Source organism: Apostichopus japonicus, chromosome 16 (genome assembly GCF_037975245.1).
Source record: "Apostichopus japonicus isolate 1M-3 chromosome 16, ASM3797524v1, whole genome shotgun sequence".
In the NCBI taxonomy this organism is placed as follows: domain Eukaryota; kingdom Metazoa; phylum Echinodermata; class Holothuroidea; order Aspidochirotida; family Stichopodidae; genus Apostichopus; species Apostichopus japonicus.
In genome coordinates this window covers 14,991,111-15,053,359 of record NC_092576.1, presented here as the reverse complement: position 1 = coordinate 15,053,359, position 62,249 = coordinate 14,991,111, and the positions used below count along the sequence as shown (strand labels likewise).

General features: G+C 37.4%; 2 protein-coding genes and 2 long non-coding RNA genes across 7 annotated transcripts in view; 2 read left to right on the top strand and 2 right to left on the bottom strand.

Moving 5' to 3' along the window:
• Positions 1-2,626: 2,626 nt before the first annotated feature.
• On the top strand, positions 2,627-3,037 carry LOC139982024 (uncharacterized). Its single transcript, XM_071994523.1, has one exon. The coding sequence runs from the start codon at positions 2,627-2,629 to the stop codon at positions 3,035-3,037; it is 411 nt and encodes a 136-aa protein (XP_071850624.1).
• An 11,350-nt stretch (positions 3,038-14,387) lies between these two features.
• On the top strand, positions 14,388-29,158 carry LOC139982855 (uncharacterized). The gene is made up of 2 exons (XR_011798398.1): positions 14,388-14,497; positions 16,454-29,158. It is a non-coding gene; the product is annotated as an uncharacterized lncRNA (long non-coding RNA).
• Positions 19,958-39,768, bottom strand: LOC139982854 (acetylcholine receptor subunit alpha-like 1). Of its 4 annotated transcripts, XM_071995978.1 has the most exons (8): positions 39,547-39,767; positions 34,870-34,974; positions 33,875-34,020; positions 32,757-32,801; positions 32,364-32,473; positions 31,619-31,808; positions 30,185-30,536; positions 19,958-29,226 (listed from the first exon to the last, which is right to left on the bottom strand). In XM_071995978.1, the coding sequence occupies exons 2-8, from the start codon at positions 34,928-34,930 to the stop codon at positions 28,895-28,897; spliced, it is 1,236 nt and encodes a 411-aa protein (XP_071852079.1). In that variant the 5' UTR covers positions 34,931-34,974; positions 39,547-39,767; the 3' UTR covers positions 19,958-28,894. The 4 variants fall into 4 exon arrangements, with proteins under 4 accessions (XP_071852079.1, XP_071852080.1, XP_071852081.1 ...); XM_071995979.1 differs by lacking the exon at positions 32,757-32,801 and having other exon boundaries at positions 39,547-39,768; XM_071995980.1 differs by lacking the exon at positions 33,875-34,020 and having other exon boundaries at positions 39,547-39,764.
• Positions 39,769-61,567: 21,799 nt separating this feature from the next.
• Positions 61,568-62,249, bottom strand: part of LOC139982031 (uncharacterized) — a 24,301-nt gene continuing 23,619 nt past the window's right edge. The window contains exon 3 of the long non-coding RNA XR_011797958.1: positions 61,568-61,857. This is a non-coding gene — a long non-coding RNA (uncharacterized lncRNA). The remainder of the gene's footprint in view (positions 61,858-62,249) is intronic.

Genomic DNA, 62,249 nt, shown 5'->3' with positions numbered 1-62,249 from the left:
TATCAGAGAATCTGATTGTGTATTTTTTTCCGATACAGTGCCACTTTCCTCTCACATTGGGTCGAAGACCGGAAGCTTTTGAGGATAGTTTTATCACCGACTATAACACCTACCACAACTTGATATCAGCAACCACGTGTCAACAAGTATTGTCAACACCTTTAGGCAATATTCGTCATAGTGACAACTCAGAACTCATTTTTTTTTTAAGATAAATGTTAAATCAGAATTTCATGATGTAAAGGGGGGAAAGCTCTTCAGACTAGAAGAGGTAATCTCATTCTTTGATAGAGAAAAGAATATCCAATTAATATATATTAAGACTAAATTTATACGTGCCAGTTTGCTCTCTCGCAATTGAAAAAGATCCAGGGGTATCAAAACTTTGGAAAGTCTTAACCTTTTCAGTAGTTAAGCTAAATCTAGTATATGTTATCCTCTGGTAAAGATTGCGCCAAAGCAATCTGTTATCTCTAAGTATTCAGGAGTCCTACGTGTTCCTAAGCAGTATTACAGAACGCTGTAACCTTTATTTTGCATGTTCCTTTTTTTTATTATTTTAAGGAGAAAGTTCCTCCTCAATAAATACCTATTCACTTAAGAAGTTGAATTTATAAAACTTGTTCTGCATCATTAGTTGGTTGGAGTATTTCTTTTTTACATTGCATTTTGATTTTGGATAGCCGCTAGGCGAATGTGTCGCATTGCCACTTGCATTCTTTTTGTGGGTGACAGTGTAGGCGTTTAAGAGACTTCTCGACATGATGATGAATCATAAAGTCAAAACCCTGTATAGCACTAATGGACTCTTGTTAAATATAAAAAAAAAAATGTTCACGATATAATAATAGGATCAAAGTACTACTTGTCCAATAGTCCACGCACTGCAATGTAAAACCAACGTCATCCTCAAAATATCATATATGCTGAATGCTACCGACTCGAATGGACTGTGCCAACAGCACCAATACAAGGGAAATCGAGCACGGTGATATCAGGTATATCCCATCGAGCTCTTTTCAAAAATCATTGCAAACACTTGTAAATCAATTTTAACGTGACCCAAAGCAAGCACTGATCGCTAACAGAAAAAAGTCGTTCAGTGTGCGTTAATCAGTTATTTACTCTGTAAAACCCGGTTTCTCAATAACTGATGTCGACGACCTTCATGACTAAGAATTCAAGACAATAATGACCGTCACGTCATTTCCAGAATCTGTTTGTTCGTTTGTGTGTTGCATTGATGTATTGGTTGTATATAGCAGTGCCACGTGACAGGTTTGTTAATATAACAGATAATCAGCCGCGTGGATGATCAGAGTGTGTCATGCCTGATCGATGCCTGATAGGCTCCTGCAGGTTAGCAAAAAACAAATTGATTAACAAAATAGACCATCAATTTTTTTTAAGTAATGTTGTAATAATAATACAACCACATAGCTGAGGTAGACCAGGAGATACTCGATGTCCCACCTGCCAGTAACACTGACAAACACCCTATCCTTAGGGAGGAAGTAGAAGCAGCTGTTAGATCACTGAAAAAGGGCAAGTCAGCAGGAGTGGATAACATCCCAGCAGAGCTGATTCAAACAGGGGGAGAAGCTGCCATCAACACACTACACACAATCTGCAAAAAGATCTGGCAGACAGGAAACTGGCCCACACCATGGACACAGTCTTTGGTCATCACCCTTCCAAAGAAAGGCAACTTGCAACAGTGCCAGAACTATCGCACAATCAGCCTCATCTGCCACCCGAGTAAAGTAATGCTAAAGATCTTGCTAAACCGACTAAAACCACAAGCAGAAGCAATCATTGCGGAGGAGCAGGCTGGATTTAGAGCTGGTCGCAGCACGACAGAGCAGATCTTCAATCTCAGAAATACTGTGCGAACGTTACCTACAACACCAGCAAGACCTCTACCATGTCTTTATAGACTTCAAAAAGGCTTTTGATAGAGTCTGGCATGCGGCTCTATGGGCAACTATGAGACACTACAACTTCAATGTCAACCTCACCAGAGTGATCCAACAGCTTTATGACAAAGCCACCAGCGCAGTCATCTTCAATGGTGCAATAGGGGAGTGGTTCGGGACAACAGTCGGAGTCCGGCGAGGTTGCTTGCTCTCGCCTACTCTCTTCAACGTTTTCCTCGAGAAAATCATGTCGGATGCTCTAGATATGCATGAAGGGACAGTGAGCGTCGGTGGCAGAACATGTGACAACTTACGTTTTGCCGATGACATTGATGCCTTTGTAGGAAAAGAAGAAGAGCTCTCCAGTCTAGTGGAACGCCTCGACAAGACCTCGGCAGCCTACGGGATGGAGGTCAATGCACAAAAAACCAAACTGATGACCAATAGCAGCGATGGCATCAACGTAGACATCAGGGCCAATGACGAAAAGCTGGAAACGGTTCAGAGCTTCAAGTACCTGGGAGCAATAGTAACAGATGAAGGTTCAAAGTCAGAAATAATCTCCAGGATTGCACAGACAACATCAGCAGTAACGAAACTGAAGCTAATTTGGAAGGACAGGAACATCACCCTCCGGTCAAAGATCCGACTGATGCGCTCCCTTGTCACCTCCATATTCCTCTACGCCTATGAGTCATGAGTCATGGACCATGACAGCAGACATCGAAAGGAGGATACAAACTGTAGAAATGAGATGTTACCGCAGACTCCTCAATATATCCTACAGGGACCACATCTCCAATCAAGAAGTGAGGAAAAGAATTGGCCAGGCTATCGGGCCCTACGATGAACTCCTCACCATTGTGAAAAAACGCAAATTGAGATGGTATGGTCATGTCACAAGATCTACAGGACTGGCTGAGACGATCCTGCAGGGCACGGTACCGGGAGGAAAAAGGAGAGGCAGACAGAGGAAAAGTTGGGAGGACAACATCCCAGAGTGGACGAGCCTCAAACTGCCTGATGGCCTTCGAGAGGCAGAGGATAGGAAGAAATGGAAAGCAATAGTTGGGAGGGCATCTGTGGCGCCCCTACGGTCTACCAGACTCCGGGATAGGTGAGGTGAGGTGAGGAGGTAATAATAGTTGGCAGACAAGCAAAATATTCAGAAAGGGAGCTATATTACTCAAACATAATTGGGAGGCTGCCCCAGACGTGACAATCCCACCCTCCCGTGAAGAGACCAGTAGCTAAAAAAAAATATTAAAGAAAATAACTCTTCCCGGTAGCTGGGCTTAGTTGCTCCTCGGAAGAGAACTGTTCTCCCGAAGTTTTACTCACAAGCACTCTAGCCACCAGCTTCCTAGACAAGGGGCTCCTCCCTCTTAATTTTGTTTTTGCCTTTTTTTTAATTTAAATTATGCTAAAACCTAACTAGAGATGAATATACTTGACGTATTATTATTTTGTTTTTCTCCCTTCCTTTCTCCCAATGGTGTGTATTACATAATCTTTCAACTTTGGAATCAAGATGACGAGACGTTAATCACTATCATGGCTAAGAACTGTACTATCAACTGATTGCTGACGCCATCATTTGACCATTTGATGTATGATGTAACTCTTTTTAAGAATAACATCACCGGACAAACCGTATTTCGTTATGTCATTAGCACAAACAAATAGGCATATTATTTCATTGATAGTTAAAAATGACCATAGATAAGGGACAAATGTTTCCGTACGCCATTTTCCGATTTTTCTTTGGAAAGCCATAGGGTAGAGACAAATCTGACGACGAAACAGTGGCACCGAGTACACAAAAGAAGGCCAGCTAAACGATTATTCATTCACAATTAATTACATGTACCAGCTCTTTGTGTGTGTTGTAGTGTTAATTTCTTGTATAGGTATCGTACCACAATTAGAGTAGTGTTCGTTCGCTCGAAAGCATAATCATTGTCAGAGAAAAGAGGTAAAACTACTGTACCTAAGGTAATGCTTGTTAACGCATGTTATCAGTTACTATCATTATTTGTTCTGCCTATATGAAAGAGCATTATTTAAAGTACAGATGGTGGGAAAATAGGGAGGATGGAATGGGATATAAACCATTTTAGAAATTCTTTGGTTAAAGGTTGATATTATTCCGAGCGAGCATATGGAAAAAAGCTCAAAATCTCAAAGGTCATGATATAGAAGTTTGCAAGTGCCATGATAGGGCAAGTTCTCAGCTATCATGTGATGGGTAGGATACACCAGTTGAAAACTTTTATCTATGCTTTGGCAGGTCTTGAATGTGACAAGTTTAGTGTGTAAGTCAATGGAACAAATAATTGTGGTGCGAGACCTATAGGCATAAACAGAGACCAGAATTGTGATATCCTAACAAACCAAGATTGGTATGAGTTAAAGTGAAGTTTTTCCCTCGGAATGAGTACGATTACAAAAAAAAGTAAACAGAGATCAGATTTGTATTTTACGAGTACAATAACGTGACTGCGGTTACAAGTAGAATTTTTCATTTGTATGAGTACGAATACAAATTCTAAACATAGATCAGACTTGTGTTATAGAAGTAAAACAACATTGGTACGAGTACAAGTAGAAATTTACCTTGGTATGAGTTCGATTACGATTCATAAACAGAGATCACATTTGTGTTAAACTATAATAAAAACTCGATTGGTACGAGTGAAAGTAGGAATTTCCCTTGGTATGAGTACGATTACAAATCATAAACAGAGATCGGATTTATGTTGCGAGTACATGCAATTACGTTGTAGTGCAAGTACAATGACGGACTCACTGCAATTGTGCTTAGGAGTTATTAATTACAGACAGTAAACTAAGGAAAATTAGACAATAGCGATAGCTAGAAAATTAATGTTGTACTTGAATATTAAGAAAACATGTGGAAAAAAAGTAATAACTGTTGGTCTTATGTACTTGCAAAAGCAAGACAAGCATGTTTCCCACCACGCTGGCAGTACATCCTATTACTTTTTTTCCAGGCCTATTAAACGTTTTTTTTGGGGGGGGGCGGGGGGAAACTTAGTAAAGTTAAAACTGAAATATCAAATATTAAGTTTTTGCGGACTAGCATTCTAAAATGCTATAAGAACAATCTGTAGCGATGCTGTAAACTATGGTCGGCTACTATGATACTGTGTTAATAAATAATTGCAAGATATAGCGATACTGTGCATGAAACTAAGCAACAATGAAAATGTTTAAATAAATTATTACAAGGCAGCCTTTTGTTTAAGATGCTATAATGATGGTAATGTAAATATTTTCAAGAGGTAGTACTAAACAATTAACTCAGTAGTTTTTTTTTCGTGTACTCATATTTTCTTTGGCTGCATTTTGCCAACACTTATGTCTGCTTTTTTCCATGTTTCAAAGAAAGTAAGTTTTGGATGTCTTATTTACGATAATTTCAACATTAAAATGGGAAGTAAGAACATAGACAGTATGTTATAATTATAGCAGAGTGTAACAAAAAACAAAACCGAGCAACTACTTATATATGCATCATTAGCCTACTATTAGAATATGCTTAACGAATCAACGTACGACTGCACAACCCAGTAACCATGCAAAACAGAGCTGCGTGCGTTATGTGAGCAGGTGAGTGTTGTTCTGAATAGTATTTCAGGTCAGTTAACCGGGTCACCATAAATACATTTTGTTGGAGGTAATGGGCGTAACAATCGCTTCATCGATTACCATATAGGTATAGCATAGTCTCCGCAGCCGTTGTAGTTTGTGGTAAAACTATGTTTTCGTCGGGGTTTATACATGGTTAAGTGGGATTCGTCCTTGAGTCTCCCCACGACTGTTCCCGGAATATTGTAGTACTTCCGACCCTTGGTCATCCTCGACGTATGCAGTGCTGTAACCGTAATAGTTAAGACCTGGCTAGAAATCGGACCAGCTATTTTCAAACGCTGTAAGTAACAATCAGGTTTACACAAACCTTCTCCAAATCCGTTTCGTTATTTGATCTAACACCATTTACCTGATCCCGCTATGGTGCCGAACGTAGCACTCTGAGGGTGGCTGTTGGCGGCTATTACTAAAATCCAACCCACCCGTGACATTCTTACTGAGTATCGCAATTCAAGAATCATTATTTGATGCCTTGTTTATCCTTATTCTTGTTCTTTATTATTGTTTTTTACTATAATTGTAATTTTCCTTTGTTTTCCTTTTTTGTCATGTTTCCATCAGTAAGGTAGTTTACCGTCATGCTATAGGCGAGTACTGATAATTACACAGTATGTGGTAATGGCGCACATCGTGCGACCTGTAACTCTCAGAACACATCGTCCAAGTATGTTCGATACATAATGGAATGTGTGTAGCTATATGATATTGTTGCAGTGGCGATAGAAATGTTAGAAGCATCTAGCGATGTTTGAGTTGTTATCCGCAGAGAATTTCAACCAATTCAAATCAGAACGGTGGAGTTGAATCAAAAGGCCATTTAAGCACACTATCGGTAAAGTTCTATTCACAATTTTGTTAATATATTTTAATGTCGTCAAGATTTCTGAGTGACTCGTTGTATAGTTCAAATTGCTCTGATATTTATGCTATTGTACCACGGAGGCTGTATGATGATTCCAGAACCCGTGTCGAGCAGTTTATTGTTCTACTCAACAAATGAGAGCTAATAACAAACACCTCTATACATTACACATAACAAATAGAGAAAGAGAGCGCTCCGCTGGAACTGACCTATACAACCGTTTTAATTAAACTGCTGTGCGTGGTAGGTAGTTCCTCCTTTTAGGATTTTTGTTAAAAATAACCATGATTGTTCCTGCTTGTTGGTATACATGTTACACGCTACGCAAACCATAAAATAACCGACCATGCTTGTTCCTTCTTTCTACTTTACCTCTTTGTATACATGTTATACGCTACGCATACGATTTTAAGTTCTGCCATTAATAGCGAGACAGGGTTACAATAAGTGTGGGAATTAATCATAATAGTAAACGATGTAGCGAAAATTCAAAATAAAAATGTTTAGGAATCATAATTTCGGTATTTTGTTGTCAAAGCATTTCAAAACAGTTTTAAGCCATAAATTTAAAAAATGTCATCCAAGGTGGTGCGACGAGCCAGAAATGTTTTTATTAATTTTATTATTGAAATGTGCATACACTTTTCTTGTCTATATTTCCCCTGGCTCCTTCCCTATCTTCCCCTGGGGTTTTAAATGACCTCGGATATAGCGGTTGTTGACAAATCTGAACCTTTTCTTATCTTTTGAAGGGGAAAGGGGGTTAGTTACATCCTCTATTTTGTGACTTGAAGCATTATTAAGTTTTAAATTGACAGCATCCAAATACTTACTATTATTCTCCCATATTTATAAGTTACTGGATTCTGGATATAAGTTGTAACATGAATCAAGGAGTTCACCTTAAAGACGAGACAAACTTTAAAATGTATTATTCGTCTTTGAATCTCATTTAAGGGATGAAAAGACTGATAATTAATTAGTGTATATCAGATAATTTGTGAATGATCCCTTCTTCATAGCTTGTTTTAATTTTTGAGTTATAAATTGTCACAGATTAAACCACAGTTATTTCTTTTGGCGCTCCATAGTTCTACACCAATATACGTCAGATAGCTTTCAACCGGAGGATCTTAGCAGACGCCATTCTAACAGCTAAAGAAGGGGATTAGCGTTCGCTATTAACTATGAGCTTCTTTGAGATTGAAATAGCCACAAACCTTCCTCTCCTTTAGAGATAACGGTTCCTTTTCGAGATAAGAAGTAGTTTGACTTGCTAATATATTCGACTTTATTTCAAATTCACTCTTGGGCAATCGTAGCATATATTACAAAAGTAAAATTCTTCATGAAAAGTGCCCTAAACCCAGGTGGACCTCTGCCCCGATTTTATTCTAATCTAGTAATCTGCTGTCTAGTCATTACGTCTTCCTGAAATAAGATCAAGAGCGATCTTTATATCAAGAATATCCACATTTAAGACACTATCATATTTACTATGTGAAAAGTAAACTGTGTTGTGAGAAGCTAAGCAGCATCGTCGAGCCTGACAAAAATGCGGTATAACTACATGTCCAGTCCGCATGAATGGAGTGTGTCACTGTAAATCTCAAATTGGTTTATAGAACGTAGTCAAGACAGGATTATACTTGTCCTGTTATTATATGTGAGTTGTAAGTAAAACCAATGTCAAAGTCAATAATCTTAGATCTTAGGAGAAATACTCAATATTGGTTTTAATTCTTTGATTTACTTTGTTTGTAATCGCATAGTCGTGAGCCTGTATGGACCCGATTACTGGGAGGAGCACCCTATACACGGCATAAAGCCCACCCGCCTCATCGCCCTCTCCCCTCTACGCCCACCCTACCTCCCTACCCCTTCTGCATGCTTGGGACGTAACACCCCAATGAGGCCGCTCCATGCATGGTGATGGCGTTCGAAGATAAGTTACAAACTGCGAAACACGATAGATCTGCATACAGAGTACGTCAATTCGTTGTCGTGAACACTGAACATGGAAGTGACAGGAAAGTAATTCCATGGAGACCCACTGACGGTTAGTCTATCAGTTGCCAATACGAATTCCATATATTAAAGCTAACAGAGTTCAAGCCCTATCACAACCGTATTATTTTCCAACCGTACTGCTTCAGTCACAACTAATCAATCTTTGTTTTATTAGCACCTCGTTTGCAGCAAGGATGTTTGTTGCGTTCCTGTTTCTTTTCATGATTAGAGCTTTGGCTGCGGGGTCAGATAGTTCCCTTCTACACAGGTTACATATGGAAGAAGCTACGTCAAGTAGCGAAGATAAACCGTGTCCGCTAAAAATTTCTGGTAAGTGTAAAATAACCGATTCGGGAAGTGAAATGTGCTGGTTCAATCAAACTGAACGTGTGAAACGATGATCGTAGAGTTGGTTTTAAATGTGATGACAACGCAAAATAATTTATTTATTTTGATGGTAGAAAATGGCATGAAAGAAATAAAAAGTCATCATTATTGCCTCAAATGTTCTAGAAATACAGATAACAGTGATTCATTCCTAAACTCCGAGAACATTGCAAGACTACACTCAAGCTTCGTTCTGACATGCTAGAGGTTTGGATGAACATTGATGATCTTCGAGAGGGCTGACAACATGAATATGCTTCGTCCTCTGTCGGTTGGTTAGCATTGTTCTAACTATCATACCAGCGGAAGTTATATATATTTGTCAGGTTAAGACTCTTGCTTGATAAAGGAATAACTAAATGTTACCATTATAGACTTAGTCATAGGCGTAGGAGGCGGAGGAAGGGGCTGAAAAACCATATATTATTAGCACTGATTAGTTTCTTACTTCTTGGTATGTGACATAGCAGGTCTTAAGTTATATCTAAGTTTTTTTTATTCTCTTCGTTATAAGCCATATATATTATGTGAACCTCTAATTGAATTCATATTGTAGATATTTGTTAAATATTTTCTTAGAAATTAATCAACATATGTCGACATAATTGCGTCTGGTTGATGAGACCCAAATTGGGATCGAAAAAGCCATAGAGCAGGGATCGGACACGAAATGGACTTACGAGCCACCGTGATTTTTTGTTTTCAATCCGCGTAGCAAACATGAACGTACTGTGTGTATCGAAACAGTCGTAAAGGAGGACAATTGACATAATCGCCACTGGGTTCGAATTGTCTCTATACGGTACTAACTGGTGTTTTGGGAGTTATCGGGAAAGCGAATGAAGCGGAGGATCGAATCAATTTCCCTTGTTATTCTCCTAGTTGACCTTCACATGATGAAAAATTTTGAAATGGTATGTCCTACTTCGAACGAAAACTATCTTATATTGAGTAACCTTCAATGGGTCCTATAGAATTTTTGAAAACCGTAATACCGTTAAGCAATAATGTTGCCAGCCATCCATTGAGCTGGAAGTGTCCAGCAACTATAACATCATAACTGAGACATTCCAAAGTCCTCTGTCTTTACAGCACGCCGCACTGCATTTTATAACCACGAGAGGGATTGGCTTTCCCTCTCTCTCACCCCCACTCTCGCGAACTACTCACACCTCCAATACCATTCATTTAATGTTGCTTCGTCGGCAGAGCAGATAAATCCACCCAAACATAACCACAACCAGTGGGGAGATTATGCTGTGTGCTTACATGCATGGTAGGTCACTGTGTTCATTCGTATCAGAGATGAAGATTTCGCTTCATATATCGGTGGAGAGCAAACGCCGATGAAATTACAAAACAGTGATCAATGACTTGCATGTGTTACCCCGTTAAGAATGATTTACACATCGTTCAACCACCAACCCAAATATGTCTCAGTAAAGCTTTCACCTCCTCTATACACTGAGCAGCCAATAATTAGGAAACCTGGACCACGCCATGAAACAGTTCCTGCGCGCATCGCATAAAATATCAGTAGTGAAAGATGTGTATGTGGAGCTTCTTAATACACATTTCATACAGTACGTACTGTGTATAAAGTAATAAATACAATAACAAATAGGTTCTATATAGGAACATCTATATAAATAGTCTAACATAGAGTCTGAGAAGCAGGAGTGGGAAATACAAGTAATCTAATTGCAATCTAGTGTCCACTTTTCCTTACACAGGGCAAATCAAAGTGATACAAAATGACTGAGCAATTGGGAATAATGGGTAATTGGTTTTCACCGTCGGAAAACTCGGAATAGAAAGCATAATTCATGCCAAATAAAACTACAAATGAAAATCACTGTCAAAACTGTGGTGGATGCAGGTCGACCTGCTTAACGTATATTAAATAGTTTTACCTACTACCAATACCTAAAATTCATTGATTGTAACAAACGTCAGAATCTATTAGCTTCCGCACTGTTGTATTACATACCACTGAAACTTATTTAAGTCTCATCTATCAAAACGGCTGGACTACTTAGCTCATCAGAAGCAACCCAAAATTCAACGAACAAAATTCACTATAAAAATAACGATTTTTCTAGGGCAAATGGTGTCGGATATCAACCATGGAGGGGGTGGGGCGGGGGAGGGTGATCCTTATTTTTATGAAAATGTTCTTTGGTTGAGTAATTAGATATCCGAAAACAATTATGGACTTACATTAACAGAAGACTGAACTGATGTTACGAAACCACATAAATTTAACCGCATGATGATGGCCTTTTAAAACAGAGATATAGAAACATTAGTAGCATTAACAACCAAACAACAAAGGTGCAACGTACATAATATCGTAGCGCAACATTAGTTTCTAATAAAACAGTGATCGTGACAACGAAATTATGTCAAGCACGAAATTTGGGGTCCATGGACGTGTTCGTGAAAATTCATCATTTTATATTGCAAAAGTTGAACAAGTGGGAGGAGGGTGAAGGGTGAGGGGAAGTGTATAGCAGTCAGTAGTGTTGAAATATTATCACGATAGATGTGCTACCAAATAGTACTACTCTCCTCTTTACATCTTCTGTCTATTTACCATTGAAATGTGATACATTCGCAAAGTTTGTTTGGTATGTTTATAAAAATTCATCAAAGTGCAACGTTTTTTCCCCTCTTTCTTCTAAGCATATTAAATTCCTCTGTGATTACATGATTTAATATGCATAAGGAAGAACAAAGACAAGTTCAACACAATTGTCATGATTACATCATTCACACTGCTGTTGCCAGATGCATTCACAAACATTAATCCAAATTGAAAATATTCATATCTTCGCGATATCATATTCTTTAAGTATACCTGCCCGTGTTTTTTGAGCTTTGAACCGCTTTAAAATTGTATCCAATCTCCGAAATGAAATATATACTAGACTTACAACTGAGATTATTATATAATTAATGCGTTAAAACAATCAACTGCTAACGGGTTATCACAGCTAATTCAACATATGCATACATTACCTCCTTTTTTTCTCCCTCTTTTCTACTACCTTGCGGGTTTTTAACGAAGGTTTGATTAAGTTTGCCCTTTTAAACCTTTTGAAATAATTTTAATTCTATCACTTAACTGTCAGTGTGATAGGTAATAAAGTGCTCCGTTCATGTGCTGTCCACTAGATGAGTATAAATATAAACTGAACCCTCGTCCAATTCAACAGTGTCAACAAGGGTAGTGTAATTTTGTTTCAAGCTTGACCAAGCATAACTCAATTACAATCTAAAGTAAGTAAATAGCTTGGAAAAAGACCTTACAAGTATTGACGTCGCTGAACTATACAGTACCAAATTAGTGACAAATATCACGTTTTATCAAAATATTACTAGCTAACATTGAATATATCAAGGAAATGGAACGCAGAATAACAAAATAAACCCTAAAATCAAAAATTACCAATTAGGTGGAAAAACACATACGACAATCATTATCAACGGGTATAGATGGCACATGCAATATTTCTTTGGAAATGAATGCCATGTTATAATTACCGTATTTGTTGTTATTTGTGTTGCCTATGGTATTTTTGGTCTTCCGCCTCGAGGGGTTGGGTGTAGGACTCCCTGATTAAAGGTTATAGTCAATTTTGATATGCCGAAAAACGTTAAACATGTCCCTGCTCCCATTGTGCGTATATGAATGAGAGGATATAATTCTGTCTGTAAGATCGATGAGTGGTTATATGCTAAATATTGTAAAATAAATTCAACTCTTTTCATGTTATTTACCATTGACTCAAATTTACTTTCTGTTATGTTTGTTCCCATTTATTTGTGTTTTGTGTATTCTCTTGTAGTGGAATGAAGCAAATCAGTAGCCTGTCAGCGGACACAGCTGACTTAAATAATGAGAACTGTAAGATATATGCTATATGTATTGTGCCCATATTAAGGGGAAAAAAACAAAGATGTTGTGTCATTAAAATAGGCGTGGCATGACAAAAATCAGGTATAAGCATGAAAGTTGTCGATCTAAGGTCGTTGGTTTTAAATCCATAGAAATCACCAAGCAGCATATAGCTCTGTTATGATTGTATAAAGTGTAGTTTCTAAGGGAATTTCTTATAAGAATGCTTTCCCTTTTAGCTTTCCGTCCATTTCATGGCGGTTAGTTCTTGGGATCAACGTAATCTCTAATCCTCATGACTTGAAACGGAATACAAAGAATGTTTCGATAAGTCACTTGTTCTCATTGGTTCTCATTCCTTTTGACACTTCCAACACTTACAATAATTTGTAAAATGATGTCCTTTTTCATCAAGATTAAATTTGTTGCATGAATAAATTTGATCAGGTGATAAAGTTAAAGTTAGCTGGAGGGGGGGGGGGCACTGTTGGCCCTAAATCTAATTAAATATACAACATTTTTGTTAAATATAGTAAAATAGAGTTCTGGATGAAAGACAAATGATAAATTAAAGAAGAGTTCAGGCTGAATTATGTGTCAATTATTTCAAATCCACACTCTATGAGAGGTAACGTAAATACCTCTTTTCCAATCAATAGGAGGAGGAAACTTAATTTGAATAACTTATACTTTATAGCGATTTTAACTGCTGATAGAGTCGACCATGTCATTGCTGTATGTGTGTAGAACAAAGTCATTGAATGGGGCATATACACGCAAATTCCTCAGTTTCAGAGGACCATTAAACACATCAAGTCACTGCAGACTAAACAAAGTCTTGTAGTTGACGAATTCCCATCCCCGTGTTTCCCAAATCTACTTGCATAAACTCAAAGACCTATAAATCCTGTTTCGGGTTTCGATTTACTGTGTTATTGCCAGCCCATCATATCCTTAAATAAGATTAGTCACATGAAGTTAACGTGTTTGACTTAATAAGTATTGTCCCTTCCTCATTCAAAAAGGTCTTGAAATGTGAATAGGTATTGTTTGTTGAAATTTCAGGCTTAATCCCAGTTCATAATGGCCTGCATTGAATATAGTTGTAAATGGAAACAACTTACAGCAAGAAATCTCTTGTGTGCATAATCTTAAGCAACCTTTTGTGAATAAGAAGATTTCACGAAATCCGTTTTTCTTTTCTTTACTGCCTGCTTCGAAGTCATCGATAGTATCGGGCATAAGCCTATTGTATATTTACGTCTTGAGAAGAAACGACATTCTTACTGCTTGCTGCAATGTAAACAAAGACATTGAAGCATGAGCTTCTTGTTAATAAAGATATTCAGATCCGTTGGTCTAATGAGAGTAAAACAGGATGGATAGAGATTTCGTTGAAGCCAGTGTCATTCTCTGCTACCAATATATTGTAGCAAACCAACAATACCAATATAAGCTCGTAGAAAGTTAACTCGTCTAATGGCTCAGTTGGTAGAGCAGTGGACTGGTAACCCTGATGAACCGAGTTCGACTCCATCAATGGTTGGTTAAACACGTTTAAATTTTCTTTTTCTATTTCAGTAGTCGACGCTGAAGTCTTGATATATTAATTCAACCATTTAAATTACAAGCTAATGTGGTGGCCGATGTGGTTAAGAGGGTGACGAAAGACTCATTCCTCGTCGGTCGTGTAAATCGTGGCTAGGGTTCAAGACAGGCCTCTGGCGATAATACCATTGGCTGTAGGTATGGTGCTTTTTGTGGCCTAGGATCCCGTGCCATGTCTTCCTTGTTGTCGCAAAAGAACCCGGGGGGAATGCCCGAAAGCCAAGACAGTTTTGATTTGGGTAGAGAAAATTTTTCACAGATTAGCTGGTGATAACAGCTCATTTAACATGAAACTGTTTTTGTTTGGATTCCCTTGTGTCGACTTTCCACAGATAGTTTTCAACAGAATTTGGTTTATCTTTTGTATTACGAAATTTGCTATTTGGAAGTCAAGGTGCCTTCATATTTTTGAAGAGCAAGTCCAAACTGGGACTGCTCTTCTCTCGATTATCGCAAAAGAAATTAAAACCCGAGTAGAAGCAGACTTCAGTCGTCTTACAAAACATCAGTTCAGTAAACTTTGGACGTCCGGAACGTCTTTTGCTAAAATTAAAAAAGACAAACTTCATATTAATCTCAAGACAAATGTCTCTTAAGGTTTTGTTTTTCTTTTCTAAAGTCTTATTATCTACTTCCTTTGTTCTGCATTAACTGTTTGGATTATTTTTTACTAAATTCTGTTTAGTACTTGTCAAAAAGTGCACAAAGTGCACTTGTTTTATTTGTACATTTTGATTTTGGTTGAATAAAGTGAACCTTTAAAAAAAAAAAAGAACCCGGGGGGATGCGCAGAGGGTCGGTCAAATCGACCAGAAGCGTACTAGGTGGCGTGCGTGAATCCTTGCCTTTGGCCAGAGGTGGTGACATCTCTGCGACCGGCATGCTTGCAGCCACCGTCCACTGAATACACGGCCTGATGAGCCGCTGTTCTCCTAAAAGTAAATCTACGGATGCCTTTAAGTGCCATATAGTTATTTTATATTACAAAACACCCTGTTTCAAACTAGCGCCATCGAATTCATTAAAAGGCTTTTTTGTCACTCTGAAAGGGGATATGGATTTCATTGTAATGGGTTATTTGTGGTAAGCCAAGCAACACATTCTAACAGTGATGTGGTTCACAAGGGGTTGCAGGAACTTATAAACTCATTGTTTGATATAAATGTGTTGGTAAAGATTTACACAACCTACACCAAAACAAGCATTATATTCGTTGCAATATTAGAGACATAAAAGCCGGCAAGACCATGAGATCAAATTTTAATATATATAGAATTCAATCTATGTCACTTTTGCAAGAAAACCAAAGTATACCAGTGTCAATATGGTCCCACTATAAGCAACAGTGTTGTAGCAAATTCTCATACCGGATAGTAGGTAGTTCCGGAAACTGAGTGATTCTTCAGAACTTTGTTTGAGATTCACAAAAAAAATATACCCCGTATTGTGTTTTGATAACTTTAGCAACAAAATTAACTTTGATATGCCGTGGACCGATAAAAACCATACTTTCTGTCTTGCTAGGTTGCATCACATTTACTTAATTTTTGTTTGTTTTTTGGAATAACCCTTGAAACAGTTGAGATTCACTACTTAAAGTGACTGGACCTTTTAGTTTATTACACAGTCCATCAGACTAGTCCCTCGGTTGCAGCACAAAACTCAATGGGAGGTATTTAGATTATATGGTCTCAAATGAAATGTTTATAATTTATTACAAATGTGTTAAGGACTAATGATGTCGAATGCCATCCAATGGTGCTCTGTTGCTTATATGAAGATTATCGAACATATTCTGGTTGACCTCAAAAACAACGGATTAACATAAACACGGATTAACAACGGATTAACTATAAAAACTGCAGTGAGGAGCCGACGTCAACACCACCAAGGTAGCCTAAACGAATTTTCCAGAAATTCAGTATATTTAACGATAATATCTTGAAAAAATTGAAATAGCTACAGAAACATTATTGGATTCAAAGTTGTATGCTTTCTTTGTATTATAACATATCAAGACTAAAATTCTGTCTTATTCATATTTAATTATTTATGTGAGTACCTTTCGATTATTCTCCCATGATTGATTCCCAGGAATACTTTCAAAGAAAAGTCACCCAGGAAAGAACCTGGGCACGGAAACCAAACTACCGCACGACTGATCCGCTCTCAACCCTTGCATCGAGACTGCGACTTTGTGATCATCGGCAGGTGTGTATAACCATTCCCCTCGAAAGGGAACATATACTACACATGATCTTCGAGGGTGTCTTCAACTCTTCGGTCTATCTGTTCGTTGTACACGTCTCAGGATTAAACTAGTTTGATCTCGGAAGAATGTTACCCGATTCATTGTTCTTTATTCTATTGGTTTTATAAGTCAATGGACTACATTCTGATGAACAATGAACTGATGAAGAAAACCGCTATTAATGGAATACCAAGTAGTCCCTGTTATGTCCAACACGTAACACACCAATGGACTTTATCGATACTCATTGACGAACCACATCTTCTTTATTCAAAACCAGTTTATAACAATAGAGAGAGGTTAATGCCGTTCAAGTGTTGCAGTTTGCTTTCATAATACTAAAACCTGTACGACAAGATGTTTACGCTATGTGAGCTGTCCAGAATTTACAGTGAACATATAGCGTTTTAACCGGCTACCGGTAACACGTATCAACTATTCAATTGATGACTTTATAACGACGAAAATATATTAAGCACATGGACATTAATATCCTCCATGTGAGGCTCATTTGCATCCATCAATATCATTTGCTGTAAAATAAACTTTGCAAGCAGTTTTTTCCCGCAATCTGGGAAATTAAACTCGACCGCTTCGAGGAAATTTAAGGTCCCTGAAAAGCACCGTGTAATGGTATCCCATCGGTAGGACCAGGGATGATAATATAAGAAAATCCCTTTAATGGGTTCCAAATGAAAAAAAAAAATAGAAGACTGTTAAATAAATTCGTTGACAATTTGTTACTTGTTGGTGAATAGATCCAGTTATGTTTTTGTATGACATTTGTTTGGTAAAGTAACGCAAACCCGGTCGAGATGTGGTTCCAAGCGGTACCATTATATTGCAACAGCACTAAAAGCCAATGGCGTGCGCAAGGAGAGGGGCGGGAATGCCCCCTTCTTCAAGATCCTTCATTCTCATCTGGCTGCTGTAATAAAATTTCAGCCTCGTAGACCTAATTCGCCACTGCAACAGGCATCTGTCAATGCTTGTATACAATATAATTTTATAGTATTATCTGTACATACCCTTCTTAGAAGAGTCTAAGTTAAGGTAGCAGAAGCACACTCAACCATTAACAGGTGTCTATGGATAGAGATGAACGACATACCCCCAAAAGGTAAAAACATGTTTGTTCCACCCTGCAGGGAAATAGCAACTTAAAAGTTCTTTGACAGACAAAGGTGATAGCTTGAACAAATCAAAATATTACACACCGATTCTTATTTGCATTGATTTTTATAGACTTTTTATTTATTACAGTACCTATTTTCCGTTATAAAGTTGGGCTTCCCAAAATAATGGTGGATCAAACATGTTGAATTTCTGAGCATGTACCTAATAAGTTATGCTTTTATTTTTCAGTTTCAAGTGTTTAAATTCAGCTTGAAAATGGGAAAAAATAAGAAAAAAGGAAAATTAAAAAGAAGAAGAAGAACAGGTAAGGGAATAGCCATTTTTGTACCTTCTGGCATTCAATGCAGCTGATAATCCGAATGCTTGCATCATGATAACTGCAAATGCATCTATATCTTATCATTAAAAGTAGTCGTGGTAGTCAAGATTCAATTTCATAAAAAAGTGGGGTAGAATGATCTGAAAGTTACTGGTGTTGTATTTAGTGATAGTCTTGAAAACAAGAAGAAATAAACAACATTGAGACGGCAAAAATCCCACTGAAAACTCCCCCTTTTCGTAATCCACTGCACATGTATTTATGTGATAAACGGATTTTTGTTTGTAACATTTGATATGAACTTTTAATCATAATGAACAGATTAGTTTTTTTTTTTTTAATTTAAGTTTAGTCAGGCAGGAATGAAGAACTCTTCTTTTCTTTGCATTTCATTTTTTTATTTTTTTTATTATCATTGTTATTAGACCATCTTCCTTATCGAATTAATTTTTTGTTTCCTTTTCTATTTCTTCTTTTCAACTTCAACCCTTAAGCAGTAGACGTTCATCAGATAAAGTAAATGGAGTATGTAGTCTAACACACCGACTATTAGATCAGTTCCATCAGATGTAACACTAAACTCAACGGGAAAAATAATACATTTTATGGCCCTCACATGGCATGTTAACAATGCATATACAAATGTGTCAAGCACAGATGGTGCTCAATTTCATCCAAATCTACTTTCTGTTGTTTATATGATATTAATAAGAGCATTATGTTTTTGGCTGAATTATTAAAATTGACAGAAAAGTTGACTAACCTCAACCTTTAGATATGCAATGAAGAAGTGACGTCTCATCTATGTTAGTCTTCAAATACCGATCCAGAGATTTAGCATATTTTAATGCTTAAGATTTTGAAATACCGGAGTAGCTATATATTGAAACACTATCAGCACTCTCTTTTACTTTTAATATCAAGACAAACAAGTTCTCCCTTAAGTTATTTTTCAAGGTCTTAAAGACGATCCCTTTATATAATCTTACAGTATCCTGAATCTTCCCAACGAACAGTCAAGATGAATATACTCAGTGACGTCAGGGAACAGAATTGTCCGTTGCAAAAGATTTCGACCCGGTTCAAGCTGTCGGTAGTTAAAACAGTCCTTTGAGTAAATGTTGATAGTTATTGCCCATGTTGCTTCTCTCTCGTATCTTCAAACCAACCCCCCTGCCCCACTCACTCCACCCCATTCCCCATAAAAAATAACTTTTGTTTTGAGACTTCTCATAATGATTGCAAATATAGTAGAGAAGTTGATGGTTAATGAATATCACATCAACATCCCAACACCTATAGGTAATGTTCGGGCCCCTTGTGTAACCCATGCTGAACTTTACTCCACAATATCATAGTATATTACTATCGTATGGAAATATATTGCGCGAGAGTTATCAACTATATATAAAATACCAAACACCCACACCATTTGCTTTTACTGCCTACGCTTTTGTCAGTTGTGTATTCACACGATGTTCTGATACGTCCTATATTGAAACATGTTTACATAGTACGTAGCGACTAAATATATCAGCTGCTGATATACCATTGGCTGGTTTTTAATCAACTCGGCGAAATTATTGGAATCATGACCAGTTCCCCAGGGTGGATAAGTACTTGTGTCCATGCCGGATTTCGGAAACGAGCTGTCATTATATCTCAGAGGAAACAACCAACCAACAACCATATATCCGCTAGTTCACGTTTAAGACATTCGTTTTGCCTAATGACACGAATAGTTGTACAGAGAGAGGAGACGGGGAGGGGGAGGGAGTGTATGGGGGGTACTGGAGAACGTATGTCAACCTCACCACTCCCAACTGTTATTAAAAAACGTTTGGTATGTTATTGAGATGCTTTTAAGCAAAAAAATTGAAGATGACTCGACCTCTTTTATAGCTTATCTATCTATAACCGCTTCGAAATGTACAGCATGGTTAGTTAAGTAACGAAATTATTTCATTTACAAACCAATGTAGTAAACTGATTTTCTTATTATAAAAGTTTGTTTATTTACAATTATATCGCCTTTGACAGAAAGTGAAATAATCTGGGAACAAATTATACCAGATTGTTCAGTCACACAGGGTACTGTGAAACGGGGGACAGTGAAACGTCAAGCAGATTGAAACGAGACGATAATATTAACAAAGCTGTACCCATTCAAACAGTACAAAAAAAGACACATTAAATTCGTTATACACAAATGATTTGTGTGCATGTGCTTGAACTGACACATCAATCAGGGACCTGTGTTTGAACACACCATCTAGAAGGCGGGGGGGGGGGGGGGGATTTTTAATTTGGGGACACCTAGGTGATCTGTACTTGAGGTGTGTATTCAAACAGTGTGTTTGTAATATCTGAAGAACAAAACACACTAATATTGGTGTATAACATGATAGAATAGGGCCCTCTTAAAAGGTAAGAGTTGATTCAGATTACTGTGTACATATTACATATTACTGGTAATTTGTAGGCTACAGTTTTGGGAGTTGACGAAGGATGTGGTTACCTGAGGCGTGCCTACGCCGTGGCCGCCAAGCTACAAACATGGTGAGGTGAAGAATAAGTTTTATTTGATCATCAGTTTAGTATCTTTCACATCGCATGAAACTTTGGTCATTGTATATCCCGACTGCACTGCAATCACTGCACTGTCCAATACAGGCTATGCTAGATATTTGGGATTGAAGCCCTGATTAAGTTAAGAAGACTCTACCGATACCCACCAGTCTAGCTATACGTATTTTAGTGTAATATTCTGCACTGGATTAAGCCATCAAAAGTAACATTTCATCTCACCATGACGCCAATTGTGCTCCCACCATTCTTGGTGATGACTTTTCCCCTGATACAAAGAAGGAGCTCGTCAAAGCCACTACAGACGTCAGTGCCATGTCATATCCAGCATTAACTATATTGCACTTTCCTCATCCCACATGACCCATGGGGTTATTTAAGCACTCCTGTATCCTTCAAATATATCCTTAGACTAAGGTATATGGGGATTGAATTTTACAGAACTACATGAGCACAATAAGATGTCAACCTTCAACATGATCAATGATTAAAACATTGTTACATATCAATTATAAATGGTGCAGTTGAGAAATAAAGACAGCTAGGGTGAGAAAGTACATTTATGAATGGAATTATATGGAATGCACCATAATATCACTCTCATTTAACTTTTCATATTATATAGTAACAAATGTTATATTCATAATATCACAATTTGTCGATATATCCATAATATCACAATGTGGCGATATATTAATAATATCAAAATTTGAAATACAACATATAAATTCAAGAAAGAATGAAGGATATTTATAACGTAGACATTATGGAAGTAAAAAAGAATTTTAGTTTTAAAATATCACAGTCTTACATGGGAAGGAATAACTTGTGTACTAGTTTGTCAATAATGTTTTCAAATACTCAGCTTTAAAATACAAATTTCCAAAATGCTCCATTCATGCTAATTATTTACAAGTAGTTTAGAATGTGACCGTTGTTGTGCCCCACAAAAGTATCAGACTATTCTTGTACTTCATAAGATTGACTTTCAATGTTGTTTAAGTATGAAGTTTAATATTGTATTTTTAGGTTACACCTGCCCTCAACCCGTACTCAGACATACATAGCCTGAACAGCTCCATCCATGGATGCACATAGACATACGCAGGTCAACATTATCGCCTCAGTATCGGTTGTGTCATTACCAAGCAATCTACAACAAATATTGGAGGAACCTTGAAACGATTCACGTGATGACGAGTTAACAGGAACTTCCGCAATTATAACACCAAACTCTTTATGCTTTTACTCACTCTTTGTTTCATTTTGTTTTTGAGTAACACCAGGCGTATCCTACGAGTGGGAAGTTCCTCGATTATTACTATAGCTATTCTACATGATATTGGTGTTATTATATTTACTGAAGCCGACAAACAACCCTTCATTCAGTGTTTAAAACGTATTTGTTAGTGTAAAGTTCCTACAACCTCGTGTCTGGAGTTGCGATGCAGTGTGATTTTTCTTCTGCTTGTGTCTCTGAAAGTGGAAATCTTACCTACGTTGATGGTGGGAACTCACCTCATCGGAGTGGTATATGGTAATGAAGTATCATAGAATAAGGAGTATCAGCCATGTGATGCGCATACATCGGCCCGGGTAAGTCACAAAAAACCGGTCCATGAAAAGAACTTCGGATGATGAATGCAAATATCGTTATGAGCTAAGGCCTACGTTAGAACCTAGCTATAGTTGTACTGTTGCATATTGACTGATATCCTGCCAGAGTAACTAATTTGGGTGGACATATATTAATGTAATAAGCTAAACCATAATCGATAATATGTTTTCCACATTCTTCAACATATCGATTTCCCTCAGGAAGTTATTAAAAATGACCTTGGACGTGTCCGCGTATGAGAAACAGTGGTTTTTAACATTGCACGAACAATTATTACGCATTCGCGTGGAAAACGATAATTACTACAGCTCAAGTAGCTATTTATATTATTTACATGCATCCGCCATCAATCACCGCTCTGCATATCTGCAGTGGTGACTATGGCGCAAGCAAAAGAAAATATCGAGTCGCGTTATCTCCTAGTGTTCACGTTAAAAGCTTGATTGACTAGTTAGTTAGGATTCCCCCAAGCTCGGAGAGACCTATTACGTGGCTTGCTACAGTATAGGCCTAAGTGGGGAGATCCCCTTGTATTTTCAAATACGAAGAACGCTTCAGATAGCCTTGTTTATGGATGTATCCAGATATTATTTCGAAGCTGATTGCCCACAATGAAATCATAGACATATTCATCCTCATCGAAAGTGAAATTTCATCCGAGGAAACAGAAAAAAAAATGCTATAAAATTTGACTCAACTCACTTACTTTATATATGGGTTAAAATAGATATCTCTGCTCAAATATTACGTAATACTTATGTCAATATTTCCATTTTAACCAATTGTTGTGTTGTGTTGTGTATATTTGTATAGAAAAGCAATGTTGATGAAGACTATAGGGATGATACAGTTAAACATGTCAATCGAGCAAATGACCCGGATGCTCACCTGTATGAACCTAACATTTAATTACCAGACGATATCTGATCTAAAACTGGTCACGTGATATATATATATATATATATATATCATAGGACTACGTACTATCTTATTGTTTGGGGGCGTGTCCTCTTTTTTCGTTAAGTACCGTATAAAATGAAGAAGAAAATATACTATATTGCATCTCTGATAGTTCTCGGCTTTGGTCTGTAGGCCCCCTCCCCACCTACCTCTCCCCTCCCGACCTTAAAACACCAAACAAGTTTGAAGCACATCGGGATAACGATTAAATTAAGTTAAGTTATCGACAATTAGATTTCGTATATTATTTTGCTATTCATTGGAAATCTTGAAAGGATTCGTTAACTTCAACGTTCCCGGTGATGTTATGGTAAATTGATCTGTTACTAATATAGTATGTCTAGGGACATTATCTCTCCTATGGAGACCTACTGTCGTATAACACCAAATTTTGACCAATTCAACTCAAGTTGCAGTTTATTCATACAAATTGAAACGTAAGCTGGTGAAGAATTAAAACTAAAACTTAATACTGAAACTGTATATAGTTTACTGCTTTCTCTTGTTACACATTAAACGTTATAAGTACTAGTCTTATTGGATGTCAATTATAACATATGGTATTCTCTGAGAGTTTTGAACTACTTATGGTGAAAAACAATATAATATACAAGAAGATTTTCAGTCAAATTAGTCACTATTGCTAAATTCAAGTTCAAAATGGAGGAAAGCAGAGCCGTATAAAGACATATACGGCTCTGGGGGAAGAGGAGGGGGAGGGTGAGGGGGAGGAGAAAGGGGGACACCTGTCCCCAGGTTTGTGAAAAACCTCAAAGGTGCTCCTGCTTCTGGTGCGTAAAACCTTACCGTTTGTTACTTAAAATGAGCCTTTTTGGTTGGAAATCCAGCATAATATTATTAAACTACTCCTTATCTGAGAAATAAAAAACAAATGTTGTTAAATAGAGCCGTCTGTGATTTGAACCCAATCACCGTCCCCACTTTACCCATTTTAGCCTCCGACTGTTTTGATGCTCTTTAAGAAAAGGCAGCATGAAAACATGAAAACTAAACAACTTGATCCACATTGACCCCCGGTCCACATCAAGACTAGTACTGTAACCATTTTATCATTACGGTTTTACGTTAATAGACGTATCACGAGTTCCTTCGATAGGGAAGAGATATTTCATATAATCCTGCTCAAATATCGAGGAACAATAACCTACACTGGACTGTGCTTCTGAAAAGAACAGATACACATGATCATTGTCAAACGGCCAATTTGTGTTGATTGTCGGGTTTGCAGTCAACTATCGACATCACCCTTCTACCAAATATCCATAAGAAATGTTGAAGGGGACTGGTTGTATCCATGAGTTACACATAGAAGATTATATCCCAAAACGAATTGATAGGCAAATTACAGCATCTCTGTGTTTTTCTGCCAAGAAAAGCTTGATATGAAGTACTTTGCAAGAAAAGCAGCCCAAGATGGAATCCTTGGCTTTACAGGCGGCAGGAGAGGGCTTCATCGGAGGGTATGGAGCCGGGGTATTTCAAAGTAACCGCCAAACGCCCTTGCAAAATTCCAGTATTTTCAAAGATTTTCGACAAAACTACATTGTTTAGTACCTTGCTATTTTTTTCCTAGTTTCTCTGTGTTTTTCTGCCAAGAAAAGCTTGATATGAAGTACTTTGCAAGAAAAGCAGCCCAAGATGGAATCCTTGGCTTTACAGGCGGCAGGAGAGGGCTTCATCGGAGGGTATGGAGCCGGGGTATTTCAAAGTAACCGCCAAACGCCCTTGCAAAATTCCAGTATTTTCAAAGATTTTCGACAAAACTACATTGTTTAGTACCTTGCTATTTTTTTCCTAGTTTCAGTTTCTGAACAACAAAAATAACAAAATAAAAAGTAACAAAAATATAATAAAAACATCAAATTGTTCCACGTTCTTTCATAAATCATACACAGAGGGGAGGCCGCCCACTCCCCCCCCCACCCGTTTTTTAGTCATCTGCTCAACCCTCTGAGCTAACGAACAACACTGAACATTATCTAATTACATTTTATCTTTGATAGATGGGATAAAAAAAAAAACATCTCGTTGCAATGAAAGCAGAAAGCAATGCGTCTCCTTTCAATTCGTTCTAAGTGATCAGATAATGCGAGATCCTTTACAGATCTGATGAAGAATAGTCTTACCCTAGGATTTCAGTATTGATTCTTTCAAGGCACAAAGGATTTTAAACAAGATATGCTCCATTTATTAAAGAGTAAATCTCAAGTGAAATGTTTTTTTTTTATCACAAATTATTTGCTTCCGATTACATCCTTTGTTTTCATAATAAAAGAAGAAAAGCATTCCTTCTTAGGTCTATGTTTTTATTCTAAAGCTCGACATTTGACGAAATTGAACAACAGAATATCAATTTTCTCAAGCCAAAACTCCAACAGCACACAAGGTAGATCGCCCCACCACCTTCGACCATTATAGAGATGCAGGGATGGTGGTAGGGCGATCACACATTTTTTCTTTTACTTTTGATAACTCTTCCTCTCTCAGTCAATATCATTCCGAAGAAATAACTAAAATAAATCAAGAGCATAAAAGCCAATCCATCTTTCTCTGCGCACGAAAACTCACCATAGTTTATTGTATTGCTTACTTTTTAATTGCTTGTTGCTCTCAGATATTCTGTATTATTGTCACTCCATAAACGTCTATGTTCATTTCACTTGTGTGTACTTTTCGCTTGAACTCAAGCCTCATTACTGAAGAAGGTTCCAGGGGGACCATACAATTCAATACATATTTTAAAATAATCGGTATTCATTCTTTGACAACTATGAGTACTTTCTCACTTTGTTTGGAAATAACATACGTTAAATAAATTATGAAAGATAAGACACCAGAAAACTTCAATTTGACGACCGGCTTCGTACCTCACGGACTCATCAGGCGAAGGCAGGAATCGAAATCGGTCATTCATTTGATATGTCTAAGTCCGTACTAAGCCACAGTGACGCATCTGGTGGAATACGTATTGTAGCTTTCTATCACTGTCAATGAGAGCGTATGACACACGTTCTACCATTTAAAAGGAGTGCACAATGGTGGTGTGGAATCTAACAGTTTACATATATTTAACAAGTCAGGATTATCCCCATTTATTTATTTTGCTTTGTTTTTAACTTTATTAGTTTCTTAATCAACTTCAAATCAATCGTAGAAGGCTCCTACAATCAAAGAGAGGGTTGGCGTTACAATAAGTTTTCAGGTAAGAAAAATTGCTGAGTGTTGAATAAATGAATGCATTTTCATTAAGAAAACTCCTTTCGTTTTGGTGGCTGTAAAATGTCCTCACGGAGTGATGACATTACAAAAGTTTTGATTAGCATATATCTGAATGGATTGCCATGCTATTATTTCTTTTACTTCCTTGCTAGGCTTTACCAATATAGCGCAAACGTGGTTGAAACCTAACTAATCTTACACTACACATACTTTTGTAGAAAGTAAATCTGTCATGTATATAATTTACTGCAATTACACACAACACGGACATTTTGCTACATGCGTGAGTGCTGGGTGATTTTGTGGAGGATTGTCCTAGCGATCACTACTAGTACCGACGGCCTGTACTTGATACGGACTTTCAACACTATTTCCCATGGTTTTTGTTAGACTTTACGTTGTTAGACCTGAAGGCTCGTCGTTTTCCTCTCACATGACATCCAATTATCCTTACAGCATGTGTGACCAATCACGTTTCGCTGGACAAACAATTAACGAGTTATCAAACAGCAACTGAGCTGTGCTGTATAACCACGAACCTATAACTTCAAATCGAAACTTAATGGGAGAAGAGAAATGTTCGTGCAGAAATATTCTCATCCTGTCCGATCCCGCGATGCGATCATTCCAAGGGATTTGGCCGATAGGTAGACGGGAAACATTCTGCTGTGAATTTAGAAGAATGTTTTTATTTGGTGGTGGAAACAGATATTCAAGGGAGTTCCTGTTGAGTTGCTTGAATGTTTACTTAAACTTGATTTTAACAGCCATACCACTAATGAAAAAAAGAACAGACTAGATTGGGAAGGGGTGGGGCTAGCTGCTAGCGAGAGTGCCTTCTAAGAAGTAAAAAAATAACTGAGGTTTTTTAGGACAGTAGTGAAAGTTGGTAATAGTATGACTTAGAAGGAGGTTTTTCATATAGAGGTTTTTAGTTTGGTGTTTATTTTAGAGTATGCTATAACGGTATATTTTAGAAAAGTAAATAGTTTGATAGAGTATGCAAATTTTAAAGCAAGCGAGCGACGGTTAATTAAAATTGCCATCTTTTAGATACGTTGTTGTCGCAGTGAGGTTTGAAGGAAAGTTTACGGTTAAACTTGACCCCGAGAAAATTTGCTTCAACAGTGTTATGATGGGTAAAATTAAAAAAGGATACAGCAGTACAAATTGTTTTTAAGGCCTGTATTTAGGTAACTGCGTGCTACTACTTAAACTTAATAAGGTTGATTTAAACATGCCACCAGTTGCACCAATTCTCCAAGTGGATAACGGCTTTATGGGTATACTTTATTCTAAGTGTAGGGGTGTAGCCGGTGTTTTAGATGGGTGGTGTCGTCTGCATATAGGCTGAAATTGCTATAGTTATAAGGGGAAAATGAAGGTCATTGACAAGTATCAGAGTGATCAGAGCAAACAATTATATTAAGGTGTTTTTTGAAAATATGATAGTCTGGACTCTAGATTATATACATGGGTGTTATCATCTAGTTTTGTCTCATTCAGAGAAGTGATATCAGGGGTATGCTGATAAAGATTTCGTATTACCACTTGAACTGACATTTCGTGAAATGCGTCCGTTAACATATTGTAGATCAGTATATATTAAGTGGAATCATCAGCTCTCTTTAACCACAAGTGGTGACTTGCGATACCATAAACAAAACATATTAAAAGGTGTTCTCTTTCTTGATTCAGTTCGGTAGGTCTTGTTGGGCTAGACTCACCCGAAGAAAATGGTGGGTGAGGGGGTGGGAGGATGGGTGAGCAGAAGTATTGGACTTTTATACAGTGAGAAGACGTTACCAGTTATATCTTTGGCACATGAGTCGGTAGAGACAACAACAGTGCACCACGGGGATATATGCGAGCGTTGCAAACAATATTTCACGTTCTATAAAATGGAAAGATCATAATTTTGATGGAAAATAATCAATGAGATAATTTTTCACTGATCAATGTACGTTTTGATTGGTCTCAAAGAATTTGATCAAATATAACAAATAGTTCATAAAGTAATTGCATACTCTAAATTAAAAACCGCTGCAAAAGTAAACAAGGTTATCCTTAATACAAACCTTACTGCTTAAGTAATCATTAGTTATTTTCTAACATATTTCTTAAATTTTTTATCCGATGAACATATGAATTGTCACCTATATACAATTTAAAAGTATAGTATATATAATCGGTCTTGGTCAAATGTTCTACTTGATTCAGTGTGCGGTGTAACGTTTTTGTTCATCAAACACACAACACAACAGAAAGCTACATCGTTGGCTCGTTCATTTTTAATTACATTATAAAAAAGCAAATGTTTCAGAAAGTTGAGTTTTTTTAAACAGATTGTCTACAGTTGCCTTGGAGCTCTCACGCTTTCTAGAAGGTGCATATGGTTTATCTTAATTGCATGTACCATGGTTATTAATTGCTCAAACTTATAAGCATATCAACGTTGATATAAACTATGGCTACGAAAAAGCCAAATGCTACAACTTGCTTGATGGATAGGTTTTCTATCACGTATTGAGTGCATGTACTTCCGTTTTTCTTCTTAACGAGTGGGGTCCCTTCAGAATTGTTGTCTTGGTTGTCCGAATTGGTGTTCTTCTTTCTGTTGCGCATCTTCTTGAGGATAAAGAGACGGAATTTTGTCGTATTGGAGACAATGCAACTGTCATCTTCTATGCCCATATTTATTACAGAAAATACCGTTTCCACAGCTACTACAATAGTTAAATTCGCAATGGATTTACCTGAAAAAGTCATAAAAAAGAACATACACAATATTTAAGGTTACTTAAAACATTGCTGTAGGCACATCTGTTTATATATCATATCTTCGCGTTTCTCTTGACATACACACTGAATCAACCATTTTCTTATCTATATAGTAGGAATATTTTTGACACATCAAAAGGTATATCTCGCCAAAAAAAATGACAAGCCAAAATAGATCTCAAAAACAGAGAAAAAAAATCAGAGAAATACCATCAAAAATATATCTTGACAAACCAACAAGGGAAACAATTTCAATGACAACAAAGGGCTATCTTAAAAGTCATTTATCCTAGAAGGGCGCCATGGTACCAATATTTTGTCATTTTGTTTTCGAGTAATGACCAAAATGCTATTTTACCTATGTTGGCTGAAATTTGATCATATGACAGACTCGCACAATCAAGTCCCTTGGTCTTATGGTTTAAGAGGACTTAAAAGGTGAATTTATTTTTTTCACAACACATTAAAATACAACTATTTTACCCTTACTCCGAACGGGTAATCACACTCACTATGATACCATTTTGTCACACCTAATAATGAGCATTTATTCATCAAGTTTCAGGTAAGTGCTACCAACGATGAAAGTTGGGAAGAATTGTAGATACTTTAAATTATCAGTTGTTGAACGAGTTCAATGTCTCAACCTCAATATACACACTTGATTAGAGAGTAGTCATTTTATTGAAGCCATATATTATGTTAAATCGTATGTTCGAATGCAGCGTAGTATGACAGATGCTAGTCCACAGAAATAATGGCTTGATCCCAAAGGCGATTCAAACATTGGGATTTTTCGTCTAACTTGAGCAATATTAATCTTTTTGGGGAAATGCCTTAATATATTCTGTAGATATATATTTCTAATAAAAATACTCTAATATATAATATAAAGGTGGAACCGTTAACGGTGCATTGGGGGACTGTACTTACCCACTTTAGATAAAGCAGTATCAGGAATTACTAGGTATAGTGTCCCAAGTTGAATGATTAAAGCCAGAAGGCACATCATACCAAACGCTGGTCCGCTGCTGTCTCCTCTTTTAAAGCAGATAGTAAACACACTCAACAATGATATACATATGTTTGGTGCGACAAAGGTGTACATGCCAAATTTTGTGTCAAGTCTTTCCAAATTGGCGATATACCGAACATATGATTGGTTTTGAAGGTGTTGGTGGCATCTGTAGAGGGAGTCATTACCTCCAAGACCAGTAAATGTTAAACGCCAAGTAAGATGCTCAATTTCACATGGATCCATCTTTCCCAAAAGTTGTAGTTTTTGCTGTATAGTTAAAGTGTAAAAGACCAAAATAAGTCCGATGATTCAAAGAAACTTGTTTAATTCCAGTGCAACATTTAAGAAAAGTATCGCAATGGGTAAAAGAATAGGAATAGGAATTGGAAAAGGAATAGGGATAGCGATAGGGATAGGGATAGGGATAAGGATAGGGATAGGGATTGGGATTGGGAGAGGGATATGGATAGGGATAGGGATAGGGATAGGAATAGGGATAGGGATTGGGAGAGGGATATGGATAGGGATAGGGATAGGAATAGGGATTGGGATAGGGATAGGGATAGGGATAGGGATAGGGATAGGGATAGGAATAGGGATATGGATAGGGATAGGGATAGGAATAGGGATTGGGATAGGGATAGGGATAGGGATAGGGATAGGGATAGGGATAGGAATAGGAATAGGGATTGGGATAGGGATATGGATAGGGATATGGATAGGGATAGGGATAGCGATAGGAATAGGGATAGGGATAGGGATAGGGATAGGGATGGGGATAAGGATAGGGGTAAGGATAGGGATAGGGGAATAGGGAATAGAGAAATAATAAAGAAGAATAAAAAGAAAAATCAGTAAGTATGATATTAACTTTGACGTTTTACAACGTTCTGAGCCAAATTGCTACAATACTGAACTACACATTATGTTTGTGTAACCACATTGATCCCCTACTCCAGTTAGAACGTACAAAAGCGATAATGCTTTGAGTTATTGGACAAAACAGTTTTCGAATAAAGTTGGAACCTTTTATCTCAACGACGGAAAAGTATGTTAAGAGACAAGATTTACAAATTTGTTTCTAGTTATCAGATCCATCAGTGTTGATATTGATATCTGCATCAATATTCTTCCGCACGAAGCAAAATAAACATAACAGTTTCAAATGAAACAAAACTAATTGTACTCAATAAGGCAAAAGCAAAATCAGAAAACGATATTCATGATTTCTTGAAGAATTATGCAACCGTACCTTATTTTAGTCAACTAGTAATCAATTTTATGTATTGTTTACAATTAAATTGCTTTCTCTGTGTTCATTGCGCTTTGAACGATAGTTCAATGTTTACCTCATTATCCTGGTGCAGCCAAGTTGTAAACGTAACGTCACAAGTGTGTTTGTCTTTTGGGAAGTTCTTCACGCATATCGAGCAAAACGTTCTCGTTGACGCAATGGTAACCCACTCTACTTTACCAGTGTTATGAACTTTTACAATATCGGTCTCCGTTTGAAAACTTACATCGCTATGTTTTGATAGTCTGAGAACAAACAACAATAACAGGCAACACATTGATGATACAATAATATAAGCATCCAAGAATTGTTGTTCGGGAACAAACGTGGTCGATGTGATAAAGTGGACTGTGTATCTGTTTATTCCTGTTAAGAAACTTTTTATCGTTTTAGTAATTGTCTGTTGGCATTGGGAGAAAGTACACGAATTGAACTGTTTCGATTATGCTTGGCTTTGAGGATTTCACAAGTTCGAAAATAAAACGAAATGGAGACAGACGGAAAATGTTTACGTATTATGATTTGTGGTCAGCGAGTATTTAATAACCTTTGAGGGTATTTCAAAAAGATTAGAGAAACAAGTATGAATTAAGTTTGGTGAAAGAGTTTGAGTCAAGCCTCAAAGGATGACAGTGAAGAAGTATGTTTGACCTACTATTGCTTTTTACATTTGGATAGACACCGGGTGATATAAACCTTTCCAATTCCTTGATATATGCTTGATCAATTATGAAACGTGTGTCGCATGTTAAAACACAGTCATTATATAAATAAAAACCAGCAAGCAATCGGTCTCTTACCTTTCATACAGAATCAATTCCGGTCGCCATATTTCAGTGAGGGGAAGTTCTATGTAGTCTAAATCATCGTAATCATCAGGATTCCACGAAAGGCGAAAGTCATACCAAGTCTGTATATATATATATATATATACATATATATATATATATATATATATATATATATATATATATATGTATATATATATATATACATATATATATATGTATATATATATATATATATATATATATATATATAAATATATATATATATATATATATATATATATATATCTATATATATATATATAAATATAGATGGAGATGCAGATGGAGATGGATATGGAGATGGAGATGGAGATCCTGTCATGAGAAATTTTGCTCAGTTTTAACATAAGAAGGAAAACAAACCATGACCATGGTGCCTCTTAACTGCAATTCCTGACTGGAGTATTCCTGAAAGAAATAAGCAACACAAATACCTCAAAGATTTTATAATCACAAGTTAAGTGTTAGCATCACACTAAGTTTACTATTAGTTTATTGTATCGTACCGATATCAGCTTGATCTAACAAAGAATGAATGTATCACCATGTATTTTCGCAATCATGTTTTCATGCTTCCATTATAAGCAAAGAAAATTCCCCCCCTTGGTTGTACAATGTTTTTGTTGATTGAATTTTACATTAAGGGTTCGGGATTTGTTCTTGGCTTCAATCGAAGGCGAATTGGTTTCCCAGTTTACCTGCTCGGATCCGTGAACCAACAGGTTTAGGTGCTGGAGTTGAGGATTTCCTCTTGGTCATAAAAAATTGCTAGTTTCACTTGCGATACTTAATACGCCCTTTCCGCCGAACCCGTCATCGGTTGGATCACTGAGCTGGTAAAACTAATACCTCATTCCGCCTCTGGGTCCAAATGAGATAATTGACATCTATGGACTTTATCAGCGTACGGTTTTTTTATCGCGTTGCAAGATATACTTTCACATGTGTGCTGTTTACATATATTTATATATATATATATATATATATATATATATATATATATATATATATATATATATATATATATATATATATATATATATATATCTACCTCTCTCTCTCTTTATATATATATAAATAAATAAATATATGGATGGATGGATGGATGGATGGATGGATGGATGGATGGATGGATGGATGGATGGATGGATGGATGGATGGATGGATGGATGGATGGATGGATGGATGGATGGATGGATGGATGGATGGATGGATGGATGGATGGATGGATGGATGGATGGATGGATGGATGGATGGATGGATGGATGGATGGATGGATGGATGGATGGATGGATGGATGGATGGATGGATGGATGGATGGATGGATGGATGGATGGATGGATGGATGGATGGATGGATGGATGGATGGATGGATGGATGGATGGATGGATGGATGGATGGATGGATGGATGGATGGATGGATGGATGGATGGATGGATGGATGGATGGATGGATGGATAGATATATAAAGTGTACATTACCAAGTAATGTATAAACGGCTCAAATCGGAATCCAACTTCCACCGTTTGGTATGAATCTTTCACAGGTCTCAAGTATTTCACATACTCCGTTGTGTCGGTGAGGTTTCGATACAACCAATTTCGAGCGTTCATATTAGCACTCTCCACTTTAGAAGGATAGGTCCAATGAAGTACGGTAATAAATATCACACGATTTACAGTTTGCCGTTATTGACTTTTTTCTCTTTTCTTTTTTTGTAAGATATTTAAGATGGAGCTACCATGTGAGGGACAAATAGGTTTATTCCTAAAGTGTTGGTGTATACATCATATATTCAAAATTGAAACACACTCGATGATAATATGTAGCTTTTGGGAAATAAATCTTGGTAATGTACAATGTCTCCTAACAAGAAAAATGTCTTGCTCCATTTCCGAGATATCTAACTGTAAAATTCTTTACTTCGGGCTGTCATTTTGTAATATTATTTGTTATAGAGACGCTAGGATTTGAAATTTACTTTTCATTATTTTTCATTTCATGTTTTGAAGGTAGTATGTTCATAGTGGTAGGTATTGTGTTAATATTGAAACAAACACCATTATTTTGTCATTATAAGAGCCACAATAAACAGTCATTTATTAAGCAAAATGATTTTAATTGAAGCACATGTGCCTTGATAATGATGTCATATTTTGAATAGCTCGTCTTCCGTCTTAAGTATGACCAAACATTAAATCTGTGATATCTTCCACATGGACTAAGCTATTTTTAGCTGTTTGGGGAAGTTTTCATGACAGTTATCTTTATTACGTATACTAATAATTGTGTTAACGTTTTTTTCAACTTAAATGAATAATATTCCTATTATCTATTGTAACTTCTGTTTTACCAAAGAGCTGAGCGTTCCATGCATTACAAATCCAAATCTTAATTCTCTAACAGGGCTAACAGGTATTGTTAATAAATTATCAGTCTTTCCATTAAAAATGGCTAAATTAATAAACATACTCACCGAAATATGAGGGATATGCATTTAACATTAACGTAAGCAGCAAGCAGTGAGAGAAAAACATGATGCTCCGATTATGAAGATGCCACAGCTCATCCAAACCCAAATCTATATTAATCAAGAATGAAAGAGGATATACTATGTTTCGACTTAAATAGCATTCTTTTATATGCTGGTGTCATACTTTATCAGGAATAATCCACATATATGAAAACAACACCTACGTAGGTGTCTCTCAGCAAACGACTGTAAAATACTTTCTATAACATTTAAGTCGTTTAGTGGGTTCAACTTAAATCTGCCAACGCTGTATGTACCCAATCAAAGGTGACATTGCAATAGCAGTATGCATTAACTTCGACTTGTGCAAGCACTAGAAATTGTTTAGTCGATTCAACTGCCAATTGTATCGTATCTATCCCTGTATTTACTCGGTCAACGGTATTTTTGATGTACTGACAGCACTCTCTCCCATGGCTACCGTTCTTCAGGCATAATTTTTTTTCAGAGGTGGTTCTACTGCTTGGATATCGCTATGAATTGATGGGACAAATATGTTGGCTTAATTGTGATGACCTAGTTGAAGTTGTTCTAAGTATGACCATTTGAATTGAGCAGGACAGGCTTTCGCAACCGACGACCGTTTACATTAGACTTGTGAGTTTTCTTAATAGGAAAACAATCCGCGAAACCAAAAGCCTTTTGATGTCTAGTAATGATGCTAAATCAAACTACTTTTGGATGCAAGCACCCTCCATAACTCTGATAACGCTTACTTACGGGAAGAAATATCATCATTTAAAGAGTCACATGAAGAGCATATTCAGATGTTTGACGAGCAAGCCATTATTACAAAACAAACAGGAACGATTTTCACTCCGCAATAATATTCGAATTATTGGACTAAAGTATCAGAAGGACGAAGATTGTTTGAAAATGGCTACCAATGTATTCGCCAAAGCTGGAATCCCAAATTGTAAAACTGAGAGGGTCATCGTAATGACACACATGTTCAAGGGCAAAGGCGTCACTTGCTGGTAAAAGTGTCTTCATACCAAGACAATATATTTATTTTCAAAATGCTAGACAAAAGAAGATGGACAAGGAAGGTGAATGAGATGTCCCACCAGGGGATCATATTACGTTTTAGCGGAGGCTGCTAGAGATAGGCGAATGTAAAGCATTTCGATTTTGAACAGTAGAAGCCTCTTCCACCCAAGGATCGGCTCAAAATTTATCGATGTTTATCACTTAGTTTCGATTAAAGTGTTAACAGTTTCCTGTTTGTTTGCTTTTGCTGTTACTGCTGTACTGAGGTATGTCCTCGTTAAACATTGCCACCTGAGCCTTTTCAGTAGTCACCAATGTGCCCTTGTTTGCGCCACAATATGGCGTCGTATTTTTCTAACTGTTAGTAGTGACAACATCGATTCGTTTCCTTAGCTGCTTCGCTATTCCTACAAGTTGGATTGATTCCTTATGTATTCACCCTTCACCCTCCGTTTGAACTTTTCAACAGACACTCCGTGTTTTCGTATTTTTCATCTTGCGTGTTCTATAATTTTGAGACCTACAAACTTACTACAGACATTCTTTCTATCATTCAATGGCCACCGATTTAAAGTTGATCACTTTTAATGTTAGAGGGCTCAGGCAAGCAAGACAACGGAGACAACTATTTGCAGCCCTTTACGGACGCAAATCGGACAAAATTTTCCTACAAGAAACACACAGTTGTCTTACTGATAAGAAATACTTGAAAATGGACTGGGGTGGAACTAATCTATTCTCGCAAGGGACTACTATAAATCGTAGAGTTTGTATTTCTTATTAATCCTAGTTTAACTTTAAATATTTATAAGCAGGAACGTAGTACATTCGGTAGATTTATAATAGCAGATATTAAAGTTCATATCGTATTTTTACGCTGGCATGCATTTATGCCTCTAATACTGACAATCACGGCTTTTTAACGGAAGCGTCCATTATCTTAAGTAGGTTTTAGGGTGATAACATTATATTTGTTGGGGATTTAAACTTAGTTCTCAACTTGGAGCTCGACAAAAAAGATGGAACCATAGAACCAATTTCAAAGCAAGGGAAAAGTGTTTCGATTTCATGGCCACTCATGATCTTGTTGATATTTGGAGAGAAAAATCCCACCTCTTACAAATTTCACTAGGAGTTTTAATGTCACTCCCGGTATTCATTGCAGGCTTGATTATTTCCTAGTGTATACAAATACTTGTCATGCACTAACTAACGTGATCTTCCCTCCCGGTATTCAATCAGACTATTCTTTTATTTGTGTCACTTTTGCAACTGGTTCTTCAAGTAGAGGTCCGCGATATTGTAAACTAAACAGTTCTCTACTATATCTCCCTTATCGACGATCTTATTCATGATGAATTTTCTAACAATATGGGTAACAACTCTTCGGAACGTTGGGAATTGTTGAAATTTAAAATTCGTTCAGTCAGTAGTTAGTATTCTAACCTGAGGGCCAAAGACCGTAGCAGCAAAGAAAGCGAGCTTATTGATAGAACTGCTGTTCTTGAGCAACAGCTGTATATAGCGGAGTCTTCGGAAATTCGTTCTCATCTTAAAATTTCTCTAAGTGAACTCATTTATTTATTACAACTACAAGCAAGAGGGTACGATAATAAGATCGGTGGAAGAACGGGGATAATATAAAATATTTCTTTAATTTAGAAAATAGAAACAAATCCCTAAATTATATTCATAAACTTCAAAACGGTGATGGTTAACTCCTATCTGATAAGAAAGATATCCTACTCGAGACTAAAAATGATGAAAAGACCCTATATAGTTCCATTGAATGCTTTCTTATACTGTTTTAATGAACTCTCTATTCAGCAGGCACCAGTTAAGGATCTGGCATCTGTCGACGACCAACTCTTTTTAGATGAATGCCCTAAAGCCATTAGCTCTATAAATAATGTTAAAGCTCCCGAAAGTGATGGTCTTTCCGCTAATTTTTATAAACTTTTTGGCATTTAATAAGACAAATAGTGAAAGACTCCCTGAAACCAGGTTTCGAAAAAGGCAAGCTTCGTTCTGAACAAACTAGAGGCGTAGTAACATTTTTCTTAAAACTAACAAAGGATTTACTTCTTTAAACAATTATCGTTCAATCACAAACACCGACTATAGGATCGGTGCTAAAGCGATTGCCTCTAGATTAAAACTGGTGTTCTTCAACCAAAATTTGGAGGAGAAAATATCAGATTTAATCTAGATCTTTTAGGTTATTTTCTCACCATAATACCCCTGTTTTTTCATTTCTAGTTGAATTTGAAGAAAAAAAAAACATTTGATAAACTGAAATGAAACTTTATTGACAGCACAATCTCCAACTTCCAGCTTAACGGTAGCTATAACAAGTAAGTTAAAGTCTTAAACAATAATAGTACTGCCTGTATTTGCAATAATGGTCACTCTGCAGGTTTCTTCACTGTTCAAAGAGGGTTCAGGCAAGGCTGCCCAGTAAGTCCGTACTTGTTTATTCTAGTTGTTGAGATGTTAGCTTTTTAGGATTTAGAATAATAATATCATTAAAGGTACCACTATTAACAAAAGAGAAGTAACAATTATGCTATAAGCCGACGATACTACGTTTTCCCTTGATGGTAGCAAAGAATCTATTGACAAAACTATGCCTATCCCTTCAACAGACTGGAACTTGCGTCCGGTCTATAAATTAATGCGATGGAAATGACTTGTTTCGCTTAAACTACGTGCCGAAGCTCTCCAGACTTAAAAGTTGCCTTAATGTATAGTCGCTTATACGGTTCGTAATGTAATTGGCTCGTAATGTAATTGGCAAGACTTTTGCTCTGTCCCAAATATTATTTCTCTTTCTAGTTTTGCCAAATCCTCCTAGAGAGGTTATTAGAAAAAGCCATCTTTGACTTTACTTGGTCGGATAATCACGAACAAATTAAAAGTTCAGTTGTTATTGATTAGATTAGCGACGGATGGCTTAAGATTACCCACGTCCATAGCTTTATGAACTGTTAAAGTCTACATGGATTAGAACATATTGCAATGATAATAAAGGCCCATGGAAGGTTTTCTTTTTCGATATTCACTTGAACTCTTACGGCAAGAATCCTAAGAACGGTGTAATCAACATAAAGAAAGTAATTTGTGAAGCAAATTGTTTGTGGCTGGTCCTTTAACCTCCGAAGGAAAGTTTTGGATACCAAATAATCTGGAACAACTCCTTCATTCGTATTATCAACAGTACTCTAATGTATGATCATTTGTTTAATACATATATAAAGGTCGTAATTGATCTTTTTGTCAACGAGGGTAAGCCTCTAACGTACAATCGCTTTAAAGGTAAATTTCATATATATTCTATGCCATTTACTATTTGCTGGGGCTTAATCAGTTGTAGCCAGAAGGAATGGAGAAGGTCCGGGTGCCAAAGAAATGAATCTTCTAATGTAAATATTGATTGGTTTAACAATGTAATATGGTTCACGTCTTAAAATGAAATGATGATTAATTGTATTCATTAAATTATTGAGAATATGTATAACTTATTCAAGAATGTTATTCTGTTCAAAGAGTCAAACAGTACGTTGGGAGCGCCAGTGATTGTACACCTGTTTGGTTATGCTATAGGAACAAAAAAGTCAAAAATAGGCCTACCTTTAGTTTATACCGATTTAATCCGTTGAGTGAGGCTCAAGCTTCAAGGCTGACCGTAAGTATTTATAAGAAACGTGATTCCCAAAACAGCAGTTTCATGTCACACTGCAAGTAGACCAGGATAAGTGGTACCGAAGAAAGCTAACTGGATTGGACTTCACCGTGTAAATGTCTCTTATACTGAGGAGATGTGGCGAATTAAAGTGAAACGAACTGCGGGTAATTTGCATATAATCAACGATGTTGCAATACTGATAAAAAGTAAATTACGGCAGGGACTCGCCACGTTTGCAACTTGACCTCGACGTAAACTGCATTGTATGTAAATATGAAACCCGGGAATAAGTGAAATTCGAGTCGGGTGCAGATTTTTTTCCAATTATTAATATGACTCATTTTCAACAACCTTGCACAGAACTAACAAAATAAATAACTATAAGTAGATCTTGCAACTCAACTAGTTGAGAACTTTCCGGATTTTACGGGATAGCGACGACAACAAATAACACAAAAATAAGTTAACAGGAAAACATTGATGACACACTCCTTTATATAGCTAGTTCCGTTGCTAATAAATTAAAATTTGAAATTAATCTTGTCTGGTTCAAAAAATATTTCAAAGGGATTGAAGTCATTGGAAAATAATAAACTTGCCATTGCTGTTCATTGGTTTTCACTGTTACATTTAGGACCACATAAGTGTAATATCTTACAATTAATTCCCGTCACACACGTAGAGGTATTGTTGAAGGTTATATACAATACGTCAAATATAATAATGGACGAAAGACGCCGAGAACATTTGAAAATGAAAGCAAATTAACTATGCCTCAGAATGCATCATTTGATATCTGAATAAATCCGGGGAGGATCACAAGATCCTCAAAAGGCAGTCGGCTCCAATGGCAATAGGGAAATCTCCTTCTTTATGACATCCTTCATTCGCATCATGTATGTATGTATGTATGAATGTTTGTATGTGTTTTAGATCCTCCTGCATGCAGGAACTCGCGAAGAAACCTCATTAGCTTATCAAAGCCGCAAGCTGACCGAAATCAGACTCTTAGATTCATATTTCACGTCCATGATTATGAATTGTCAATTGTCAACAACTCTGTTACTGGACGACATACATTAATCTTGGAGTGACTCAGACTGTGGACCTTATGATCGGAAGGCACCGGCGTTAACCACTGAGCTAACACTCATGCCCTTAAATGCTCTTAAATAAGAGTTGAGCCCCAAACTTAAATCAGTCAGGGAAAGTTTGAACTTAGTCCCCTAATTTCAAATACCTTGCAGAATATGTCCCTGTGATTTGCATGCTTTCATAACGCATTTCGTGGCTTGTACTTTTAATGAATAGCTTACAGTCAAATTACGTTTCAACAATCATACACCCTGTGTTACTGATGCTTCTTAGTTGATTTTTTTTGTCCTACTAGCAGTCTCACGTGGAGAACCTATAGGCTAATAATTAGCTTCCAGGTAGAACGCCATTGTTGTGGATCTCAAAGGAGTCCTTCCTGCTAACTTTATGATGTTTTTGGCAGTGGACTACCGTATTACAGTGCAACAGTAACAACTAAACCAACTTGGATCCCAAGATGAAGCTACTTTTCAGACTCAAGTTTGTGCATTAAAGTCTCGAAGACGAATCAACAGCAACTAAGAGCAATTACGTAAAATACACGACATAGTTAATTTGCATACAAACAAAGATGTTGCAAATCTGATGTAACGTGACTTTCGGCGAGGATACCCCGCGTGTGCAAATTGACCTCGACGGAAACTGTATTGTAGGTTAATATGAAACCCGAAAAAAGAAAAATAACGTTCACCTAAAAAGTGCAAGTTAAATGCGAACCGGGTTCAGAATGTTTTTCCGGTGATAAATATAACACATTTTCAACAACCTTGGACAAAACTAATAAATGAATAACTGTAAGTTGATCTTGCAGCTCAACTAGTTGCGAATTCTCAGGATTTCACGAGATAACGACGTCTATAAATAACACAAAATAAGTTAACAGGAACATTTGATGGAAAACTAACTGTTATATAGCTAGTTCTGTTGCTGATAAATTAAAATTTGAAATTAATCTTGTCTCGTTCAAAACAAAATTGCAAAATGATTTAAAGCCATATATGGAAAGTAATCAACCTGTAAATGCTGCTTATTGGTTTTCACTGTTACATTTAGGACCACAAAACAGGAAATCCATAATTAATATCACATAAATTTTCTATAAAATTTAATGGATAATATCTTACAATTAAGTCCCGTCACACACCGTTGAGGTATTGCTCAATGTTATATACAATACGTCAAATATAATGGACGACAGACGCCGAGAACCTTTGAACCTGAAAGCAAATTAACTATGCTTCAGAATGCATCATTTGATATCTGAATAAATCCTGGGAGGATCACAAGATCCTCACAAGGCAGTCGGCTCCAATGGCAATAGGAAAATCTCCTTCTTTATGACATCCTTCATTCGCATCATGTATGTATGTATGTAAGAATATTTGTATGTGTTTTAGATCCTCCTGCATGCAGGAACTCATGAAGAAGCCATCGTTGGCTTATCAAAGCCGCAAGCTGACCGAAGTCAGACTCTTAGATTCATATTTCACGTCCATGATTATGAATTGTCAATTGTCAACAACTCTGTTACTGGACGACATACATTAATCTTGGAGTGACTCAGACTGTGGACCTTATGATCGGAAGGCACCGGCGTTAACCACTGAGCTAACACTCATGCCCTTAAATGCTCTTAAATAAGAGTTGAGCCCCAAACTTAAATCAGTCAGGGAAAGTTTGAACTTAGTCCCCTAATTTCAAATACCTTGCAGAATATGTCCCTGTGATTTGCATGCTTTCATAACGCATTTCGTGGCTTGTAATTTTAATGAATAACTTACAGTCACATGACGTTTCAACAATCATACACCCTGTGTTACTGATGCTTCTAAGTTGATTTTTTGTTGTTGTCCTACTAGCAGTCTCACGTGGAGAACCTATAGGTTAATAATTAGCTTCCAGGAAGAAAGTGACGACATACATTAATCTTGGAGTGACTCAAACTGGGGACCTTATGAAGGGAAGGCACCGGCGTTAACCACTGAGCTAACACTCCACATGTATATGTGGGTACATGTTATATGCTGGTGTATGGAATGTATATGCTGGTATGTATGTGGTTACATGTAATAAGCTGGTGCATGGAATGTATATGCTAGTGTATATGTGGGTACATGGTGCAAGAAGACCTATAAAGGTTCCAAAAAAAAAAGTTGAATACTGTCTCTAAATGATATCTGTTCTACCATAACTAAGTTACATCAATGGAAATATTGATGGGAAAGGGGACGTAGGGATGCAACACGAGAATACCAAGTAATTGTAGATTTGAATAAAGCTTGTATTCTTATTAAATAATAACTCTATTGCTCGTCGTTACTGGAAGATTCCAAGTAGTCTCAGAATGTAATACGCTACACGCGTATCTCCGAAAGTGAGTACCTCTGTAAGGTCACGATTGACTGTCCGAGATGAACGCCAACTCGTGTAGCCCACCTGGAGGCCTTCCCGGAAACGACGATTGAAAATGAATGCTGTACATACCTATTTTGCACGTTGAATATCTAAATGTAATGTTTTGTTACTAATAACACTTATCTACCTATACTACTTCAGTCTATTGCTTCGTACTAAAATGTAACATCTTCGTTTTGTCTTCAGAAATATGTCACCTCGAAAAGCTACGCAGCATCAGTAGACTTCCAAAGGTAGCAACAGCTACGTTGCATTACGTACTTCTTAAATTTTGAATCCGATCTTTTCCGATTTTGGCTACAGTGGTGAATATTTTCGAATATTTTAATTCTCGTCATTTTGGCCAAGTATGATATTTGGTTGTACCATTATCACTGAGGGATGCCCGATACAATGTTACCATCTTCTATGTAAGCAAGGAGGAGGGGGGAGTCAAGTATACTTCTGCAAGGGCTTAACCACTTCAATATGCAATCTTTGGCGATCATCCACCCCACCCCCCCAAAAAAAAAAGTAACTGTAGTATGAACTGTCCAATGTCTGTGCGACGTTACTAGCTGTAGTATCAACTATCCTTGTTTGTGCCACCTTAAAACTGTAGTACCAACTGTCCTATGTTGTGCCACCTGACTAACGATAGTATCAACTGTCCGATGTTTGTGCCACCTGACAAACTGTAGTATCAAGTGTCCAATGTTTGTGCCACCTGACTAACTGCAGTATCAACTGACTAATATTTGTGCCACCTGACTAACTGTAGCATCAACTGTCCTATGTTGTGTAACCACAAATAACTGTAGTATCAACTGTTCAATGTATGTGCGACATTACTAATTGTAGTATCAACTTTCCTTGTTTGTGCCACCTTAAAACTGTAGTATCAACTGTCCTATGCTGTGCCACATGACTTACTATAGTATCAACTGTCCAATGTTTGTGCCACCTGACAAACTTTAGTATGAACTGTCCAATGTTTTGCCACCTAACAAACTGCAGTATTAACTGTCAAACGTTGTGTCACCTGACAAACTGCAGTATCAATTGTACAATGGTTTTGCCACATAACTTACTATAATATTATAGATATTGTTCAATAATATTTTATAATATTTTTTACAAAGTACAAACAATTTAGACCATTAGACTTTAATCAGTATAATCTTGGCGTAAATTTTCTTCTACTTTAATTATGACTAATTGTGGTTTGGGGGGAGGGTATGCTCATTAGAATTACTTTTTAAGGGTCTCTTATGATTTACATACCTTACACTTACTTGTTTCTAAGCTTTCTGATTTTGTTTTTTAAGCTCAATTTATTAAGTTATAAAGTGAAATAATTTCGACATAGATTAATTGAGATAAAGAAATTAATCACATATAAAGACCGATTGGAATATTCTGTATTATTACGCTACTCCTTTCTATAGGTTTTCTCATTGCTTTTGTCTCAAGCAATTGCCATATCCATAATATCACAATTTGTCGATATATCGATAATATCACAGTTTGTTGATATATTCATAATATCACAATGTGTCGATATATCCATAATATCATAATTTGTCGATATATTCAAATATCAAAATTTAAGGATATACAACAGATTAATATAAGAAAGAATGATAGATATTTATCGCGTGGAAATATTAGAAGTAAACAACTTTCACAAATGACTTTAAGCAGAAAAGGAATAAATTGTCTCTGTAGTATTTCTTGTTTTCAAATACTCAGCTTTAAAATATTATGCATTTCTAAAATGTTCCTTTAATGCTAATTAGTCACATGTATTTAAGAATGTTACCGGTGCTGTGCCCCGCAAAAGTATAAGACTGTTCTTGTACTTCATAATATTAACCTTCACGTTGTTGTCGTTTTAGGTAACACTTGAATTTCAAATGCCCTCCCCAAACCTCCCGCCCTCCCCCAAGCCCAGTCCCCAACACACATACATACAAAGCTTAAACACCATCCATGCATGCACAGATATATACACAGGTTAAAATTATAGCCTTAGTAGTGGTTTTGTTATTGCCAAGAATCAGCCATAAATACTGGTAACGACATTTGGATGAACCATTAAACTATTCACGAGGAAACGAGATAACAGTAACTTCCGCAATTATAAAAACATACTGTATCTGATTCTACTTCGCACTCTTTGTTTTATTGTGTTTTTGAGTAACACCAGGCGTATCCTACGCGTGGGAGTTCCTCGTTTATTACATCTATTGTACATGATATTGGGGTTATTATATTGACTGAAGCCGACAAGCAACTCTTCATTCAGTGTTTAAAAAGTATTTTTAGTGTAAAATTCCCACAGCTTTGTGTCTTTTAGTTGGAGGCACTACAACAGTGTTATACGGTGTGATTTTCCTTTAGTTCGTGTCTCTGGGAGTGTAAATCCTACCCACGTCGCTTGTGATAACTCACCTCAGCAGAGTGGTTTTTGGTTATGAAGTATCATAGAATAAGGTGTATCAGCCAAAGTGATGCGCAGATATCAGGTAATTCACAACAAACCGTTTCATGAAAAGAACTGCGGATGATTAATGCAAATATCGTTATGAGCTAAGGCCTACGTTAAAACCTAGCTATAGTTGTACTGTTGCATATTGACTGATATCCCGCTAGAGTTACAAGATGGGTGGATATAAATAAATGTACTAAGCTAAAACAAAATCGATAATATGTTTTCCACATTCTTCAACATATTGATTTCCCTCAGGAAGTTATTGAAAATGACCCTGGACGTGTCCACATATGAGGTGGTTACATTGCACGAACAATTATTACGCATACGCGTAACAAAACGATAACAATTTACAACTCAAGTAGCTATTTATTAGATTTGCATGCACCGCTTTCAGTCACCTATCTGTTTATCTGCAGCGGTGACAATGGGGCAAGCAGAAGAAAATCTCGAGTCACGTGATCCCCAGAGCTCTACACTACAAACTTGATTGAATAATTAGTTAGGATACTCCGCAAGCGTGGAGAGCCCTATTAAGAGGCTTGCCACAGTGTACGCGAGGAAATCCCATTGTATTCTCAAATATGAAGAACGCTTCAGAAAGCCTCGTTTATGGATGTATCTAGATATTATTTTGAGGGTGTGGGTTGCTCAGTTTCTATCAAAATATTTACCGATAAAAATATGTGTAAAAGTAAGTTGGCCTGATGTTTCGATCCTAGCAGGATTTTCTTCAAAGGCTAAATGACAAGTAACAGTAACAGAAGGGACAAAAACACTCACAAAGTACAGACATGTTAATGCGCATGGTGAACACAAAGAGATAGATGTAAGGGTATTAGTAGAAAAGGGATGGAGAGAAGAAAGAAAGAAACTAGGTTAAAAATAAAAACATTTAAGATCATCCCTTTTCAATGCTTCTTTTCTATAACGGTTACTTGAACTTTTAGACATATGCTTGTGCTGAAGAGCGCCTTACACTGTATATACTGCACTATTATAATGTATAAGTGTTATTATTGTAGAATAATTAAAAATAATCCCGTTGTAAATCAGTAAAATACAATGGTATATTCTATGTTGAATTTGTCTACGACTATACCATATAATCGATCGATATGGTAAAACATTTCAACATTATTATATGATTGTATAATCGCTCCCCCTCCCTCCACCTTCACCGGCCCACCTACCATCTCCCACTCCCCTACCACCGTCCAACTCGTGTACCATGACCGATTGCATTAAAGGATTGGTTCAGTTGTCATACATGTAAATGTTATATGAAAGAGGACAATAAAAAGAAACACAATGGTGAAAAAAACTGTTGAAATATCTTTTTCGGTTAAAGAGATATTCAAGTGTAAAGTATTATCAGATTGTGTAGAAACTGCTGAAATCTGACTAGCTGGGATGTCACATCCTCACATTCCTGAAAAGTCTTTTTTTTTTTCTCTAAATATTTTGTGGGATTTCATGACTTTCAACCAAAAGATATGTCAGGTGATCTCGTATTTGTCAAAGGAAGTATTTGAGATTAAACATCTGAAGAATTTTTTATTATATTAGTTTCAAATGTGTTAAGAAATATAAATAATTTTTAAAGAAATATATTCACAAATGTTAAGGAAGTGAGGATGTTAGGTCATACCCTCACAATAAGCCTTTCTACACCAGTGGTTTTCAAAGAAATTTTGATATCTTCAAAGTATCATATCTCCTTAACAGAGCATGCTATCATGGTAGTTTCTTTACTGTTCTTGTTGTCTTTTTGTGCTCTTTCATACAAAATAGATATGTCAAACACCTGAACCAATCCTTTAAGCATATACAGTCTGAAATTAGATTTTAATAACTTACACGTAGGCAATCCATATAGTTGTAATAGCGCGTCCAAATTTAGTCACATGGCTGCTATGTTGTCATCACTGCGTCATACAAGTATCGAGTGTGAGTAACCGTAACCTTTTGAGGTGGATTTGGCGAAACACCATTTTGAAACTTTGAACTTCATCGACATCATGCATGGTCATTGATATTTGACCTCTAGCCGATGATGACGCAATGAGGCTCTGCACCCAATTCCTAGACATACACACAGGTTAGTCAACAGCCAGGTCCCGGGGACAATTACTTCATCACACCACCTTTTTTGCACTCCTCATTTTTCGTAAAGTACCGTATATTATGAGGATACAAATTTACTATTTATTTCATCCTCTTTATTTCTCGGGCCTTAGGTATAGACCCCCTCCCCACATACCTCTTCCCTCCCGTCGGGCCTCAAAACACCGACCAAATTTGAAGCACATCGGAATTACGGTTTAATTAAGATAAGTTATCGACAAGTAGATTTCGTTTTATTTTGCTATTAATTGGAAATCTGTATAACACCAGAATATGACCAATTCAACACAAGTTGCAGTTTATTCATACAAATTGAAACGTAAGCTGTTGACGACTTAAAACTTAAACTGAATACTGAAACTGTACATAGTTAACTGCTTTCTCTTGCTAGACATTTAACGTTATAAGTACTATTCTTACTGGATGTCAATTATAACATATGGCATTCTCTAAGAGTTTTGAGCTACTTATGGTAGAAAACAACATAGGCTAATATACAAGAAGATTTTCAGTCAAATTAGTCACTATTGCTAAATTCAGGTTCGAAACGGAGGGAAACAGAGTCGTATAAAGACATATACGGCCATGGTGGAAGAGGAGTAGGAAAGGGCGAAGGAGGAGGTGAAGGGGACACATGCCCCCAGGTTTGTGAAAATCCTCAAAGGTGCTCCTGCTTTTGGTACGTAAAACCTTACCGTTTGTTACTTAAAATGAGCCCTTTGGTTTGAAATTAAGCGTAATGCAATTAAACTACTCCTTATCGGAGAATTTAAAAACAAAGATGTTATTTAAAATAGCCGTCTGAAATTTGACCGCAGTCACCGTCCCCACTATCCCCCATTTAGCCTCCGATTAAATTGTTTTGATGCTCTTTTAGAAAAGGCAGCATGAAAACATGAAAACTAAACAACTTGATCCACATTGACCCCCGGTCCACATCAAGACTAGTACTGTAACCATTCGAATCATTACGGTGTTACGTCAATTGACGTATCATGAGTCCCTTCGACAGCGAGGAGATATTTAATATAATCCTGCTCAAATATCGAGGTACAATAACTTACACTGGGCTGTGCTTCTGAAAAGAACAGATACACATGATCATTGTCAAACGGCCAATTTGTGTTGATTGTCGGGTTTGCAGTCAACTATCGACATCAACCTTCTACCAAATATCCATAAGAAATGTTCTTGCTTTAATCAAGGGTTTGTGCGCAGGAACATGCTTTCTTTTGTTCATGAAAATTGTTTTCGTCGAGGTATACCCTCACAGTTAAGGCAAACTGTTATAAGAATAAGTTTCAGTAAAGGTGGTACGGTAATGAATATATAATACCATTCTGAATAAATAACTTGCTTCGTCAAAGAGCGTAAAAGGGATTACTTTACGTGTTGGGTTTAACGGGTACTATAATAATAATGTAGGCATTCCTGAAATAGAAGAAGCTGTTCTTCGTTCATCAGAATTTAAGCCCATTGACTTGCATTGAACTCGTAGAATGAGCAACCAGAAGCCGGTGACATCGTTTTATCGTGTTATCGTGTTATCAGAAGCTAGATGTACAGTCGTTGGAAAAGTCAAGGGAATTTGACTGTAAATTATAATACCCTGCTGAATTAGAGATCGTTTTTCGGCCCTTTTGTCTAAGATATTGTGTAGTATTTGTTTTTTTTTCAAGGAACGCCTGCTACACAATTGATGTATCATCTTCTTGATCATATGGCTATAGTAGTCCTGCGGTAAAGAGATTTGGAGATGATAGTGGATCAGTTAAAGTGGTTTGTTTGTTATGTCCAGGCAGTACTTGGATGTCTTTTCTTTTATTATTAAACAATATTGTAGAAACAAGATCGGAGAGTTATTAATATCAAATGAAGTTCTTCAGAGCATATGGGCAGCTTCCGAAGCAAAAAATACCATCTAGCACGATAAATCGCAGCATCTTTAACAACGTTAGGTTCAGCCGACTTGATTAACGTTGTCATGCTCATAATGCTCCAATAGTACGGGATTGTTGGAGACGGTGGGTGAGGGGGTGCGGTGGTGAGGCAGGTACACTGTTCTAAAGGGTTATTCAGCACAGGGGCCACATTCTATCGTACGAAGATCTAGAGAGGACATGGTTAAAAAAAATTATTACGTACGTACGTAATAATACTACGTACGTACGTAATAATTATCACGTACGTACGTGATAATACTACGTACGTACGTAATAATATCACGTACGTACGTGATATGTTTTACGTACGTACGTAATAATTACTACGTACGTACGTAGTGTTATTACGTACGTACGTAATAATTACTACGTACTTATGTAGTGATTATCACGTACGTATTTAATCATTATAACGAATGAAGGCCTACCTATAGGCCTACACTCTAAAAACAACCTGGTGAAATTTCACCAGTTCCTTGTGAAATTTTCACCAGGAGTTGCGTTTATATGCTACCCTATATATCCTGGTTGTTTTCACCAAGTTGCCTGGTGACTGAGATTTTAACAAAATCCTGGTAGATATAACCAGGAAAGCCTGGCTAAATTTCGTGGTGAAATTTTGACACTGTCCTGGTTAATATCAATGGGTATTCACCTCATTCCTTGTGATATTAACCAACATTTCCTGTTGATGCTAATACTATCCTGGTTAATATCATGACATATTTCACCTCTTTCCTGGTTAAATTAACCAACATTCCTGATTGGTGCTAATGCTATCCTGGTTAATATCATAAAATGTTCCACCTCTTTCCTGGTTAAATTAACCAACATTTCCTGGTTGATGCTTATACTATCCTGGTTAATATCATGAAATGTTTCACCTCTTTCCTGGTTAAATTAACCAACATTCCTGGTTGGTGCTAATGCTATCCTGGTTAATATCACAGAATGTTCCACCCCTTTCTGGTTAAATTAAACAACATTTCCTGGTTGATGTCACCATTATCCTGGTTAATATTAAACTGATTTTCCACCTCATTCCTGCTTAAATCACCCCTTTCCTTGTTAATATGCCACCTTATTCTCCATTTAAGTTGCAATGCATTCAAATTGAGAAAAAGCAAACATAAATTATAAAACAACATTATCAATGTTACAGTACTGATAGCTAACTTTATTTGCATCTCCATTACTTTTGAATTTTGAGTAATAAGTGAACTTTTGCAATTTCTTTTAATTAATTCCTCAAATATTAATACAATGCATTAATATAAGAAAAGCAATACTGAAATCAAAATTTTGAGGACATATTTACAGCATAACCATCGTTACATGCTGAAGCTCTGATTGCTCGACATCAACTGTGAAATATAACAGGGATACCAAGACCTTGATCAGCACTTTTGCACAAGGATACAACTTGGAAATCACTTGAACATTTTTCAGTACAGAATAAGAAATGGACCCTATACCTCTTACTTGAAATACTTGATCAAAGCCTCTCTCCCAATAACCTTTGTTACGACAAATTCAGCCCCGTGTCAGTAGCTTCTTTTATGCTGTATTAGCCCCAAATATGCTAGATATTCAAATGTGGTCACCTTTGGTCAGAATTCTTAAACTGTCTTTATTACAACCTTGGAGGAAATTTTCCTATTCAGTCATCTTGTGTGTCCTTACAAATGTCTGAGAACAATTGGAAGGTACTTTTTGAAAACTTCTTGCCATTATAGCGTGCTATAATTTGGGGCATATACTGACTACCATTAAACTATATAGGAAGGTCTTAGAAGATCAATGTTCACATTGTTAATGATAGGGATGACCTAATACCAAATTGATTTGTTTAATTTAATTATTTACTTATTGGTAATTAATTCATATTTTATTTAATCACAATTATATTTTACCACTTTGCACAGGCAAACCGAACATCTGCAAGACAATAATTAGGCTTCCAAAGATACCATTAATGTTTTAGTAATAAGCTCATCCTTGGACCTCACATACTTGTGCAAATTATTTTAACTCCAATAGAAAGTGGTAATTAAGTTAAGCTTATGATAATCACAAGAAAGATTAATTTGAAAAGATTTTTAGCTAACAGTTAAGTAGTTAAAGTATAAACCAAAGTGTCCTTGAACATGAAATTTCTGATACTCCGAGCCCGAATGACCATAATTATGATCACGTTTTGCATACATCCATATGTCCGTCCGTAGACTCAGGAAGAAGCGTTTCCAAACAATTAACTAAACCGACCCCTAAATGACCTTTGACATAAAATTCCTGAGCACTTCCACAAGTCTCTTCATCACAGGCCATCTCTATGCAAGTTTCATTGAAGTTGTACCAACCGGTATTATCAATTGTGGACAGAGAGATGAATTGAAATGCAAAAAATCAAATTGTTTCTCATAAAAACAGCTACAATCACAATCTTGATGTGCATCCTCCAAGCCAAAGACATCCTTCTACTATTGCAAAGCTGCGTTACTTGGTAGCCTCTCTCAATTTCTCATTTTCACCTCTTCCAGTTTGTACCAATCTAGGAAAGGAATGAAACAATTAAAGTATTAAATGGTGTGTTAACGAACTAGAATGAAAAGAAGATTAATCGCTTTCTTCAGTCTAATAGTTTGTGCCATGCGTTTTGAAAACCTAACCCTAAACCTAATTTAATCTTGGAATAATTCTCTGAGTTGGTCAGTCTTATTTCTGTTTAGGTTTGTTTTCCACAGGGCATTTTATGTGGTTTTTAACCCTATAATATAGGCTCCTTTGACGTTTAGTAACCTGTTAGGTTAGGTTTGTGTGTAAAGTAGGCTAACCTTATTATAATACTAGCTGATACCATGTAGTGATTTGAAATTAGGAACTAACCTTAATTGAATTGTATTGGACGTGGTAGTTATTATAATAAATGGGTTAGCTGTTGATACAGGAGGCTACACAATATGATTATCAACATACAATTCCACGTTTATACTTTTAAAATCAATTTCAAGGCTACAAATAAACCTCAAACAATTATCTGTAGTGTAGGGTAGTCCTGTCCTACCCTTACCTAGCCTTTAAAATGTGAGTTCAATCAGGGAGCTGTTCTAACAAATACCTTGTATAGTATCGTTCGCCCATCTATTAGTATTACCCTGGCTGTATGTGCATAGGCTGGGGAGTTTAAGTGATCTACCAGGGAGTTGCCGTAACATCATCTTGGATCGACAGCGGCAATAGACACTACACAGGCCTTATGACTGGCCTAGCCCATGACCTATCCACGTGAGATTCAATGAACACAAGCTTAACGTGAGGGCTAGGTCTAACTTACGCCAGACCTATTTATGCATTAATTGAGCTTAGGACTAATGATCCGGGAAGGAGTTCCAGCACAAAATTGTGGCGGCTAAAGTACAGGCATATCTGTGGTGTTACTGTTAGTCGAACGAACGTACCTTAATTATCTATCTCCGGCATTTTTGAGTATAACTAGTCTCTAGGCTGCATAAGCTTGACTTCTGACTTCTTGCATGTAGACAAATGTGTTACAGTATATACGTACCGCGTGCGTATTTTTTTTCCCAGGACGAACGTGGGCATCGGCCAATCAAATCCCTGGATTCCAAACATGTGACGCTTTTGAATCTTTCTGAATCTTTTTTCCTAGTTTTGACCCCAGATTATGAACGACAATCCTTCATTTTCACAGATTGTAGATCCCTAACCCACTTTCTAAACCCTAACTCTGATTTCAAACGAATATGTATATTCCTGAAAAACCTGAAACCCACGTTCGTCCTGGGAAAAAAAAAACGCGTACCGCGTACCGCCACTTCATACTATCTTCGGTATAGAACGTAAAATTATCACGTACGTACGTAATATATATATGTTTTTACCATGTCCTCTCTAGGTCTTCGTACTATCGCAATCGGGGTACGTGGAAATATCACAAAAAGGGGATTGGTTGTATCCATGAGTTACACATAGAAGATGACATCCCCAAAACGAATTAATATGCAAATTACAGCATTTCATTTGTGTTTTCCTGCCAAAAAAAGCTTGATATGAAGTACTTTGTAAGAAAAGCAGCCCAAGATGGAGCCTTGGCTTCACAGGCGGTAGGAGAGGGTTTCATCTGAGGGGAAGGGGCCGGTGGTATTTCAAAGTAACCGCCAAACGCCCTGACAAATTCGAGTATTTTCAAAGTTTTTCGACAAAACGACATTGTTTAGTACCTTGCTATTGTTTTAAATTTTGCAACAAAACTGCCATTTCTAGTTTCAGTTTCTAAACACAAATAACAACAAAACAAGTAACAGAAGTATACCCCTCCAACCCGTTTGTTGGTCATCTGCTCAACCATCTGAGCTAACGGACAACACTGAAACATTATCCAATTTAAATTTATCTTGGATAGATGGGATAAAACAATTACTCGTTGCAATGAAAGCATTAAGCGATGCGTCTCCTTTAAATTCGATTACAGCATTTGTTATCATAATATAAGAACAAAAGCACTAAGCCACAGTGACTCATCCGGTAGAATACGTATTGTAGCTTTCTTATAACTGTCAATGAAAGCGTATAGCACTCGCGCTACCATTTTATAGGGTGCACCCTGGTGGTTTGGAATTTGTCAGTGTACACAGAATTAACAAGTTAGAATTATCCCCAACCATTTATTTCACGTTGTGTTTAACTTTATTAGTTCCTTAAACAGCTTTAGATCAATTGTTGAAGGCTCTTGCGATCAAAAAGAGGGTTGGAGTTACAATAGGTTTTCAGGTAGGAAAACTGTTGAATGTTCAATAAATGAATGAATTTCCAACGGTTAAGAAAACCCCAATCGTTTTTGTGGCTATAAAATGTTCCCAAGGAGTGATGACATTACCATAGTCATAAGATCAATCTTTTGATGTGATTATCATCTACCAGGGTTTATTGCTCTCCTTTTATTTCTGTTCTTCCTTACTAGGCTTTACCAATATACGGCAAACGTGGTTTCAACCAAACTAATCTTACACTGCACATACTTTTGTAGAAAGTAAACTTGTCATGTACAGTATATAACTTACTGCAATTACACACATCACGAACATTTTGCTACATGCGAGACTGCCGGGTGCTTTTATGGAGGATTGTCTTAGCGATCACTACTAGTACCGACGGCATGTACTTGATACGGACTTTCAACACTATTTTCCATGGTTTCTGTTTCAGACTTTACGTTGTTATACCTGGAGGCTCGTCGTTTTCCTTTCACATGACGTCCGATTATCCTTACAGCACGTGTGACCAATCATAATTCACTGGACTAACAATTAACGAGTTATCAAACAACAACTGAGCTGTGCTGTAGAGTCACGAACCTTTAACTTCAAATCGCAACTTAATAGAAGGAGAGAAATGTTCGTGCAGAAATATTTATACCCTGTCCGATCCCGCGATAGGGTTCATTCCGGAGGATTTTGTCAGAGGGGAAACAATCTGATTTAAATTTAAAAGAATGTGGAAACAGATATTCAAGATGGGAGTTCCTGTTGAGTTGCTTGAATGTTAACTTAAACTTGATTTTAACAGCCATACCACTAATGAAAAAAAGAACAGACTAGATTGGGAAGGGGGTGGGGCTAGCTGCTAGCGAGAGTGCCTTCTAAGAAGTAAAAAAATAACTGAGGTTTGTTAGGAAAGTAGTGAAAGTTGGTAATAGTATGACTTAGAAGGAGGTTTTTAATATAGAGGTTTTTAATTTGGTGTTTATTTTAGAGTATGCTATAACGGTATATATTAGAAAAGTAAATAGTTTGATAGAGTATGCAAATTTTAAAGCAAGCGAGCGACGGTTAATTAAAAATTGCTATCTTTTAGATACGTTGTTGTCGCAGTGAGGTTTGAAGGAAAGTTCACGGTTAAACTTGACCCCGAGAAAATTTGCTTTAACAGTGTTATGATTTGTAAAATTAAAAAAGGATACAGCAGTACAAATTGTTTTTAAGGCGTGCATTTAGGTAACTGCGTGGTACTACTTAAACTTAATAAGATTGATTTAAACATGCCACCTGTTGCACCAATTCTTCAAGTGGATAATGGCTTTATGGGTATATTTTACTGTAAGTGTAGGGGTGTAGACGGTGTTTTAGATGGGTGGTGTCGTTTGCATATAGGCTGAAATTGCTATAGTTATAAGGGGAAAATGAAGGTCATTGGCAAGTATTGAATAGAGTAGAAAGCTACGAGCTGCACCTTGTAGGGTCCCGACATGAAAGTGGATGGGATTACAGGAATATTTTTGATAAAAGTTCCTAAGTTTACTGTTACTGTCGAGTTATGTTTGCGATTAGATTTAAGTTATGAGTATGTAAGTCATGAGTACTCATATGAGATATTTGGAGCGTTCTCCATGCTTGATAAGATTTAGAATTACTTTGGTTAATTTCCACACCTTCGGTTAAACAATCTGAAAAGCGTATTGTTTGTGGCAGGTTTGAACAAATTGTTTGGTGATTTAATAGGTGTACTTGTCAATGTAATCTAAGGGTTTCTCCCTGGGAAGGGGATATGTTCCCAAGAGTGATGTACCCCCACCCCCCCCCCCCCCCATTTGCATTCTACAGATCAAAATAGTCTGGTTAAGGGTTATATTTAAGTTGGTTTTGGAGGATAATAAGGTAGTGATCACTAATAAGGTCTTCTTAAATAATATAGAAGGAGTGGATTTTGGAGCTATGTGATCAGAGCAAACAATTATATTAAGGTCTTTTTTGGAAAATATGATAGTCTAGGGTATGTACATTGATGTTTTCATCTCGTTTTGTCTCATTCAGAGAAATGATATCAGGGGTATCCTGATAAACATTTTGTATTACCACTTGAACTGACATTTCGTGAAACGCGTGCGTTAACATATTGTAGATCAGTACATACTAAGTGGAATCATCAGCTCTCTCGAACCACAAACGGTGACTTGCGATAACATAAACAAAACATATTAATAGGTGTTCTCTTTCTTGATTCAGTACAGTAGGTATTGTTGGCATAGACTCACCCGAAGAAAATGGTGGGTGAGGGGGTGGGAGGATGGGGGAGCAGGGGTATTGGACTTTTATACGGTGAGAAGACGTAACCAGTTATATCATTGGCACATGAGTCGGTAGAGACAACAACAGTGCACCACAGGGATATATGCGAGCAAAGCAAACAATATCTCGCGTTCTATAAAATGGAAAGATCATAATTGTGATGACAAATCATTAATGAGATACTTTTTCACTGATCAATGTACGTTTTGATTGGTCTCAAAGAATTTGATCAAATATAAAAAATAGTTCATAAAGTAATTTGCATACTCTAAATTAAAAACCGCTGCAAAAGTAAACAAGGTTATCCTTAATACAAACCTGGATTGTCACCTATATACAATTTAAAAGTATAGAATATATAATCGGTCTTGGTCAAATGTTCTACTTGATTCAGTGTGCGGTGTAACGATTTTGTTCATCAAACACACAACACAACAGAAAGCTACATTGTTGGCTCGTTCATTTTTAATTACATTATAAAAAAGCAAATGTTTCAGAAAGTTGAGTTGTTTTAAACAGAGTGTCTACAGTTACTTTGGAGCTCTCACGCTTTCTAGAAGGTGCATATGGTTTATCTTAATTGCATGTACCATGGTAATTAATTGCTCAAACTTATAAGCATATCAACGTTGATACAAGCTATGGCTACGAAAAAGCCAAATGCTACAACTTGCTTGATATTATACCATGATAGGTTTTCTATCACGTATTGAATGCGTGTACTTCCGTTTTTCTTCTTAACGATTGGGGTCTGTTCAGAAGTTTTGTCTTGGTTGTCCGAATTGGTGTTCTTCTGTCTGTTGCGCATCTTCTTGAGGATAAAGAGACGGAATTTTGTCGTCTTGGAGAAAATGTAACCGTTATCTTCTATGCTCATATTTATTACAGAAAATACCGTTTCCACAGCTACTACAATAGTTAAAATCGCAATGGAATGACCTGAAAAAGTCATAGGAAAGAACATACACAATATTTAAGGTTACTTAAAACATTGCTGTAGGCACATCTGTTTATATATCATCTACTCGTTTCTCTTGACATACATACTGTATCAACCATTTTTTTTTATCTAGTAGGAATATTTTTGACACACCAAAATGTATATCTCGACGAAAAGCTGACAAGCCAAAATATATCTCAAAAACAGAGAAAAAAATCTGAGAAATACCATCAAAAATATATCTTAACAAACCAACAAGGGAAACAATTTCAATGACAACAAAGGGCTATCTTAAAAGTCATTTATCCTAGAAGGGCGCCATGGTTCCGATATTTTGTCATTTTGTTTTCGAGTAATGACCAAAATGCTATTTTACATATGTTGGCTAAAGTTTGATCATATGACAGACTCGCAAAATCAAGTCCCTTGGTCTTATGGTTTAAAAGGAATTAAGAGGACTTAAGAGGTGAATTTATTTTTTTTTCACAACACATTAAAATACAACTATTTTACCCTTACTCCGAACGGGTAATCACACTCACTATGATACCACTCTGTCACACCTAATAATGCGCATTTATTCATCAAGTTTCAGGTAAGTATCACCAACGATGAAAGGTGGGAAGAATTGTAGATACTTTAATTTGTCAGTTGATGAACGAGTTCAATGTCTCAACCTCAATATACACACTTGATTAGAGAGTAGTCATTTTATTGAAGCCATATATCATGTTAAATCGTATGTTCGAATCCAGCGTAGTTTTTACAGATTCCGGATGATCAAGTGCTAATCCACATTAATAATGGCCTGATCCCAAAGTCGCTTCAAACATCTGGATTTTTCGTCTAACTTGAGCAATATTATTATTATTATTTTTTTTTTTTGAAATGCATTCATATATTTTTTAGATGTATATTTCTGATATAAATACCCTATTATATAATATATTATCACAAGGAGAGACCATTAACGGTGCAGTGGGGGATGTACTTACACACTTTAGAGAAAGCAGTATCAGGAAGTACTTGGTATAGTGTCCCAAGTTGAACGATTAAAGCCAGAAGACACATCATACCAAACGCTGGTCCATTGCTGTCTTCTCTTTTAAAGCAGATAGTAAACACACTCAAAACTGATACCAATATGTTTGGTGCCACTAAGGTGTACATGCCGAATTTTGGGTTAAGTCTTTCCAAAGTGGCGACGTACCGAACATATGAGTGGTTTTTAAGGTAGTGGTCGCATCTGTAGAGGGGGTCATTACCTCCAAGATCAGTAAATTGTAAACGCCAAGTGAGATGCTCAAATTCACATGAATCCATGTTGCCCAAAATGTGTAGTTTTTGCTGCATAGTTAAAGTATAAAAGACCAAAATAAGTTCGATGCTTTAAAGGAATAGGAATATGTATAGAAATAGGAATGTGTATAGGAATAGGAATAGGAAAGGAATATGAATAGGAAAATAATTATGAATAGGAATATCAATATGAATAGGAATAGGAACATGTTAACGAATAGCAATAGAAATAGGAATATGTATAGGAATATGAATAGGAATAGAAATAGGAATAGGAATAGGAATATGTATATGAATAGAATAGGAATAGGAATATGTATAGGTATAGGAATAGGAATAGGAATAGGAAAAGGAATAGGAATAGTAGAGGGGAAGGATGGTAAGAGGGAAGGAGGGCAAGGAGGGCAAGGAGGGCAAGGAGGGCAAGGAGGGCAAGGAGGGCAAGGAGGGTAAGGAGGGCAAGAAGGGCAAGGAGGGCAAGGAGGGCAAGGAGGGCAAGGAGGGCAAGGAGGGAAGAGGATGGAGAGGAGGGCAAGGAGGGCAAGGAGGTAAAGGAGGGCAAGGAGGGCAAGGAAGGAAGAGGAGGGCAAGGAGGGCAAGGAGGGCAAGTAGGGCAAGTAGGGCAAGGAGGGCAAGTAGGGGAAGGAGGGCAAGGAGGGAAGAGGAGGAAGAGGAGGGCAAGGAGGGCAAGGATGGCAAGGAGGGCAAGGAGGGCAAGGATGGCAAGGAGGACAAGAAGGGCAAGGAGGGCAAGGAGGGCAAGGAGGGAAGGAGGCAAAGGAGGGCAAGGAGGGCAAGGAAGGAAGAGGAGGGAGAGGAGGGCAAGGAGGGCAAGGGGGGCAAGGAGGGCAAGGAGGGCAAGGAGGGAAGAGGAGGGCAAGGAGGGCAAGGATGGCAAGGAGGGCAATGAGGGCAATGAGGACAAGGAGGGCAAGGAAGGCAAGGAGGGCAAGGAGGGCAATGAGGGCAATGAGGACAAGGAGGGCAAGGAAGGCAAGGAGGGCAAGGAGGGCAAGGAGGACAAGAAGGGCAAGGAGGGCAAGGAGGGCAAGGAGGGCAAGGAGGGCAAGGAGGGCAAGGAGGGCAAGGAGGGCAAGGAGGGCAAGGAGGGCAAGGAGGGCAAGGAGGGCAAGGAGGGCAAGGAGGGCAAGGAGGGCAAGTAGGGCAAGGAGGGCAAGGAAGGCAAGTAGGGGAAGGAGGGCAAGGAGGGAAGAGGAGGAAGAGGAGGGCAAGGAGGGCAAGGATGGCAAGGAGGGCAAGGAGGGCAAGGATGGCAAGGAGGACAAGAAGGGCAAGGAGGGCAAGGAGGGCAAGGAGGGCAAGGAGGGAAGGAGGCAAAGGAGGGCAAGGAGGGAAGAGGAGGAAGAGGAGGGCAAGGAGGGCAAGGATGGCAAGGAGGGCAAGGAGGGCAAGGATGGCAAGGAGGACAAGGAGGGCAAGGAGGGAAGGAGGCAAAGGAAGGCAAGGAGAGCAAGGAAGGAAGAGGAGGGAGAGGAGGGCAAGGAGGGCAAGGGGGGCAAGGAGGGCAAGGAGGGAAGAGGAGGGCAAGGAGGGCAAGGATGGCAAGGAGGGCAATGAGGGCAATGAGGACAAGGAGGGCAAGGAAGGCAAGGAGGGCAAGGAGGGCAAGGAGGACAAGAAGGGCAAGGAGGGCAAGGAGGGCAAGGAGGGCAAGGAGGGCAAGGAGGGCAAGGAGGGCAAGGAGGGCAAGGAGGGCAAGGAGGGCAAGGAGGGCAAGGAGGGCAAGGAGGGCAAGGAGGGCAAGGAGGGCAAGGAGGGCAAGGAGGGCAAGGAGGGCAAGGAGGGCAAGGAGGGGAGAGGAGGGCAAGGAGGGCAAGGAGGGAAGAGGAGGGAGAGGAGGGCAAGGAGGGCAAGGATGGCAAGGAGGGCAAGGAGGGCAAGGACGGCAAGGAGGGCAAGGAGGGCAAGGAGGGCAAGTAGGGGAAGGAGGGAAGGAGGCAAAGGAGGGGAAAAGGGGAAAGGGGAAGGACGAGAAGGAGGGGAGGAGGGCAAGGAGAGGAAGAAGGGGAGAAGGGGAAGGAGGAGGAGCAGGAGAAGGAGGGGAATGAGGGGAATGAGGGAAATGAGGGGAAGGAATAGAAGGAATGGAAGAAGGGAAGAATGGGAAGGAGAAGAAGGAGGGGACTCAGAAAAGAGTTTTAAGAAATAAGAAGAAGAATAAGAACTAACTTGTTACATATCAACTTTGAGGGCTCATAACGTTGTGAGACAAATTGCTACAATACTGTACTATATATTATATTTGTGCAACCACATTAAACCCACACTCCTCAGTTAGTACGTACAAGAAAGATCATGCTATGAGTTATTTGACAAAAACAGTTTTCGAAACTTGAATAAAACTTTGAAACATTTAATTTCAACGACGGAAATGATGTAAGTTTTACAGATGTCTTTTTATTGACAATATCCTTCAGCATTGATGTTGTTATCTGTATCAAAAATTCTTCCTCAAAAAAAGAGCAAGAAAAAGACAGTTCCAAATGAAACTGACAAAGTTGTACTTGCCAAGGCAAAACTAAAATACCAGAAACGATATTTATGATTTATAGAAGAATTATGCAACCGTACTTCATTTTGTGACGTATTTATCAATTTGTATGTAATGTTCACAAATAAATTACTTTCTCTGTGTTCATTACGCCTGTAACGATAGTTCAATGTTTACGTCATTGTCCTGGTGCAGCCACGTTGTAAACGTTACGTCACAAGTATGTTCGTCTTTTGGAAATTTATTCACGTTTATCGAGCAAAACGTTCTCGTCGACGCTATGGTTACCCAATCTATTTCACCAGTGTTATATACTTTAACGATATCGGTCTCCGTTTGGAAACTTTCATCGTTATGTTTTGACATTCTGAAAATAAACAACAACAGGCAACACATTGATATACAAACATATTAGCATGCAAGTCATAACTCTTTGTAAGCAAACTGGGTCGATTTGATCAAATGGACTGTGTATTTGTTCATTCCTGCTTAGTTTCTCTATTATCGTTTTGATGATAAAGTTATTGTCTGTTGGTTTACGGAGAAAGTATACAAAGTATACTTGTTTCAATGATACTTGGCTTTGAGGATTCCACAAATGAAACAGAAGAAGGAGAAAGGAGAAGGACAAAAAAACGTTAGAGATTAGGATATGTGGTCAGCGAGTATTGCATAACCTTGCTCGTCATGTGATTACGAAGGGAACCCGAAGTAAAGAGCCCTAAATATAAGTTGATTCTGATGAAAGAGTTTGAATCA

What these genes read in the sequence shown, in the direction of transcription:
- LOC139982024 (XM_071994523.1), top strand. Translation starts at nt 2,627, where the DNA reads ATGACAGCAGACATCGAAAGGAGGATACAAACTGTAGAAATGAGATGT.
- LOC139982854 (XM_071995978.1), bottom strand. Translation starts at nt 34,930, where the DNA reads ATGTTTTTCTCTCACTGCTTGCTGCTTACGTTAATGTTAAATGCATAT. An exon ending in AGCCGTTTATACATTACTTG is followed by an intron (nt 32,802 to 33,874) that starts GTAATGTACACT and finishes TATTTCTTTCAG; the next exon opens with GAATACTCCAGTCAGGAATT. An exon ending in TACTGCTTTATCTAAAGTGG is followed by an intron (nt 29,227 to 30,184) that starts GTAAGTACAGTC and finishes TGACTTTTTCAG; the next exon opens with GTAAATCCATTGCGAATTTA.